Source organism: Lytechinus variegatus, chromosome 11 (genome assembly GCF_018143015.1).
Source record: "Lytechinus variegatus isolate NC3 chromosome 11, Lvar_3.0, whole genome shotgun sequence".
NCBI classification, from domain to species: domain Eukaryota; kingdom Metazoa; phylum Echinodermata; class Echinoidea; order Temnopleuroida; family Toxopneustidae; genus Lytechinus; species Lytechinus variegatus.
Window position 1 is genome coordinate 2,299,758 of NC_054750.1, and position 60,404 is coordinate 2,360,161.

The 60,404-nt window shown below is 35.7% G+C and overlaps 2 protein-coding genes across 4 annotated transcripts; one reads left to right on the plus strand and one right to left on the minus strand.

Annotated features, from left to right (window-relative positions):
* Nucleotides 1–1,332: 1,332 nt before the first annotated feature.
* Nucleotides 1,333–44,514, minus strand: LOC121424591 (epidermal growth factor receptor substrate 15-like 1). Of its 3 annotated transcripts, XM_041620341.1 has the most exons (22): nt 44,447–44,514; nt 38,495–38,539; nt 33,779–33,916; nt 30,952–31,047; nt 28,253–28,321; nt 26,475–26,600; nt 24,519–24,578; nt 23,651–23,887; nt 21,936–22,105; nt 20,250–20,424; nt 18,500–18,664; nt 17,689–17,898; nt 16,915–16,959; nt 15,368–15,517; nt 14,357–14,542; nt 13,445–13,534; nt 11,587–11,677; nt 10,436–11,200; nt 10,011–10,087; nt 9,259–9,675; nt 7,097–7,128; nt 2,450–2,510 (listed from the first exon to the last, which is right to left on the minus strand). In XM_041620341.1, the coding sequence occupies exons 1-21, from the start codon at nt 44,471–44,473 to the stop codon at nt 7,120–7,122; spliced, it is 3,348 nt and encodes a 1,115-aa protein (XP_041476275.1). In that variant the 5' UTR covers nt 44,474–44,514; the 3' UTR covers nt 2,450–2,510; nt 7,097–7,119. The 3 variants fall into 3 exon arrangements, with proteins under 3 accessions (XP_041476272.1, XP_041476274.1, XP_041476275.1); XM_041620338.1 differs by lacking the exon at nt 7,097–7,128 and having other exon boundaries at nt 1,333–2,510; XM_041620340.1 differs by lacking the exons at nt 7,097–7,128; nt 16,915–16,959 and having other exon boundaries at nt 1,333–2,510; nt 44,447–44,513.
* A 30-nt stretch (nt 44,515–44,544) lies between these two features.
* Nucleotides 44,545–57,240, plus strand: LOC121424592 (glutathione S-transferase Mu 1-like). Its single transcript, XM_041620342.1, has 5 exons — nt 44,545–44,684; nt 49,926–50,146; nt 52,838–52,972; nt 53,463–53,599; nt 55,598–57,240. The coding sequence occupies exons 1-5, from the start codon at nt 44,602–44,604 to the stop codon at nt 55,856–55,858; spliced, it is 837 nt and encodes a 278-aa protein (XP_041476276.1). The 5' UTR covers nt 44,545–44,601; the 3' UTR covers nt 55,859–57,240.
* The last annotated feature ends 3,164 nt before the right edge of the window (nt 57,241–60,404 follow it).

The following is a 60,404-nucleotide window of genomic DNA, read 5'->3' on the forward strand; positions in this document are numbered from 1 at the left end:
TCAGTAGCTTTTAACTGTTATTGTAAATTTGTTATTAAAACAAGTTTTATGAAACAGGCACCTGGACTTGATAGTAGGCATGAAAAAAATATCACAAAGTCATTCCACCAATGTGCTGTAATTGTATCATGCTCTGTGAATTAGCAAGGGCCCAGTTACAGAAAGAGTTGCGATCAAATGCGACTCCAAAAATCAAATGCAACTCCAAAAATCCAATGCAACTGTATTTTCAACCAATGAAATGCACATTATAGGGACCTGCATTTAATTTTTTTTTTCAAGTTGTGTTCAAATGCAAATCTTTCTGCAACGGCCGGGCTTCCATATATATCTCTGTTTACAAGACCAACTCTGATTCAATAAATACACGATTGCTTACCTGCACTCAAAATAACACGTATCATAAGAAAATGATTAACAAATCGCATTCCCTAGCTGAAAGTGATAATTAAGTCACATATTACACTTATGTACATGTGAAAGCATATTCAAGGCAAAGAAAGTAATAAACATACACATGGATATATTATATTACTACATGAATAAGAAATATATAAGAAATCAAATAGCCAATTAATTAAATCAATCAATCTTAGGATCCTGTTTCAAAGAGACTTGTTATAATAACAAATACACAATTTTCACAATAGGTTTACCAACAGCCAATCAAATTGAATAACTTCATCGGTGGATTTAACCTGTTATTGCAAATTTGTCATTAAACAAGTTTTGTGAAAAAGGGCCCAGGTCATCAGAGTTTGGTTGAACGACCTCCAACTTTTTTGTCATAAATAGTTGTGTGAGTGGATCACTGGAAGAGAGAAGGAAATATACAGCACATACATGTACATAGAAAGATAGTCCAAACTTGCTTTAATATCAACAATATCTACATCACATAATCCAGAGTTTTATCATGAAGATGAGAAGGAGAATGAAGATTAAATCTACACAAGGAGAGTTAACAGTTTATTAAGGCCTATTCAGTGGTAGATCAAGGATCTTGATATCCAGGAGGTTCAAGGAGCAAATTTCAGAAAATAGAGGGTACAAGTGACAATTTTCATGGATATAACTCTAGAAGTATATTATGCAAGTGACTAAAAATATAGAGGGGGCTGTGTTCTTTGTGCCCTTATTTAGATATGCCCGCTGCTGTTCAAATACAGTGCGACCACATGCATTGGGAGAGTGAATGAGCTTTGTATGACACCATACAGACATGTGAAGCAAATGGAGAAGTTTATAAAAAAAAAGATCAGGGGCGTGTTGCAGAAAGAGTTGCGTTTAAACGCAATTCAAAATATCAAGCACAAGTCCCAAATACGGGTGTTTCATTGGCTGAAAATCAAGTTGCACAAGATATTTTTGAGTTGCGTTTGATCACAACTCTTTCTGCAACGGGGCCACTGAACAACCTTCATAGGATGAAAGCACTGTTGCTGCGGATACTAAAAAAAAATCAGCAAGACTAATGAAGAAATTACAGAGTTAAATCATCCTCTACCAAATGACATGGAGGCTAAATTCATCTATGAATGTGATGTGAATTGTATGTCCTTTTCACTTCTAATTTTCACTTGTCAATCATAGAAGAGATGAAAGCATATTGATGTCAGACAACTGATAGGGTTGGTCAAGTCACATGATTGTTTAGTGTCACATGACTTCAGTACAAAGTCACATGACTACAAGACCTACAACCTGGTGAGCACTGAACAAAACTACATGATGATGACAATTATGAATATAAATGCAGGTCACGACGGTGAAAACTATGATGGGATGGATATTTCTGATGGCATTGCACAAGGCTGCAGCTAATCACTTCACTAACAGAATCAGGCAAATTATCCGTTTGGAGAGGTCTCCCTCTGATCAAATGACAAGTTGAAATATCATTATGAGCAAACACCTAAGCCGCAATAACAAGTTTCAGCTGATTTCACGGTACACCTGCAGAACTCAAATAAATTGCATTCCTCAATATTTTATACGGAGATGGAGAACCTTGTGTGACTCAGGTCAATCGAGGAGAACCATGTCTCCTCAAGAAACTTGCTTTTCCTCAGTAACATCCAACAGGAGCACATCTTGTCTCAAGATGACACCATCATTGCCCCGTTTCTCCTCCCCTACCTCTCAAATCATCACGATGAAGTGTACAAATAAAACAGATAATGTTGATAGGTACAGGTTTTCAAGAAATGTACACAAATAAATAGACTTCAACACTAGGATTAGAACGTGCAAACGCTCATTACTCCGCTGAAGCCGTATGGATGAACACAATGGAGTATTCATAAGTCTTTGCTAGGTGTGGATCGTTAAGAACCCAGCGCGTCATGCTATGCCTCCGACGAGCCGACTTCCTCTTGACTTAGTTGTAGCGCCATCTTGAGGTCATTCTCCTCCTGAATGGCAAGTTGTTTTAGTCTCTCCTCTTCTTTCTGCGCTTCCTTGACGGCCCACACCAGTTGGTCCTCCTCGCTTAATACTTTCCCTTCAAACTGAAAACAAAAGGAGAAACAAAATCAGAGTTAGAACTTACTCTGAAACTTGGAATCAAGGTCTTGGCTGATTCAAATAGATTTGAAGGGGTACTCTAGGCTAAAAATTATATATGGTTCTAAAAGGACAAGAAATAAGAAAGTTACGTTTTAAATGTTTGCATTATTTTGATGAAACAGTTCTGTGTGTCCTCATGATAATATGCAATGAGCAAGCTGATGCTGTACTCTCACCACTTATTCTTTTCATTTTATTATATAAATTATGTTTAATAATTTTTCTCCTCCAAGGATTGACTTCACATTCTTTACCCCCTCCTCCCCCGATGGATAAAAACATCGTCTTAAAATAAACATTGAAAAAAAAAATCCACTATTTGGAAGCTCTTACAGGACCCTTTACTCATGTTATAATGCCGTAATTGCCTAATCCATTCTCTTCTTCAAGATTTTTCTGTTCTACTCTATTTGCACATTTGCCAGTTTATATAAAACAACACTGTGGTGCCGAGAATAGACATGGTGCTTGACGCTTTCTACTCGAACTTTTTTAGGTTCATGCAATCTATCTACATTAATTGTAATACTTCTTCATCTAAACTGTACTATCGCTAATCATACTTGCAACCTAAATAATAAGCTCAACACCAAATTGCATGCAATATCAGATTTTGTTTAACAACACAATGCAACTATAATGGCATGCCGAAAAGACATTTCAAAGTCATCCATTCAAAAAAGTTAGAATTAATGCTTTGATGTAAGTAAACTGAAGACCCAAATTAATACTTAGATGTAAGTAAACTGTAGACCAAAATTCAAAATTATTGCTTTGATGGAACTTTATGGAAGTAAACCTAAGACAAAAAGTATGTATAAAGGTACCCAAGGGGACACATGGGGCATAATGATAAGATCCCCCTCAACACTGCACTCTTTTTGGCAATAAGTTGATACTTGGTCCCCCTGTTGTGAAATATCACAAAACTATTGATTCTCACTCTTACACCATTGTCCATAATATTGTCTAATTACTGAATGAAAATCGCTGCAATCCAACAAATTGTGATTCCTTATTTCTTTATTCATTAATTTATTTTACTTTTTAAATTTATTTATTTATTTATCTATTTTTTTTTTTTTGAGGGGGGGTGATCTGAAAATAAGTAGAATATCCCAGGGCGGTATTCTGAAAACCATGTTAGCACAAAAACGGTGTTAGCTAACACAATTGGTATTCTGAAAATCATGTTAGCATGAAAAACACGTGGCCGAAGTGGTAACACCGCGCAGGTCATGAAATACGCAATGCGCAACGAGCAACCCACATACGCGGTGTTAGGGATAAAGATAACTCGAAATTTGGTATTCTGAAAATGGTGTTAGCTAAAATTTTGTTCAAAGATAACACGATCATTTAACACTGCGCTAAGGAGAGGTTAAGTTGGGGATGACGATGGCTGCACTTTTTCTAGCAGACGCAAGCATCAAAAAGAACATAAACAGGCATATATAACTATTATTTGGTAGGATTTACTGTAATTTTCTATCAATTTTTCCAGCTTTATTTTCCATCTACCTTTCTCTCTACTAACAATGACTAAACAACAATTTCTATGGAATTTCCTGTAAAAATACACTTCAATGCATCTTTAATTTGCATCAATTAGAATTATTATCATTATTATCATTGGTTACCTTTTGCCATAATATAAAAAAGACAAAAGGAGAGGATGAAAATTAACAATGTCTAAAAAAAAAGCAAAAACAGAAATGATAAAGAATTGAATTAGCGATTGGGGAACTGTTCTAGATAATATTCACATTTTTTTTACCTTTTTTCAATAGTTATATAGTTCCAATGATTACAAGTTTTTAAATCTCAATGCTTTTATTTTATCCTTAATTTTTCTGTCCCGCCAGTCAATCTATAATATGATGTGGGGGAGGTCAAAAGGGATTTTTTTTTGGGGGGGCTGATTGCTCTAAATTTATAATATAGAAAAAACTACAATTTTGCATGTTTGATATTTCTATGTCTGATTTTTTTTCTGAAAGTGATTTCATGCTTTTAAAATTTGCATTGCATATTTATTTTTTTCAAGTTCTCAAAATTATTGGGGCATTTATAATTCACATTTTAGGGGCGATCGTCCCCTGCCCGCTCCACAATCGATCGAGGCCTCTGTCTCCCGTCATAATTTCTTATCCATGCTGTCTGAAAAAAATTGATTTCTTGTATTATGCTATTATTTTGTTATCCTGTGAAGTAAATTCAATTCTTAATTGTCACAATCACCCCTCCACCACGTCTCTCTCTAGCTTTCATATAGCTGTATGCGCTTACAAAATATGATGTCACAATGCAGGCTTCGTGTCACCGTTCGCGCACTCCCCTTTTCCTTGAAAATCTTGTGCGATTTGTTTCTTTAACAGCGCATCTGATTGGATTAAATAGATGCAGAGTGGGAGGAGCTGAAGATAACACGCAGATAACACAGTTTTCAGAATACCGATTTGGGGTATGTTAGGGGCGTGTTAAATCATAGAGATGACACGATATTTAACACGAAAGTTAACACGATTTTCAGAATACCGCCCCAGGTGGGTATCACAAAAAGTAATAGCAGCATTCTTTAATGTGACAAGAAGTGACTCATGATTTGTGATATTTCAGAAAGGCCAGGTCTATGTCTTCCTTCTGTTTTGCAGGCAAAAATTGATTAACGTTTGAAGGGTAAATGAACAGTATTGAATGTACATGTACTGTATAATACATGTACACGTCATGGACAGAACACACATAAATTGTACATACATGAACAATAATTCTATGAAATTGATCATGATCTAAAAATGATGCATGATGGGTTTTTGTTCTTTTTGCAAAACTGTACGAAGTATAGAGAGATATAAATGGTTAATCTACCCATTTCTAGTTAAACTTAACATGAGCATGAAATTCATGTGATTATGTTTCTTTTCCTTTTTTAAGATTGCTCCAGTAAACAAAAAACATGCATAAAAATTGTTTAAACTAGATTTTCCTTTTCTATGTGAAATGTGTGTCATTCAATATTTATTCACATTCACAAGCATAACTGATGACATCACAATGCACAATGTATTCTGTGTTATTCTTCACTTGTGTAATGTCAGTCATAATACATGCACTCTATCTTCATACATTCCACCACAACCTTTGATGACAAAGTTGTTTCTATAACTACATTATTCAATGCAAAAGAACATTCATACAGTAAAATCTATCATCCAATTAATACTTTGATACAATAATATCTACCTTAAAAATCAACACAGATATTTATCTTTGTGTTTGTGACAAGGTGCAACTTTGAGGGGATGAGTAACTAAAGTGAATCAAAGTTTTAAAATGACTTTCAAACTCTATTTTTCGAATACAAGGAATAATTCATTGAAAATTTATCACAGGGAAAAGTTGATTGCGCAACACAAAATTTATAATTTGACCGAAAACTATATTATGCTACATGTTCCATGCACTTTGATGATTAAACATTCTTGCATACAATTTGTTACATGCTGTATGTAGTTTTAGAACATTCGTGTATGACAGAAAATATAGTTTCACCCATTGGCGGCGGAGCAGAGGATTGATCTTTTGTGTTTGGGGGGGGACGGCTATTGTTGCGTCCCCCCCCAACACAAAAGATAATCCCATGGTCCGCCGCCAATGGTTTTAACATTCAAACAGAAAATCTCCATACATACATGTATATTCAACCTCAGCTTTATTTTATAGACAATAAAATTAATTGCTTTATTTTCAAATTTAAATAAAGTTTGACTTTACAAATTATCAAAAGGAATATTTTGTATAAAAATGTGGGAAAAATGAAATATACAATGTTAGAAGCAAAATGAGAAGTCAAAGAAAAATAAAAATCTGTTTTCTGGCTTCTTAATTTTTCTGGCTTCTTTAATTTACATGTACATGTATAAGGTGATTCAGTGCGAACACTTTCTTTTTTTTGGGGGGAGGGGGGTTGGGTTGAAAATGGGTTTAGGATCTTGATCTCTTTTGGTTATGAATTCACAGATTGCATGTACACTGTAACTCTCATTGGAACAAACATGTACATGTACGTATTTATTGAAGAAAAAAAAAATCCGAAATTAAATACATATCGAAAAGGAAAAGGGAAATGTACATGTACAGCAAAATAATACACACATGTAATGGATAGATTTATTTTTCTTTACTAAGAGGGAACGTTACGATGAGTACACATGTGTAGTGTGTTTATAGGGTATAAACGGGTACATGATTATGAAACGTACACATGTGGATTATGGAGTTTTGATAATCAAATATATGTACATGAGCAGGGCCCTGTACCACAAAGCTTAGCAATGAATAGAAAATATGCAAGAAAACTTCTGATTGGTTCCTGGGCAGCATTTCAAACCAAATCCGCATGTAACACGGATCTTAATTGGTCATTCCATCTTTGTGTTACGGAGCCCAGGTGATCATGGGGTATTTTATGTAGCACATAGCAGAGGGTGATGGGTTAATATTAAGTTACAGATGAAACTCTTGCCTTGGTCGCGATTAGTAATGCTCTCACTGCTCCTGTCGTACAAAACATTGCAGAAAAGGCGCAGCAAAATTAGAGTTAGAATGAAGTAAAAAAAAAAAATGTGGTAAAGGTGCTATGACTTATTAAGGATACTTTTTATTTTTAACACGAAAGCATTAAAATTTGACATAAGTGGCTGAATTAAGCCTGTATATATTATTTTTAAACTGAAATATCTATTTTTATTATTTGAATTCATTGTTAGATGAAATAAATGAGCGATTTCAAGTTCAGTGTTGACCTTTTGGTGTTGGTGTTGGGACAATTTTTCCACGATTATAACACCAACATTAAATGAGGATGGTCCCGAAAAGTCACTCACTACATGTAGTTGTTGAGATGTCAATAATGTGATCTGGATCAGTTTTACAAACTCTGAATAAGTTTTGGAGCTAGGGGAAGCAATCAAAATTTCAACGCTAACACCAACACCAAGGCTAACACAGAACTTAAAATCACCCAGTGAGCAGATCATTAGTGTAAATTATGTGAAGAACATGAATTAATATCTAGTATTTTTATCCTTGGGCAAAAATTTACAACCAGACTGTCAGAATTAAGAAGAACCACAGTCAGTCTGCAAGTCCCTGTGTTAACGAGCAAGATTTCTCCAAGTCCTCTTGTGGCTGAATTCCTATCCTTGCAAAAACTCGTGAATTGAGAAACTTTCTTTCTCAAAGAATTTAACGGTTTTTTCCTTTAGTAAAATTGATTATTTTGGACCATATGAAAGAGTAAACGTTACTCTTTAATATTGGTTATTTCTTTTGATAAATAAGTAACTTTTGATAAATAAGTGACTTTAAGGCCAGAAAAGATGCCTCGAACAGAATTTTCTTCCTCTGTTTTCTCTTGCATATTAAGCAAAATTTGATGTTTAGGGCACAAAAATTATTTATATCATCAGAAAACTCAAACTCCATACTTTCTAACAATATCACTTTTGATATGACACTTTTCAGATGGGTCAGCAGCCAGCTTTTTCCATCAAGATGCAAGACAGGATTTCTGAAATTTCTGAGTAGCATAAAATCTAGAGTTCTGATTGGCTGAATAATGTTTTCAAAACAACAGGCGCCGGTAATTTGAAGTGATTACTACATAGTGAGTGTGACCTTGCAGAAGGCCAAGTGTGGGGAACATTGGAATTTGCGTGGGTCTGTGGTCTCTATGACCAATCAGAGCGCAGTATTCTTGTTTTTCAGCTGCTAAATGTACTTGGCCAATGAAAAGCTGGCAGCTGACCCATCTAAAATATCTCTTCTTAAAAAAAATTATACCATATTAAAGCTTAGATCTTCATCTTTATCATTATCTAAAAATCATTTGGGCTTAAACAGAAATTCAGTGTAAAAACAACAACTTTTGTTGCATGAAAATAATTAGTTTCATGTTTCAGATCAAAAGTTTCCCCTCTATTACAAAACCTATTTCAAAATCCAAACACATGACCTAAAGGAGTGATTTTTCTTCTTTATAAAGATACCAAAAACATGAAATATTTAGAGCAGCAATGGCCGAATAAAAAGAGGTGTTTTGGTCCGCACCAAGCTCTTTAACAATGCAAAAACACTCTAGTCATAAATATCACTTGGATAACAGATGCTACTTTTTGAGGGCTTGCCGACTGACTGACTCCCAAAGGTTTTTTTTTCCTTCATCTATGATACTTTGTGACTTGAATGAGCTATCTATCAGCACATCACAAAATGCATGTCCAAAATGGTTTATACAATCAAATGAAACTCTTGTCGTGTAAAAAAGGAAGGATAATCCAAGACAATAATAATGAATTCAACAATTCTTATCATAAATGTATATCTCCTCTCTTAGTTGGTGGAAGTGATTTACCGATGTTCCGAAATGGTAACATACATGCTAGACTAGTTGACAAAACATCTTAACTTCTCTCAATTAGATGCATCACTATAAGGATTAACATGCTACTGTACACACATTAACATGCTACCGGTGTAAGTTACTGTTCAGCTGTCCTAATTCAAACCAATAGCTAGATATTCAGGTAAAAGGACAATGTCTAAAGAAGGGCATCTACTCTTGTATATGTTCTAGAATCATTATGAAGGAAAATAATTTGAATATTCAGAGGGGTGGACACTCACCTTAGCACCGCCGAAATCAGCAAAGTTTGCCAGTGGATCTGAGCCGCTATCAGTCTTGCCACTAGCACTGCCACCGAACGGATCTCCTCCCCCTGAAAATGGGTCACTTCCTCCTCCAAAGGGATCCGTGCCCCCTCCCGATGGGGCGAAGGGGTCGTTGGAGCTGTTGACCTTACCCCCTGACCCGGTGGATGCAAAAGGGTCGTTGGTGCTGGAGGAGTCGACTTTGGCAAAAGGGTCGGTGGAGTCAGAGGAGAAAGCCTGGAAGGGGTCGCTGGCATTGGATGTAGTACTAGGAGAGTTGGAGGCAGGTTTAGCGGTGGAGGAACTAGCCCCTCTGCTTTTCTTTGGAGGTAACGCTGGGGTGTCCTCCTGACGGCTGAAAGGATCGCTGCCAAACGTGTCAGTACTGGAGCTCTGGAAACAAGTCAAGATCACACACAGACAAAGTGACTACTTCATCATCATAATCAATGGCATTCTTAGTTTTGGAATTCTGAAGGATCCAATGCATAGAAGAAAAAATAGCGGTTTCACGGTACACCATGTATTTTTTTGTGGGCATTGTTGAAACTTAATAGTATGAGACTACAATGGTTATCTCTCACTTTATTTCAAATATTGGTGCATGAAACAGCCAGACATTTGTACATCAAATCACAAATCTCATCTGGGCCCTGTTGCCCTCATCCTACAGATGATTTGACATGGTTTTCTGGTTTAGGGGTTAAGGGGAAGATTAATCATCTTACTTTGCTGAATGAATCTGCCTTGAAAGCACTCCCTCCAAATGGATCTATTGAACCAAATGGATCACTCGATGATTTACCTGAGAAACAATGATACAAAACAAATTTATCTTTATTAGAAGCACTTTGTGCAATATTAATACCATCGAATAATATGCAAATAAATGTTGCTAGGAATGTCACAGATAGTATTAGGGGCAAAGAATAGAAACTCAGTGGAGAGGTTTTTATCTACAGGTTTACATGCATTGTACAGAAGAAAAAAAAATGCCCGTCTCTTTCAGAGTATGATCCAAGAGTGCACATTGCTATGCAAGGTTCTAATGAAATACATGAAGGTGTCATACTAATGTCATGCAAAGAATGATTAAGAAACAAGCTTCCTCTTTCATAGAGTAAAAGATACTTCGGGATTGTAGAGGACTTACTTTCTGCATTTCCATTTGTTAATCCTCCTAATGATTCAGAAGCAAATGGATCATTTCCTTTAAACGGATCATCAGAATTTGTTGACCCTGCAAATGGGTCACTAGCATTTGTACTACCCGCGAAAGGGTCATCACCCTTGGCTGACTTGGATCCGAAGGGATCATTGCTGTTTGCCGACTTGGATCCAAAAGGGTCATCACTGTTTGCCGACTTGGACGAAAATGGGTCATCACTTTTTGGAGACTTTGACGCAAAGGGGTCATCGTTTGTTGCAGACTTTGAGGCAAAAGGGTCATTACTCTTTGCTGCATTGGATGCAAAAGGGTCATCAGTTTTTGCAGGCTTGGATGCAAATGGGTCGCTGCTTGATGCTGATTGTTTAGAAGCAAACGGGTCATTACCAGTTGTACTTTTAGCTGTGAAAGGATCACTGTCTTTTGACGACCCTTTTGAAGCGAAAGGATCACTCTTATTGTCTGACGACCCTGATCCAAAGGGGTCACTAGATTTTGATGCAAACGGATCACTGCCCACAAACGGGTCTTTCGATGTTGTTGTTGATCCTCCAAACGGGTCAGACGACCCTGGTGATGATGATGAGAAAGGGTCATTGGAATTGTTAGCAGATCCACCAAATGGGTCTTCAGAGTTTGTGGTAGCTCCTGTGCCAAACGGATCATTCTTGAAAGGATCTCCGCCGAATGGATTGGCTTGAAAGGCGTCGCTCTTGAATGGATCTCCTCCTTCTGACTTGAAAGGATCAGCTGTTTCAAAAATAAAAACAGATTGGCTGAGACGTTGGGCAAAACAAAAACTAAGATAGTTCTTACATGCAAATGTAAATGCCTTCAACTTAAGTGACATGGGAGCCAAGAAATGAGTAAATTCAATTCTATTTATCTTTTTTTTCCTTTCAATTTACCTTTAAATTTCATTCAAATTCCATATCTGTTTCACCATCGAAAACAATAACAGCATAAACAAATTAAAAAGATTTCATCTTTTTAAAATACGATGGTAAGGTGACCCCCGAGAAATCAAAGTTATAAAAAGGGGCCACCAAATAACAAAAATATACAAAAATTTATGAACAATAGAAACACATCTCATCTGATATCTATCTTTGTCTCATTAAAGTATGTCTACTTACAGTCTTTGAAAGGATCTTCTGATTGGAAAGGATCTGAGGATGTTATTTCCCCCATTCCAGCGAATGGGTCCTTAGATTTGAATGGATCATCCTGGTTGAAAAAGAATAAAATAGGATAGTAAGATGACAACAAAAACCAGAAGCTTTCGAAAGCAAGTATCACATGCAGAAAACTTCCATTCTACATTGATATTTGAGGTAGACAAGGCTTTTTTCATTGAATTATTTGCAAATTGAATTGAAAAATTTACTGTCCCTTAAGGAGAAAAAATGAAATAGAATAGTCAATGAAAACGAAAACTAGAAACTTTCAAAACCCAATAATTGCATGCAAACATATTTGAAATGCACGGTTAATTACTTTCGTGAATTGAACAGTTTTGAAATGAATTCAGGACTTTATCATCCCTGTATGGAAAATCTGACCATCACTGATGAATAACAAATTAAAACGTTTACAAGAGAAATGAAGTTTACAATTGAGATCACATATGTAAATGAGTAACATGGCAATAGATATATTTCTTAGTTTTAACATCAAATGCGCACTTTGAACATTTTTGCTAAAATGAAATTGGTGCCGTATTAGCCACATTTATCATTATCAAGAATATTAAACATTAAACAATACATTATCTGCGCCTAACAGGCAGCATCACGCAAGTTTGAGCTCTCAATTATGAGAATATTCCTTTAGTTGAAGGACAATTTTCATCTTTAATAGTATCAACCATCTTGTTGCACTACATAGCGAGGTTTACAGGTGTTTCTAATGCATGTATTTCATATTGAAACAACTAAAAGGAAACGATGTTTGGATTTTATACCAATATTTCACTCCTTTTCATCCAAATTTCTGTATGTGGTGGAAGACATTTATACTATTTTAAAAACTATGTCATCCTTTATAGTTTAAGTAAATGTTTTCAGGTTTGAGCAGGACGGATTCTTGGGACGAGCGATCACTCACCCCCCCATATATTTTTGTAAAAATCTGTATGCTTAATGAGTGCATGGTGCGAGGGGTGACTGCTGGGTTGTTGGGTTCAGTTGTTTGATTTAACGTGCTTATAGTTGATGGATGAATGAGGAGCTTGGTATGAATGTGAGTGTGTTTTGTCTTGAAAGTGTTTGTTTGTCGGCCCTATTACTGCATAGCTCAGGTGAAGTTAGCTGACCCTACAATGTTCTGTCTGAGCGATGGATTTGAATAACCAATTCCATTGCTCAGATGGAATGGTGTTGTGGTGGGATTGGCAATCCCTGGCTGGAGCTGTGCATTGAACTCGACTTGTCCCCAGACAGCCACCTGTCTTTTGTTTTTGTTACCTGCTTCAAACTAAGTTTTTATTGTTTGAATTAAGATGATTGTCAATAAGCATCCTTCTACCACCCTCACCTTTCAGTGCTTTTAATATCATTTTTTACTTCATCTTTTCCTTTTAGTATACATAATATATTAAGTTGCATTATATTTTCGTCATTTTTTCAAGTTTGATGTTTTTCAAATCTGTACACTCTATTTATATATACCTGTAAATTGTACGCAATGCAGCCTTTTGGCTGCAAAGTGCAATAATTTTAATAAAACCTTTTCAATTTCAATTATTACTACCCTGTTCCTATTGTTGCGCAATCAGTTACGATTGACCTTTCATAGCTGATCTAAAACATTTTTCAGCCATCCAAAATTTTGTGTACAATTACAACGATTGCCATGGCTGACCTCAAGATCTGATAAGATCTGACAATATCACTACAAGTACTCCACGATTTAGACCATGGTTTTATATTGTGGCGCAAAACGTGACTGGGAACTGGGTATAAGTTATTTTATGAATAAATGTGAAACAGGTACCTTATCATCAGCAGTGTCTCCTGTCTTACTATTGATTTCTGATCCTATGCTGAATCCACTCAAGCTACTTACAGGACTACTGCTACCAGCCTGTTATTAGGAGAGAGATAGATAAAGAATCCTGTCACTTGAAACGGATAACATTGGATGTAAATACAATTATATATAGATGTATGACTTAATGGTCGCACCTGAATACCTAGCTGAATGCGGTATAAAAGACATAAATGCGGTGCAAAAGACATAAAAGACATGTCAAGAGGATGTGCACTACTGCATATATCATGTGTGCAATTATTAAAGTGCGACTCATACTTAACTCTTTGTGAACACCCCCCCCCCCCCCCATTTTGTTCTGGCTGTGAATTTGAATAATGGAGGAATCTATCTCAAAATAATGACCAAAAAAAATGAAAATCCATACTGTGATAGAATTAGAAATCTGAAATAGAAATTCTCTGAAAATTCACTTTGCCCAATTGATTGATTGAGGGCCCGGCAGCTAATGAGCAGCGCCAGATCGACATTGCTCTATCACTTAAATTGTTGAATGCCAAATAGGGTAGCAAGAACTCCCATCTTTAAAGTCTTTTGGTCGGATGCGGCTGGGGCTTGAACTCCCGACCTCCAGGTTGTGAGGCGGATGCTCTACCAACTGAGCAAATATACCAGTGAAAGCAGAATGCACCTAAAACAGGAATCACTCAAACGATAACAAAGAGATAAATCTTCCAAAGGTCACATGCACTGCACACAGAAAGGCATGTGTGGGACTATACCCAAATTGTCAGTCCAACAGTTTTTCTGTTATTTGTCATATTTTGATTGTTTCGAAGCCATGATTTTATGGAGATGCCGCAAAGTATCCTCTCAAGTCAAGGTTAAGGTCATTAGCAAGATGAGGGGACTTACTGTTGCTCGACTACTGAAGATATCGTCATGTGATAGACCAAACTTGTTGTCATTGAAGGTACCAAAGTCCTCAATCTGAGGTATGGTACCCGTTGAGTTGGCTGTGTCTATGGCTTGACTGATCTGGGACATGGTTCCATTTAACTTGGTCTTGGTCTCTCGTAGGGACGCAAGCTTTGTGTGAAGCTGAAAATAAGTCATGCAAAAGATGGGTAAATAGAAAGGTTACTTTATTGTTGGTCAGAGAATGTTGTATTTTCTCATCCCACCCACCCAAAATGGATTAATAATAGCCGTTCATGGGCCTTAGTCTTCAATCTCAGGGAAGTTACCGTTTCAGTTTGCTGTGTCTAAGGCTTAACTGATTTGGGACATGGTTCCATCTAGTCTTGGTCTCACTCAGAGATGGAAGTTTGTGTAAAGCTGAATATTATGAAAATATAATATAACAGATTGATCACTGTGCAATACAAAATTGAATCTTTCAGAGTGGCATATACATGCATACAGACAAAAGGGAAGAACCCTTCTATGTGAACCCTGACCCACATGCCACTCTGTTTTATCTTTCTCTTTGTCCTATTACGCATTAAGTAAAGAATGATTTCCATTTGTATAAAACATAGCAATACTCGATTTGATACTTTATAATGAAATACAACTTAAGGTGAAATAGAAACTGATTTAACTTATAAACATACTATATTTTGTTTCAAAAGTGATATAGATACCCGAAGAGTGTTACAAGAACAGGAAGATTAAAAAAATACAATGAAAAAAGAAGCGACATGAAAAGGAAAGGTATAAGTAAGAAGAAATGTTGAGGAATAGGAGCAGAGAAGGGTAGAGGTAAAGAGAGAGTGATGTCACAACAAAATGGGAGAGAAAACAGAAGGGGCAAACAACGAGCATACAGACCAAAAAAAATATGGTAGAATAAAGGGGTAATAGAGACTGAAGAGAAAATCAGAATAGACTTCAAAATAAATTTCAAAATTTGCATTTCTTTACCTCTGTGATTTGTTGGTTTGTTTGGTTGAGATTCTCCTCCACTGTGGTCAGCTGGGACTTCCCCGTCTCGACCTGCTGCTCAAGCTGCTGCTCCTCCTTCCTCAAAGTGATCAGCTCTGTCTGTGCTCTCTTCAGTTCTTCTTCTTGGGCCTGGGAGCAGCGAATTACCATTACATGACATGCCAGAAACACACCATACACACAGAGGGTATGTACACACACCCAACAGAGTACATACGCATCATCAGAGAACATACACACACCATCAGAGAACATACACACACCATCAGAGAACATACACACACCATCAGAGAACATACACACATCATCAGAGAACATACACACCATCAGAGGACATACACACAACCAACACAAGTTTACATTCATGTACACATGTGATCATCATGCACAATATCAATCACCAGGAGAGAAGAAATAAAAGAGAAGAAAAAAAATTAGCATACAATGTGATCATAACAGCATCTCTCGATAGAACTACTCATGATGCTCATCTATTGCAATTGTATCATAAGAAGTTGTTTGTGCTCATGATTCCAAGAACACTTTGCCAACAGTTTCACTTTCATCCAACCATCAATGTTGTAAAGGTTGTACATGCATCGCACCTTTACACACAATTGATATCACAAGATTGATGTATTAAACTCATGCACTCTGTATCCAGATATTTTAAATTCTTACAGATGAACAGATATAGATCAAACAATTCCTTGTAAAAATACAAGCCTTCATATCTTTGTTTGGACATTTTCATTTGGCATTAGAAAACATATATCTAAATAGTTTATAATTCATACATTTTGGCTTGCAACCAGAAAATGACTCATTCCAAACTTGTAACCGCTTGCCTGACTGCAACTCTATCACCAGAATAGAAGCAACTTGGAATCAGACAGGAAAATCAAATTATTCTCTTTACAATTGCAAATGATGAGCATCTAGGATGTGTCTCAGGGAGCTGTTTCTAAGTTGAATACACATGACTGGTAACCTTTTCTTGGGTCCATTAGAAACCCAATTTTGTTCTTGTTTTAACATGTTTGTAGTGGGAGTGAATTCCATATAAACCCTAATCAAATATGAACAGAAAACGAACTTTGCATTTAGATGCTTCCAAACAAGAATTTCAATCTATAAGGTTTGGACTTCAACGGTAGCTTACATATCAAAATTGGTGAAAATGTGATTCGCACCAAAGAACAGGGGGCTGTTTTCATAAAGCTGTTTGTAAGTTAAGAGTGACTTTAAGAAGGACTGGTAAACCTTGCTTATGCGCTAAATAATCACCAATGAACATTTAGATCTAATCCCTCGTTAAGTCTTAACATACGAAAAGCTTTATGAAATGGCCCCAGGTCACCAGTTGGTGTAAAGTTAGACATAGCTTCTGAACAGTTTTATAAAAAATCCTTGTTACATAAGCATCTCTTAAACATGCCAAGCATGCAAACTAGTCATTCAAACATGCTGTCTTTAAAAAAAAGTTCTCTTCTGATCATGGCCGATTGCATCATCATGCCTGTTACCTTGGCAACAGCTTTCTTTGCTTCTTCCCCCTTGAGCTTTTTCTTCTAAAAGTAGAAATTAGTAAGATGGAGAAGGGCTATGATTGGGGGTAGGACGGGGCTTTAATATACATGTACACTGGCAATGCGGTACAGGGGTTTAGATAATGTCAAAGGTCATCAACAGGCAGCACAGACTTTGCAAGAGGAATTACATGAAATCTCAAATGAAGCGAGGCATGGTTTGGAGAAGAACTCTTCAAAACTGCAGACGGATGTATGGCATAGGTTGTTTAGATTAAACACTACTCTTAAAAGGAATAAATGACAGGATTTAGTGAATTAGCACAATGTGTGAGTACAGTGCAGGACTGGGGTGAGAGTTTATTAGAATGAAAAAGGTCTATGGCATTATGAACATTATACTTTCTTATGTATGGAAAATTATTGTTTTAGCATCAACTTTAATACTGTTTTGAAATAGAAATTGACAAATCTGAATCAATCACTATTACAACATGAATTTTTCTTTCCATCAACACTATTGCACTATTGCCATCCAATGGTGACTTAGACCAATTTGCCAAGCATGTCTCAAATATACGAGATGCCAAAGTGGACAAAAAAAGTCTATTAGAATCTATAAAATCTTTGGGATAGGCTGATTTTCTGATATTTGCTTTTTGGCTATTTACAAAGAACCTTCCTTGGTGAGTTATATGTTGCTTGGGGAGTGGTTGGTCACATACGAAATCCAGAATCCTGTGATAATGATATAACTTCTAAACCACCTACCTTGACTGTGCTCTGTTGTGAACTAATCTGTCCTCTCAGCGAGTCGACACTCTTCTGTACTTCCTGACACTGGGACTGGACCTCGGTCAGCAGACCCTCTAATTTGGTCTTCTGTTGGTCCAGATCATCTAGTCTCCTCTGGGCTTCTGATTTCTGGGTTTCTAGCTGCTTGACCTGGGCCGATGATTTGTCCAGCTCTGTCTGTAGGCCCTGGAATCCCCCAAACATATACAATTGAAAAAAATACATTTAAACTAGTGAAAATGAAAGGGATTTAGCAGTTCAAAAATAAGAATTAGGAAATTGGTCGATGTTTGTGAAAAGGAAACTGAGGGCACATTTCTGTTAAACTCTGTGATCATTAATTATGTCATTCTGATGTTTTGATTCTATCTTTGAATAGAAGATGAAAATTTGCAGTCCTTGAAGAGAGTGAAACAAATCAAATTTGCAGTGTAAAAAATTAAAAAACAAAGAAGATTGCTACAGACATACGGTCAGTTTTGAAATAATGTATAATCACTCCCATCATCATCAAGTTCTGTATCTCTACTTCCTGAGGAGTATATCAACAAGAACTCCCAGACATTGGCTTTCGCATCCTACCAGTTACGGATTCAATACCTAGGTTGAGACTGGCAAAGTATGGATTGATGCCTTGCCAAAGGACATTAGGTAGGAGTGGTATTTGAACACATAATCCTCTGATTACAAGGCGAATGTCTGTACTACAATACCAAGACACTTCTGACGAGGAAATGAAATGCTCTCCTAAACTTTTATCAAAACGAGATACATTTCATTGACAAACCTGAACTTCCATATTCTTCATCTTAATCAGCTCTTCTTTCTTCTGTATATCCGTCTGTAGCTGTCCTTTCTCTTTATTGAGTGTATCAATCTCCTTACTGATAGCATCAAGCTCCTTGATTGCAGAGAAATCACCGGGTGCTCCTCCAGATATCAATCCCATATCCTGAAAGAAACAATATCAATTTTATGCTTTTTCTTAAAACATTCATGAGTATTTAAAATAAATCATTGGTATACTTGGTGCTCACATGATAAAATTTTACACACTGTTTTCTGGGGAGACACTATTCGGAGCTCGATGAATTGCTTGCGCAGTTCTCCCCCGCAAAAATATTGAACCACCATATATACAGCTAAGGCTGAAACCCAGGCACATAGGTGGTGGTCTCTGCTGGGGAAACTCTTGTGGTGTAGCGATGCAGACACTGATCAGATTCCACTGAGTGCGTTGGCTGATCAAATTTGGTTCAAATTGGAGATACGGCCAGATAGGCCAAACTTGCTGAGATTTATCGTTAAAAATCAAAGGAAACTTATGTGGGAATTATTCATCTTCAGTTGGACTGGCAATGTTAACATATTTTCCTTGGGGCAAACTCAGAAAAAATATTAATTGCCAGTCCAACCTCAGATTATTCCCCACTATACATTCAAAAAGCCTGTATAATTGTACACTATACTTGCTTACGAAGCATTTAACACCGCTTTATCAGGTCTAAAGCGCTCTACGATAAAATCAATATGATTACCGTACACGTAGCTTTAAAATAGCCGAACAGCTGTTACCCGCTCAGTGTTTAAAGGAATGAATTCCTGCCAGGAACCCATTCACCTCATCTGGGTTGATTGCAGCACAATGTGCATCAATTTCTTGCTGCAGGAAATTACGCCATGGCTTGGATTCAAAACCAAAGTTTGGAGGCTAATCCACAGGCCACATCACCTGACAATTAGATCACTCCAATAACCAATAACAAATGATAGAATTTGAGACACATTTGTTTTGGGCCGCTCCTGGAATACACAACATTAGGGCATTCTTTCACAGAACTTTGTGATCAAAAACAAATCCTAGAATTTTATATTGTTCTTTGAAAACCCAGTGGCACTGTCATAAATGTAGATAGTACCTTGCTGCTGATTATAAAGTTTTATGAAACAGGGTATATACCAACAGGTAATTTTCACAATGTATAGAAAGAGGGAGCAATGAGACTTCATGCTACTTGTGTCCTATCGGATGAAAGAAAATTTCCTTTGAAATTTGGATGCCCTGAAGCAAAAGTTTGAATAATAATTGGAACCAAGCCCTTACTGAAACTCTGTTATCTCTGAAGATGGTTCACGGTCTTTTACCAAAGACTGTTATAGTCAAAGGCCGGTATTCTGAAGTCATGTTTGACTTAGACCACAGTCTAATTCTGTGCTAAAATTATGGGAAGCCAAGAGTCAAAAAAAATTTTTAAGTTGTTTGTTTCTTACGTTTACTGTGCACTTTCCTGATCCATCGATGGTGAAGACAATCATCTATTTATACTGCCTAGACAATTGAGAATGATTTGAGAGCCAAATGAGTTGAAATATAATATCTCAACTTTTTTTAGTGATTTATGTAACAATTGGCTATCCATACTTAAACCACAAATTTAAACCTGAGTTTAAGTTAAGCACGACTTCAGAATAAGGGCATAAGTATAGAATCCATCAAGTTACACAAAAACAACTGTCATTCACTTTTTACTACTTACACCTAGAGCAGCAGAATCTGTTCCTCCTGGTTTTGGTCTGAATGTTGGTGGTATCATCTCAGGAGTGAGTTGAGGTGGTGGCATGATGCCTGATTTAGCCTGTTTGACTAGGAACATCGACAGAGCAAACTGGTCGGAGTTTAACTGACCAGTAAGCTTGATATCACATAGATTCCTGCAAAAACAAGCATTATGTTCTATTAATACTACATCATGATGATAGGTTGAGTAAGATTAAGCTTGTTTGACTATATTGACAGAGCAAACTTATCAAAATTCAACTGAAAGGTCAGCTAAACTATAAAAAAAAAATCTTTTTTAGATGACAAAAAAAAACCCCATTAATATCTATCTAATACGCAGAGATTTGTGTCGCATCCACACTTAAACCACAACGTAACACCATAGTTTGAAATAGAATGGCCTCAGGATACGGACTGGTATTATATAAGGACAAAAGGAGTAAAAAAATGATGAAATATATGGAAAGCTACAAAATATATTGTGACAAGAAAAATAGAGTAAAACTAAAATAGTTAAATGTGAAAGAGAAAAATAAGTAGCACTATTGTTGAATACTAAATTAAATGAAATATTCTTGAATATTGTACACATCTCGATATTGCTTTGTTGGTCACTAATTGGGCTGATTGACTGCCTACAGGGGGCTGTTGTCCTTATTGCCAGAGCTCCTGTGAACACTGAGCTGATTGGGCTTGTCCCTTAAATTGTTGGTGAATGGAGCAAGAGGGTACCAAGCCTCATCCGGGTACCGTAACACAAAGGTTAGCAATTGATCGTAGGTCTGATTTTCATGATTGATTTTACATTGTAGTCAATGCAATCAATCGTAGAAAAATGTTCTACGATCATTGCTAAGTTTTGTGTTACAGCCCCCAGGATGTAGCCATGAATACTGATGAGTGCTGTAAAAATTTCATACATAAGCAAATGTCTGTGACTATTGAATAGTGCAATTTTTAGGATTTGCTGAATGTGGTTTATGGTACACCATGTGGAGTGTTATAGAAACAGTGGATAGAAGGAAATAAATAGATAGGCGAGAAAGTGGAAATTTGAGAGTAGAGTAATCTTTCTTGAATGTAGTGATGAAAAGGACTGTAAACCAGAAGAGATTGATGAGTTGAAACAGCCTTGAGTAGTAGGATGGATAAGGAGATGCTGGCTTGAGTCGGTGGGTAGAGATGATGAGCAGAAGGTTGACTGTCCGTCTTCTGGAGACGGACAGTCAACCTGCCCGAAATGTCAAGTCTCTCTTCTGCTTCTGCTCATCATCTCTACTCGCCGACTCAAGCCAGCATCTCCTCATCCATCCTACTACTCAAGCTGTTTTCAACTCATCAATCTTTTCTAGTTTACAGTCCTTTTAAGGACTACATTCAAGAAAGATTACTCTACTCTCAAATTTCCACTTTCTCGCCTATCCATTCATTTTCTTCTTCTATCCACATCAGCGATTGTACATGCCACCGTGCAAATCTTCAAACAACATCAGATTTTTAGGATTGTAGGTTAATCTGCATATTTGGTTACATTTGTAGCTTGTTTATATATCAGATAACTGATGCCAAGCTGGCGCCATGAACACCTGTGGACGGTGTGTGTAGACTACAAATCTACACTATTGTTCTTCTTATTATCATTAATCATCTTGTAGGTACCTACCAAATATGAGCAAGTGTTTGGTGTGGCAGCCCAGTCTCTAAAAGCGATTGCTTGACCTGATCACCGGTCAGGTATCCTTTGACCTCTGTGTCAAGTTGCTTGAACAAGATGTCGCAGTTGGCCTTCTCCTCTGTCGAAACGACCCAAGCACCAGTGCTTCCAGCCCCAACCTGAGAAGAAATGATGTGAAAAGTTGATTCAAGTTCTGGGCCCCATAACATAATGCTTAGAGATTGATTTTAGAGCTGATTTCTTTTGACTGATTGTATTCAATCACGTGTATGATTAAGCAGACACACCATCAATCAATAAGCTTTATGTTACAGAGCCAAGATCACGTTGTTTAGGAAAAGAAAAAGTTACAAAGCGATTGGGAGAGTTTGTTTGAATATAGACACCTACCCTGCGCTGGAAACAGAGAAATACATGGGACCACACACAAATTTTATATGAAAATTCAGCTTTGAAGTGCCCTCTACATGTATCATAAAACCAATAAGGTTGCTTTTTTTCCTTCAGGAAATCGGAGCCTACATGTAAGTGGATGCTTGTCAATAACATTAAGAAAAGTGTTTCTGATGTTTATTGTCCTCTTTTCCCAAGTCTTCATTGGTGAAGACAACTACCTTCTTCATACTTTCTAGATAATAATGATTTGAGTCAAATGGGAAGATAGTTTGGATCTCTACTGATAGAGATTAATGTTGCATTGGCTATCCATACCCCCAACTTTAGCCGTAAGCTTATATTAAATGTGACTTCACAATACCGGCCATTTTGTTAGACTGGATTTGTGACCTAGAAACTGTGTGATCTAAAAAGGAGCCTCATTTCTACATGAATCTTTTTTTTTTCTACAGTAATTGCTGCTAGGATTGTACCTTTGTTTGGGTTTTCTCAAATATCTCCAATTCCAAAAAGGAAGAAGGAAACAGTAATTTTCAGGAAGTTAAAGTAGCATTATAGCAAGCAGCTCTCGATACAGTGCAGATAAAATTGAGTGAAAGGAGGCTTTCAAAACAGTAGAGGAAAAGTTACAAGCGGCATTGAGAGGTGGCAGAATTCTTTGTTGTACAATATCACTACTGAATTCTATCCAAGCGAAGGAATCAACAAAATCAAGTCCAAGATCAAATTCATCATTTGATTTCAAATAAGAAACAAGGTTTATCTGCTGGAAAAACTTCTAAAGGTTTCCATAGCGATAAAGAAAAAGTGTAGTGGTTTCATGGTACACCATGGTATTCTTTTTGGGGCATCGACTATTTACAAAAAAAGATGCATACACTTTGTGTTTTCTATAATTTTTCTAACAACAAACTTTCATATGGGTCAATGTAGAATGTATCGATTTTAAATAAGTATCCTAAGGAAGGGAGAATGAAGAAAAACTAAAGATAGATAAAAGACAAATACATTTTGAAAAGCGATTCAATTTATGTAAACGAAACAATGATTTTATCTGCTTTGCCTCCCAGCAGAGGTAATCTCAGAAACAAATTAATAATACTACTATTAATACTGAGCAAAGAGGTAGCCGAAGCCAACGTCTAGGCCACATTTTGCCGGCCTTGGACTCAGCAACGGCCCGAGTCACATGTATAAAGTCTGTGGAAGATTTTCTCCAAGGGCCTCGTGACTGGGTAGCATCAGCCTCGGCTACATCCCTAATGAGTAATGCTAATCACATTTGAATGAAGAACGAGAATACTGACCGAACTTGGCTGCTGTTGAGGGAAAGCCATAGCCGACGGAGACCCGCTGCGCAGGGCTGGACTCGTCGGGGGAGGTGTGACTCTCCTTAGACCACCAGTAGGGGGCAGCATACCAGGAAGAACTGAGACGGAGCCTGGAAGGGAAGGTTTTTTCCTCTTGGATGGCGGGATGAGTTTGGCTGGGAGGGCTGCGGGGACAGGATCCTTCTCGAGTGCTCGGTATACAAGGTACATAGCCTATGAGATGTAGAAGGTCTACATGTATTTATATCTTCTTAATAGCCACGGATATGCATTGTAAGTAGTAAGTTCAAGTAATAAGCCAGTTAGGGTATAATGCCCAGTTTCTTCTTAATCAATAGATCATTGATTTTCTATATAAAAATTATATAGATAGGATATACATTGTGCCAAGTAAAAAAAAATATAACAAGAAATGTGTAAATTGAATTTTAAGGAAAAATATTACTACAGCTTGAAAATTCTCCCGATGAGGCTTTTCATGCATAAACACAAACCACATAAAAATGGTATCAAATAATTTTTTTTTAGGAAATACTCTTTCAAGACTAATACATGTAGTTTCCATTAAAGTGGACATAAATTACATTTCCCATTTACAGGCAACAAGGAAATGCATCTGTATTTGGAATGGTTGCATATATCCATCAAATTAAAGGTCAAGGTCCAGTCTTTAGTGTGATATAGGTACAAGTCATGATCATTCAGGCATGAACAGACATTTACCTATTAGGCAGATTCATGACTAATCAATTTCTTTGAAATCATTGTTCAAATGCTTACTCGTTCATTTCTAACAGTTCTCTTTATTTCCAATACTCAAACTGAATTCTGAGAGTCAACTTACCACTGAAAATTCATCTCTGTCTAATAAGCCATCCTTGTCAATGTCACTTAGATCCCATATCTATATAAAAAAATAAAAATGAGAGTGGTTTGGATGAAATTTATTAAATAAGGCTCCATCCTGTACTATCATCATACAACACCATCTAAGAAATGGGTGTCTCCAAATATTTCTCAGATTTTACTTTGTTCTTCAGCAAGTGTTTCTATATGGACAGACTCTAACTTAGTGTAGTAGGTTTCATGGTACACAATGTATCTTTCTTGGGCAAGTGTTTTTCCTGAAAAGGACCATCCGAAGACCACCCACATCCGAAGACCACCCAAGATTGGGTGGTCCTTTTCAGGACCAACATTTGCCCAAGAAAGATACATGGTGTACCTTAAAACCTACTACACTATTATACTTCACCATGGAAACCTTCAGAAGTTACAGACTCTAACTTGTTCTTGGTGACCACCCCAATACAGTTATTTGCCTCTTCAAGCTGTCCAAATTCATTGATTACTATGTCATGATTCAAATAAATATTTTATGATATGCACCAAAGTTTCACTGGTATTGATTCAGCTCCAAAGAAATCATCCCCAGGGCCCCATCTTACAAAGAGTTATGATTGATCCAATCAATCGTAACTCTATGGAAATCCATCAGTGTCATAATTCTTTCTACAGGAAATTTGCAAAATGTTGTTTGTAAACAAAGGAGAACACACCAAATTGTCAGGAAATCAATGAATTTATGGATATGCATTCATATCTAGAAAATCTTTTGAACAAACATGCATTTTATATGTTGACTTTGCTGGCTTTCCATAGGTGCGATTGATTGGATCAATCTAGATTCTTTGTAAGACGGGGCTCACTTGTTTGTAAAGTCACTGGTAACTTATAAACAGCATTGTAAAATACCAATCAGGTGGGTGTTTCATGAAGCTGTTCATGAGTTATGAGCGACTTTAAAGGGATGGTCCGGGCTGAAAATATTTATATCTCAATACATAGAGTAGAATTCACTGAGAAAAATGCCCAAAATTTCATCAAAATTGGATAACAAATAATAAAGTTATTTGAAGTTTTAAAGTTAAGCAATCATGAATTAATCATGAATATTCATTAGGTGGGCTGATGATTTGAATAATGGTGTGAATAATATGTCTCCCTTATAATGAAATAAGTTGCAACAATGAATATCTAATACATTAAATCAGTTTACAATCCAATTTTTCTAGTTCGTGGAGGAAAAAAATTTGAATAAACCTAATTTCATATACTATAATACAATAGAACAAGTGGAGTTGTGACATCATCAGACCACCTAATGAATATTCATGACGACTGTTTTCACAAAATATTGCTAAACTTTCAAATTCAATAACTTTATTTTTTATCCAATTTTGAGGAAATTTTTGGCATTTGTTCAGTGAATTCTACTCTCTTTATTAAGCTATACATACTTTCAGCCCGGACTATCCCTTTATTAGGACTGGTGATTCTTTTTTATAAACAAAATCAATGAAATCTAAAATCCGGGTCCCGTTTCATGAAGACTCGTTATAACAACAAAATGAACGTTTCGATAACAAATTTACCATCAGCCAATCAGGTTGAAGGATTTCAGGAGCTTTTAACAGTTATTGCAAATTTGTTATTAAAACAAGTTATATGAAACGGATCCTTGGTGTATCACTTACCGCAAGAAAGGATCACCAGTCATTCGTAAAGTCACTCACAACTTAAGAACAGGCGGGTGTTTCATAAAGCTGTTCGTAAGTTAAGAGCGACTTTGTGGTAAATGGTATATTCATTGGCGATGGTTTAGCGCGTAAGGAAGGTTCACCAGTCGTTCTTAAAGTTGCTCTTATCTTACGAACAGCTTCAGGAAACAGCCCTCAGCTTCATGAAACACCATCCCAGGTTTGCATGATTTGTCAATAACAAAAAAAATCAATCTTACCCTGCTGAGTACATCTACAGGTAGTTTAGAGTTCATGAAGACACCTTTGACCTTGTCACCGGATAGTTTGTTGTCGATCGGAGAAAGGCCATCGAAGATACCGTCATACTTGGCCTTGTCTTCAGCCTGGAGGAATTAAAATAAAGTCATTTTTATCAATTACTATCCCCATCTCTTTATCAGAAACCAAAACAAGCAATGTCCCTAACCAGTGCTTCCCCTCTCTTCTTTACAGAGGTATTACCAGAACAATGTGTATACCTACAATACTATTGAAGTTTTGTTACATATACATGCTCATGTGAACAGATCTGAGATTTTATGAACATGCATCTAGCAATCCCAAAATATTGAAGTTTGTGTATGGTAGGCAATTTTTTGTCTTTTATTTAAAAAAAGTCCACACATTGGGATTCATAATGAACATAGCATTTTTCATTTATTTGATGTATGATAAAAGAGCAATGTGGAGAAAATGCCTTGCTCAAGGGCATAAGTGCCATGTCGGGAATCAAACTCTCGATCCTCAGACCTCCAAATAAGCGCCATAGACCAATCGGTCACAGCACCTCTGGTAGGCAATTTCAATGCATATTTTGTTAACTATGAAACTTTTGAATTGAACTGAAATGAATTCAAATCAAAATCAAACTTCCTGGTCTTTTTCTTTAAGGGTCAAGGCGTCAAACCACACTTCAAACCATCACTTTAAAGGATGAACCAAAATAGCGTTCAAGTGAAAAAGATAAACCAAAAAAATCATTAATACCCTACACGTACCCAAATCCTAATTGATTGAACATGTACATGTACCAGTACTTCAACCAATATTTTCACATTTAAAAATAAAAAACTTAAATATCCACAGATCTTTCCAAATCATTTTGTCCCGATATCTATTCCTAATTTGATACTGTAACAGTACATGATACAGTATCATATGCAAGTATTGATTCATTTATTACATATATTCTTCAATACCAAACTGATCATAATTGTCATATGAAACTTGCTTGATGGAGAGCCATTTAATACAAGACAAATGACTTCTGACAGGCTTTATAATAAATGTCTTTAAACAATGGAAAAAAACAGAAGCCAATATACATTTGAAATATACATTGTATTGTGTCAGTTCTGAACTAAATTGATGTAGCAATTTAGTGAGTCTAAAAAAGGAAACCCCGCAAAAAAAAAATAACACTTGTTGTTTCCCTGTAGTGAAACAGAATGATCAGAATACATGTATAACAAATCATCCCTGCCATTCTAATATTGTCTTGCATCTTATCCATCGAAGAATACTTTGTTAAGATACATGTAGAATTATAAGGGTGTGTTCAATGTCGATTTTCAAATCTAAACAGCAACATGAACCATGATTAAAAATGTGATTACAAAATGCAGATATAATGAGGAACAAAGGAAGTGTTTAATGTCCCCATTCCAAAGCAAATGTCTTTCAGATCTCGATGGCTCGATTCGAAAGTACATTTTAATAACGATCAGCTTAGATTTCACAACCTTCAGCATTGTGAATGCAACGAAATGCGACAATGAACACAACTGAGTCTTTAATTGTGCACTCGCAGAGGAGGTTGCACCGATGTTAGATTTTGAGAGCAGGGATTTTAAAGACGATCAATGTATCAGATCGGTGCAACGCTGATCGTGTTTGTGTTCTGTGATTTGTAATATTAGCGTTTTGAATCATGATTCATATTGCTCTTAAAATTTGAAAATCAGACATTGAACACATCCCGGGTCACATGACTTACCGATACTGCCCAAGGGACATCGGCCATTGCCGGGCTTCCTGATCGACCGTGTACTGGAGGTGTTCCACCCTGAAAATAATAATAATATAGGGTATTTATATTGCGCACATATCCACATTGTAAGGTGCTGAAGGTGCTCCTATATTACCCGGCTAAGCTAGGCGTTCATAGCGCACACAGCTTTATAAGGAATTACTTCCTACCGGTACCCATTTACCTCACCTGGATTGAGTGCAGCACATTGTGGATCAGTTTCTTGCTGAAGGAAATTACGCCATGGCTGGGATTCAAACCCACAACCCTCTATTTCAAAGTCCGAAAACTAATCCACTGGGCCACAACCTCCACATCAATGAAAACACATTAATGTATCAATAAAATTTGAAATGAATGCCCTCGTCATAAGTAGTACTCAAAATGTGACAGGGGAATAGTGATCTAGTTTCAATGAAAGTGGCATTTATCAAATCAAAACTGTAGATTTGGCAAAAGAGATTTAAGTAGAAGAGACAAAAGAAATTAAATCAATGTACATCAGATAAAACAGACCACAAGAGTAACCAGTTACTTTAGAATACAATTCTCAATATACATCTATTAAACTGCAGCTTAAGAATTTATTATATGACACACAGATAGATCCTTGTGATTTGATTGGTTGTGTGATATCGTTCATTCAGCCCATTTTGCAATGACGTCATCAACCGTGCAATTTTGGATCCATTCATCGTGCAATTTTGGATCCATACGATTTTTTCCATTGCACGTGTGCACCGAGACTGCAGCTGCGGCACCAGCAGTGCTCATGTTATAATGAAGTAACCATCAACAGACCGAACTCGCACTGCATTAGCATTTTTTGCATTGATATTAATATATTTCATATGAAAAAGAATCAATTTTTAGGTGTCATATAAACCAAATAATGAATTTTTTCCATTTGTGAAATGGACAGAATACTTCATTTGGTGAAAGATGAAATAATGATCTATTCTACTAGGCTACGCCTCATTGAATGGAACATTATTTCCTCACCTCGTGACGTATTTTGTCCATTGCACTCATAAACATTCATTATTTGTATAATATCACACACATACTTGAATTTGTTGTTATTAGGTTAAAGAACAAACAATATTGAGTTTAGATGAAATGGAAGTGAAATTAATCAAAAGTATATAAATTTTAAATCAATTTTGCAATGCAAAAATATCCAACACAACACCTGTAGAGTATAAGACTGTGACTTTAATCAGCCAAACATTGACTGTTAACATAATTCAATAGAATCAATAAATACACAGCACTACAGGCTGTGTCTATCATGTACATAGACACTTCCTTGTGCAATCAAGCATTAACAAGGGCACTGGGTCCAGATTGAGTCGAATGTTCATGTACATAAATCCAATTACTACACACCATCTGACTGCACGTTTATGTAACCTTTCCAATCTGTCATCAAGTACAGCATAATGTCTTCCTACATCATGATTAAACTATGTAGGGCCCTCTTTCATAGATTAGATTTTGTATAAAACAGGACTTTTCCCAATCAAGTGCAATTATTTCCCCGGGGGGGGGGGGGGGGGGGCACTCAGTATATAATGCATAGTGGGTATGTGCCGCGGAGGGGACCCCCATTTTCACACTCAAATTTCCGTTCCAAGGCATAGCATTTTTGCCTTGTTGAGAAAAAGAACAAAGAAAGCTGCTCCAAGGCATAGCATTTTTTTCTTATCGAGAAAAAGAAGAGAGAAATCCGCTCCGAAGCTTCGCATATTTTTCGTTACGCCGCTCCGATCGCATTGAATGAGCTGCAATTTGGTGAAAAGTGGCCGCAGAGCTCCCCCGGCGGAGGCCGCGCTAGCTGCATCATGCACGCATGACCGTTCCATAGGGATGCATACGCACTCACTCGCTGGCGATCCGTTCCAAGGACCCCCGTTTTCACAAACATTTGTCGTTCCGAAGCCCGTTCCGAGGACCCTCCGTTTTGCAATAAGCCCGCTCCAAGGCCCCCGTTTTTTGTCTCGCCCGCGGCACACCCCCACCACTTTTTTGGTCGAGTGCCCCCCCAGGAATTATTTCTACAGCTTTTAAACAGTTACAGTTACAGTTGAAAAAAAGGAGAATGAAACAAGGAAAATATTGTGTTTATAGTAGGAATAGAGTTTAATATGGTTTCTGGAAAAAAAAAACACATTGCAACTAAATATCTTCCAAAAAAAAGGAAATTGCCAACTTTAAAACCAAATGCAATGAATTTTTCCATGAAGGTAATACTGTCTATAAAAACCCTACTCTTCCCTTTTTTGTGTGTACATGTACTACAAGTACAGTGTACTCAATTTACATCATTATTCTTACATGAGCTTTAAACTATATGTAATGTCATAGAAATATTTAAAAAAATATATATAATGGTTGATTATGTTACAATAGCATCATGGGATTTTCCTTCTACCCCAATTTTTTTCCTTTTTCAGGGGGGGGGCAATTGACACCCCACTCACTTAATATTGGATGGAATACAAAACGGATGCATATTACAGTACAAATCTACATCGAAAGGCGGCTTTGTCTTCCTCTCTTTAAAAAAGAATTCAAATATTTTTGAGGAACAAGGGTTCAATTACATATTTTATCTCCAAGCACAATACAAAATATTTACAAATTTCGTCCACACATGTACATACCAGATTGGGGAGAGGTGCTGGCAAGGCCAATCCAGACAGGGCTACTTCCTTGCCATTCTGGGCAAGCGATATCAGCTTCAGGGCTACCACAAATGCCTAAAAAAGGAGGCCAAGAAAAAAAAGACAATTACATGTAGAAGAAAGAGAAAAAAGATAGAGGGAAGGAAGAGAGTTGGAAGGAGAAATTATGAAGGGTATAACACAAGTATAATGGAGAAACAGGGTTTCAAGGAAAGGCACAGGGGGTATGGAGAAAAAAGGTGAAAGTCGGTACTGAGCACAAGAGACGCAGAGAGAGATTGAAACAGAGAGAAAGAGAGGAGGAGGTGACCATGAGAGAAGCTCATTTCCAAAAGAAAATAAAGTGTTGACCTCTTTAAAACCTATTAAAAAAAAAAAACACAAATTTAAAACTAAAAGAGATTGGACTACATGTACGTACATGTATGCATAATCACAATGAAATCCTCAAATTATCATGTTTGTATAGTGGTCTACATGTTTACTTGAATGCTACAAGTGTTATACACAATGTATACAAAAAGGAAGGAAATTGCACCTTAAAAAATGTAATTTGAATAGCCTACATGTATATAATAAGATTGTGTTACTAGAATTCTTGTTGTAGGTATGATACTAATAATAGAGTGTATAATTTCAACAAACATACATGTATGTACAAGTTACAGTTTATGTATAAAAGTAGTTCACCTAGAAGAATTGCAGGTACTGTGTACTGTACACTACATGACTGTACAAAACATCTACAGTGTATCAAAACACATTTATGGATTATAGAAGTCTATCTCTTGAGAGGCAATTAGCAACACATAATGATGCCCTAATGATGATTAAATACTGCATATTTCATCAGTTCCAATTCCAAACTACATGAACGGCACATAAAATAGGAACCCTTTAATATGAATCATTATCAAGAGAAAACCGATTGTACATGTATATTTACATGTACATGTTAAAGCAGGAACTACATGTATACCTGATTTGTCAAAAGAATAACAATGTTATTGGTATGGATGAATGAATGATGTTTGACAATCAAGGCCCTGTTTCATAAAGACTTGTTATATAAACCAATAATCTCTCGGCCAATCAGATGTTTGACAATCAAGGTCCTGTTTCACAAAGACTTGTTATATAAACCAATAATCTCTCGGCCAATCAGATTGAAGGGTTTCAGTAGCTTATTACTGTTAATGCAATTTTTTATTGTAACAAGTTTTATAAAACTTGGGTTGTTTCAGATTCCCCCTTGTGTATCCTAACCATAACATTTAAAATGAAATGTATATTCTCCTATGGCAATATGTACATGTGCGTTATTGCAAGCATAAAACTGTGAAGTGCTTTTAAACTTCTAATAGGCTACATGTACATGTACATGTAGGTACATATATATATACAAGAACATAATATACATGTAATCTGTAGCAATGAATTCGGGTTTAGGAGTATATGATGCTCTTTGACAACGAATATTGTACCATGTTACTATAGGAATGCCCAACATAGCAACATCATTAAACTACTGATCACATTCACAGGTGCATTTTGTGGAATGCAGTGTTAAGGGGTTTATATACAACATGGTAAGTAACATAAAAAATATGAACACTGAATATAAGCCTTTATATACACGATAGAGTAACAAAGCGAAGTCATAATTTTTTTGCATTTTATCCAATATCTCAGTGGAGAAAGATGAAAAAACATCTACATGTAGAGCCCAATTTTGGTTGAAATCAGTTTAACAGAGCCCAATGTATGACCACTTGAATACCTAATCAACCCCACTAAAGGCAATGTGTTATTGGCCCGGTTCTAAATGTTTTACAGAAACCCGGCCAATATTATGCACGTGGTCACGCATAATGCACATTATGTATTGCAGGCAGGCGAAAAGATAATTTTTCATTTTCTTGGGCTACTTTTCACAATCTGCAGCCTATTAAAATCTGTATCATTGGATAAGCCTTTTACATTGCAGTGAATGATAAATTTCTGGGGCTTTATTTCTATTTTCCAATGCTTTTTTAAGCATTGGGGGGGGGGTGAAATCGCAACGAACCCGGGGGGGCCACTTACATTGACGAGTGGATACCATGCGCGACCAAAAAAAACACGTAAAAAGGATGTCTTTTTCACGATAGGGCACGTTACGTACATGTACGTAACATGATAAGGGTGTCAAAAACACAAAAATAATGAAAAAAGGGTATCTATTTCGCTCGGAAAATGACGTGTTTAGGGTCAAATTTGCGGGGATGATAAAACAAAATAAATCTTTTTATAAAGGATGTCCTTTTTGCCCCAACACTTCCGTGTTTAGAGTCCGATTTGTGCGAGGTGTAGAAGGTGGGGTCGTACTAAAGCAAATAAGGTAAAGCCGACGACCGAAGGACCCGTACTTGTTTAGGGGTTCATTTCAGGGAATATTTGCCAAGAGTATCGTTTTGTTTCCAATACTTGTTAGGGTAGGGTTTCACACGCCAATACTTGTTAAGGGGTGCATTTCCAGAATATGGAAATTACATGTACGTGTTTAGGGTGCTTTTCGAGACCTTATGGTCGCGCATGGTATCCACTCGTGAATGGAAGTGCCCCCCCCCCCCCCCCCCCCCCCCCCCCCCCCCCCCCGGAATGAACCCCATTTAATTTTTCCCCTTGATTCCTACTATTTAAATTTGGATGCTTTTCATCAGACTCCTCCATAGATAGGATTCAGACCGATGAATTGCAAGATCGGTTTTTCTTTGATGTGATACCTTGGTACACTTTTGAAGGCAAGATGACCTTTGACCCCTACCTGTTTGTCTAGATACCCCCTCCCCTGGGGATCAGAAAGCTCCCATATCTTATGGAGGATGGTTTCTCTTAGTCCTGATTTCTTGAGGAAAGCTGCTGCATCTATGGCTCCTATCTTTCCTGTGCCACTCTTATCAACCTGCAAATAATTCAGAATAAACACTGATTAGACATGATGTATAATGAATTATAATCAAGAAGAAAATAAATATACATGAACATGTATATGTAGTTGTAGAGTGGTACCGCTTTGTATGTATTTTCTATACACTGTTTACTTTAATACGAATGAATTTATCCAACAGATATACTGCAGACTGCAAATGTAAAACATTGAATGTCAAGAAGTTAAGTACATGTACCTCATACTAATGTTGTCACTTCTTGCTTATTGTAAAAATGCATCATACATGTATTAACACTACAGTGGAAAGGAAATCAAGGAACAACAATGAGGCACAAGCATTTGGGGACAAACTGAAAAAAAATACAGGTAATTTGGCGAAAGGAAAAACAAAAATAAAGTTTCTCTTCTCCTCCCATATAAACAATTTTATTCATATTTTTGAAATATTTTCACTTCTAAAAAAAAAACTTTGATAGAAAATATATTATTTTTACTAGGAATAGAAGGGGAAAGTGAAAAGGAAATCACAACAATGTACAGTGTACATGTATATACATGAGAAATGTACCAAATCATATATCATCCATTCTTCTTTGGGGGAGGGGGTGGTTGGGGGAAGTTATTTTTTAAAAATTGTTGAACTAGATTAGTTTATATAAAATAGTCCTTCCACAAAGCAAAATGATTAAACTAAATACATGTAATGAACTCTTTTGGTTACATAGTACATACACTGTATATTGTAGGAGTGTAGGTCATATAACTTAGTAAGCCTATCAAAAATATGTATACAAGTACAGTAACAAATTAATATTTCTTTGAAATTAAAATCCTATTCAAAGCTAAATTTCAAGTCATACAATCTGCATGTAACACTAACAATAAAGCATTAAGTACATATAAGAAGTCTATGAAGGAAGGGGGGGGTTCGACCACAAAAGTGGTAGGTACATGTACGTGCCATGGGCTACACAAAAAACTGGGGCTTTGGAGTTGCTTTCCATGTTCTTTTTCTCAATAACATCAAAATACTGTGCCTTGAACAGAAATTTGAGTGTAAAAATGGGGGTTCTCTCTGCTGCACATACCCATAACCACCACCCATTACATGTACAGCGCGTCCCAAATAAAATGTCCCTCTGATATGCGGCTTAATAACTTCCAAAAATAAAATTTATTCTCAATGAAATGTATGGATTTAGGATGTCCATCTCATGTTCTAGCTTCTATAAAAATTTCATTGGTCTTGCTTCAGTGGTTTTGAATACACAGCCTATGTATTAAACAGTGGTGCTTTTCAACCCATTCCAAGTTTATATGCATGCAACACTGCTTTGTGTTCTGCACTTTCTTGCATATCAACCCCCTTTGACCATTCTGACCAAGGAGATATCACCTCTATCTCCTTGTTCTGACCAAGGAATTCCCTGATCTGACCAGGGAAATCTCCATGATCTAACCAGGCTCATCAAATCACAACCTTGAGCATGTTCAGAAGGGCAAAAACAGTATTTGACAGTTCATTTCATGTTTGATAAAAATGAGATGCACAATGATTGAGACAATGGGTCATGTCTGTTTCATGCATAATTCCAACAATACTGCATTTTTGTTTTCATTACTTTTTTTAGTTAATTAGCTACTGAGGTCAAGTTCAATAATTCAGTGTAACTTCTTAAAAGAAAAAAGTCAAAATTTTCTTTGGTATAGTTCCTTTTTGCAAAGGGTGATTAACTTGTTGATTCCCCCTTTTTCAGCTTATTTTACTCATCCATCATTCACATTTTCTTTCAAGTTGGTGCACTGATTCCCCTTCCTTATCAATCATCAAACAAACTGAATTTTTCATGTTTCTTGTCCTTCTGAACATGCTCAAGTTTACGATTTGATGAGCCTAGAAATGATAGGGAATTATCCCTGCTCAGATCATGGATGTAAGAATGGGGGTTAACATGCCATAGACAATGAAGAAATGCATCAATGCTGCAAACTTGGAATGAGCTAAAATGCACCACTGTTACGTAACAGAGTGTGTATTCAAAATCGCTGAAGCGCGACCAATGAAATTTTCATAAAAGTTAGAACATGAAATGAGCTTTCTACTCATGAACATTTATTTGAGAATCCTACCACACTTTAGAATTAATTCAGTCCTATGTCAGAGGGACATTTTTTGGGGGACGCGCTGTATGTACTGAGTGCCCCCCCCCCCCCACGGATATGATACATTGCTGTTTTATACTATTCACTTCGCAAACAAATTAAAATATTATATTTTGCTGCATATAATAAAATGTAAGAAAAGCAATACAGTTTTCAGTCAGCCTCAAACTACATGTGATAAATCGCATCATACTTGAAAACCTAAAAATAAATATTTTATTACTTTACTATCTGAAGAGTATGAAAGTGAAGACAAATATCTAGGGCATCTCCTTATATTTCATCAACTCTAGATGTTAAGTATTAAAATCTGCAGGTAGTTTTCGGTCTCCCCTTCTTATCTTTTATTTTTTGGACTGATATTTATTGACATTTTCAAAACAATTAAATGAGAGTATAACATACATGTAATGCTTATTTTAATTCTCCATAAAATATTTTTTTAAAATCTGCTTCAAGTCCATCCTATGAAAAGGGTTTCTTTATTTCAAGGATATCCAATTTATGAAACATCCCATTTGAATATCTCATAGCCATTGGGGAGTTTTGTATTATCAAATCATCACAGATTCTAGAGTTTACTGTAATTCACATCAAATCATAATTTTCCATTAATTTGATATTTGTTTATGAAAACAAATACATTAATATGATTATCTTTAATATATAACCAATCATTTTTATCATTTTAACAAGGCAAATCACTTATATACATGTATGATATTTTCATTATCTCTACCGTATTTCATTTCGTAAACTGATTATGACAATCATATTGTGTTTTTTTAATGATCTTACAAGTACAAAAAGACAGAGTTTTACTACAAAAGGTTTCTCACACAATGTAAGTTCATTTACGATTCATTCACCCCTGGTAGAGTATTTTATGCTGTAGTGTAATACAAGTCTAAATATCTCCTTCCTGAGATCCACTGTGATCTATGACAGAATGTTTCCGGGTGACATTTCCCCTCAAGGAAAGCACCTTCACTGTGATCTATATAAGTAATCACTTGCTTTACAATACAAAATAGTGAATGGGGTGGGACTACAGGAAATCCTACAGGTAGTGCTTGACCAGGGAAAAATGTGCTACTGTCTGGCACTTGGTCCACAGTATCGAGCATTTTCTAAAATATTATATTGAATTGATAATGCTCAACTACATTATGTTGTGACATGTAAAAGAGAACGTGCTCAGTATACATGTATGTTTTGGTTGTGATAATACAGGATATGACATATAATTTCTAATATGTGTATTCAATAAAGATCAATATTCTTCAGTTATGAAATGAATCTTTTAAACAATGAACAACAACAATATTTAAGAAAGAGTGGGGATGATAATTGATATAAAATCATAATTTTCATCATGCTTCATCTTTGTATTCATGTAAAGGAAAAGGTCTTGCAAGATGAGAAAGGCTGGGTTCCTCTACAAACTTTATTTAAAAGGCAGTCAGCAGGAATCAACTAAATTTTACATGTAAATGCTTTGATCATTTACATTCAATGTATTAATAATGAAAATGGAAGCAAAAGTAAGAATTGTGATATGGACCTACAGCTTTTGATTATTAATCGAAATGTATACCGTATGTATTGGAATTTGATGTTTGCATTTCTTTCTTTGAAATCCATTTGGATGGTTTCTATTTTTCTTAAAAGCAAACATACATGTAAGAAATTCTTCTAGGCATAGCCTTCATACACTGATGCATGCATCTGCCCTGTCCCCATATTCTCAAAATGGATTGTAACAAACCTCAATATTTTTTTTTCATAATTTACATGTACATGTATATGTACAGTATAATAGTAAGTTTAGTAATGACTTCCATTTTGTCTTTAATAATAAACAATAAGAATTTGATTATCTACTTGATTATTCATTAAGATATGATGGTAAACTCTCATTCAAACATTCAAAAAATTTCTACTTTCAACAAAGCTGATCCTTTAAAGTCTTTAATGATGATAAAACATGATCAATAAAAACTTGTTTCCATAGATCCCTGGTTCTTAAGAACACTTTAATTATCCAACAAGAAAATTTCACCATTAATTATGAAAATGAAAGCAAAAGCAATTGACCTACAGATTTTAATCAAGATTCTGATGTGAAACTGTAATACTTCAGTGACAAACTAATCAGAATTCTATAGATATATCTACATGTTGATCTACAGTTGAAGTTTGCATACTTTCTTATCAAACTCTACTTTCTACTTTTTTTTAAATGGTCCATTGGGTTATTAGTTTCTGTACTTTTTACTTATTTACATACATGTACAATAGTTTTTTTTTTAGGAATTAGTGATAAATATGTTCAATACATAGACTGAGGACAATCTACAATAGAAATAGTAAAAGACCATACTACCAACAGAATTCAAAGGGGAGTGTTTAAAAAAAAATTCTTACTTGTCTGAAGAGTGATTCATACGCTGTTAGATTGGGCCCTGCAACCTGTATGGGAGACAAACAAAAATAAGTCTTTTGATCAAATATATTACAAATTGATCTTTTTTTTATTTGAAGAATGAAACAAAAACATAGGGCACATACAGTTCAAATAAAGCTTCATCTATAGATCTATCCCATGATCCAATACAAACTTGCAAAAGTTCTGTATAATTTTTTGAACATTCAATTTAAAAACGTAGTTCTTATATCAATTCAAATCACATCAAAATTCATCATCACTCTTCCTTTTCTCCCTCCCCATTCTCTCTCTCCTCTTTTTGCTCTCTTTCTTTGACTCATATTCTCATTGTTTTGTCTATCATTCTTTTGATAATTTTATAGGTTTCTAACAAAAAATATATTCTGTTTTCAAGATGCAATGAGTATTACTTCATTCTTTAACAAAAATGAAAGACAAATTTCTTTAAATGAATAATATAATTCATTGACAGCTTTGCCAAATTACAGGGCAATAATAACATGTAGAGAACCAGAGTGTCATACCTGACAGACATGATACTAATCCACTATTCAAATGTTTTCAACAAGAAATGTGTCAAAAAGGAATTCTTAAATACACAGGCTCAGTATATGGAAGTAGAACAAAAGTTGGCTTTTACACCTACATATCACCCATTATCACAACACACGTACTATCCCTGCCTTTCTGTTTCATAGTCAGGAAGTGTATAGTGTTTGCGTGAAGTTTCAGGCATGAGTCATAGGGTTATGGAGTATCAATCAGAAGTCTCGCAGAACCTATTAATAAACCAGATCCTTTCATCATCCTTCTATCATAATCACCTACATGTAATCATGGATTCTCATTTTCTCCCCTGAATATTGCATGGCTGTACCCGGCAAGATTACATTTAGATCTTGCCTCTAATTCTCCTCCTGTCCACTCTTGCGCAGTAGGTGGTTTCAAACCGCCTCAATCTCAAGAATCCCCGCTACATTACGAGAACTTTTTTCACGCAAGTAAATACCCGTTAATTATTCCCACATTCAAACTGCCCTGAAACATACTCTTCAGGATAAGTTACAAACATGCGCATTAGATGGTCTGATAAGCAAGCAAGGTGCGAGATTCAAAATCGCAAGCTTGACAGCCACCCATGGCGCCCACGCCCTACTACACGCTAAGTTCCCGTAATTTGCTTTAACATCGCCAAAATACCTGCGACCTTGGAAAAATCCCTGCAGAATTCTCGTTATTTTGACAAGTACCTAAAAATAGCGGGTATTTTCTTTCGGGTAGATAACACGTAATTTGCTTTCACATTTCCAAGATTACCTGGTATTTTCTGATCGGGGTAAATTTCCTGATCAGATAATCAGAAATTATCTGGAACCGAAGAACTGTGAGGTGGTCTAAAACCACCCAGTGACATTTAAAGCACAGGGAGATGTTCTGAAGTTATAAAGCATACAGTGTAAAATATGTTAAAGTTAATGTTAAAGTATGTACATGTATGCACATCACAAGCACTGTATGCCCTACAGAATTAATACTTCTGTTCATTTGTGTGAATACTTGTAATAACGTAAATGTACATGAACAGTCACTTGAGAATAAACAAATGATACTTTGAACAATATCTGAAATACAAGACAAGTGAACAAGTTTAATCAAAAGCGATTCTAATGTTCTAGACCTCATACGATGTAGCTGCATTTATATAAGGAATAAGAAGCAAAGAAACTTTGCATAATATGGTTAATCTGATTTTTAAACCTTTGCCTATAAAAACAAATGACAAATCCCATTTGAATCTTCAAAAACATAAAATGATATTTTATTCCGTCAAATATGCCAATGAAATGTGTAATCCTAATGTAACTACAAAAACATTGTAAATATTTGCCTAATTTTTTTAGAGCATTTTCGTTAAATCGTTTTAAAATTAAATGTATTATTTATGATTTATGAGCAAAAGCCCTATCTCATGACAATCCCTATATTTCGATCAGACTCTCGAGTGTAGAGTACTGATCTACAATACATTTAGTTGAGCGTCCCTATTGACTACATAATGGAACACCCATAGAAGTCTCTAAGACTACATAATAAAAATACAATTCATGTAGCAGCAGGGCTAACTTTGTGACACAGAAATAATAATAATATCAAACATTTCTTTTGACCTATGAATAAATCCAAGGCCATGAAGGGACAATGTCCCTCATATTGGCTTTTTTAAATGAGCTTTGTGGAATGTATAAAAACAAATTATTAATATTTTCTTCAAAATAAGTAAAAAAAACAAACAAACAAAATTTATTTGATATTGTTCATTTGACCTCGACTACATGTAGGAATAGTAGGAATGACATATATCCAATGAACATCTCAGTTCTCACACAGGTTTATCTGTAAGTTTTAAATAATGAACAAGGTACATTTTAATTTTCAATCATCAATTTTATTTACATCGTTATGGAATTGTAAGGATATTTTGCATTCAATTTTATTACGTTTAATAAATTCTTTAAAATTGTTTAAAGGACGAGTCCACCCCAACAAAAACTTGATTTGAATATAAAGAGAAAAATTCAACAAGCATAACGCTGAAAATTTCATCAAAATCGGATGTAAAATAAGAAAGTTATGGCATTTTAAAGTTTCGCTTATTTTCAACAAAATAGTTATATGAACGAGCCAGTTACATCCAAATGAGAGAGTTGATGACATTACTCACTATTTCTTTTGTATTTTATTATATGAAATATGAAATATTTTTATTTTCTCGTCATTGTCATGTGAAATGAAGTTTCATTCCTCCCTGAACACATGGAATTCCATTATTTTAACATTTTGTGCTTCAGGCAAGGAGGTCCTAATCGTCAAATTCCTAAAAATTGAAATATTGTATAATTCAAACAATAAAAAACAAAAGAAATAGTGAGTGAGTGACATCATCGACTCTCTCATTTGGATGTAACTGGCTCGTTCATATAACTATTTTGTTGAAAATAAGCGAAACTTTGAAATGTCATAACTTTCTTATTTTACATCCGATTTTGATGAAATTTTCAGCATTGTGCTTGTCTGATTTTTCTCTATTGATTCAAATCAACATTTTTCTGAGGTGGACTTGACCTTTAACAAATACAGTACATGTATGTCACACGTACATGTACAGTACCTACATGTACATTATGTATTTATATTGTAACTGTTGCTTTTACCCAAGAATGACAATGTAAGCATGCTAATTTCAGCCTTGTGGCTGTGTAACATTAATTGCTTTTTTTTAATGTAGAAAGTTATATCTGCTCATTGATACAAAATGACCTTCAATTTTAATAGCCCAGAAACCCAACAGTATACTCAACAGTAATTGATGATTCATGTTAAACCAATATACCATGTTCAACTTTAATGAGGACAATGATTTCAATCTTGAATTCTCAATTGAGAATTCAAGATCTTAGCTTTTCATTATGTTTGAAGTTACCTGTTTACTGACCTCAAATTACATCTGACCTTGACCTTGGTCTTGTGAACTAATATTACCCTTATCCATTTGGCATTTGCCTACACTTGATCATGAAATGAGGACTGAAAACTAATATAAATATGATCTTGAAATAAAGTAATAAGAGGTGATTAGTCTTCATACTTCCATTACTTTTTTAATCCTTGTCCTTATTTCTTTGAAACATTGTACAACCTCACTTGGATTACAGCCTACATAGTACAGGTAGATTTCTTATAACAGAGCACTTTTGCATACAGATAACAATGAGCTTTGATAATACACAAGCAGCTGTGTGACAACAGCCGACTCAAAACGATTTGCAATTTTCCAAAATCAAGATGGATTGATGACTGTAATATTCAGTGTACCAGTAAATGAAAATTCAAATTTCTGAAAAATAAACAAATTGACTAAATTGGTCTTTAAAAATTGGGAGATTCTTCCTTACATGTACATGTAATCCCCCTCCCTAAGCAAACAACAAAACACAGGCATCAATTAAACATACATGTTGGATACAAAGCATTACAAAACATCCTTTCTCCTCTTCTTCTTTTTATCCTCTTCATCTCCTTCTTCTCTCCTTTAATCTCATAGGATATTTACACATATAAATTGAGAATCACCTCCTCATGTCTTAAAAAAAAAGTTAGAATTCAAATCAACTGAAGTAGAAAAATGCTCTATAATTCATGTACTATACTGGATTTTATTATTATCTATCTATTTTTATTTCATACAAACCTTTTTTTTTTCATCCAAACAATTTCTATTCCATTATGAAGAGTTACAGATACATACTGTTTGAGATGGCAGACAAAATTAAAATAATGTGACCAATTCTGTGGTCAGCAACATCAATATTAAACCAGTGCCACCACTGGGTGGCCAACCCTCTCCTAGTGGGCATCAACATTGGATTTAAAATTAACAAAATATCAAAATTACATGTAATATTACAGCAATATATTATAAAAGATAAATATGTACATATATCTCAAAAGTCATGTCAAAGTCAAAGTCACATGAAAATGTCGAACATGGTAATCAAATACAGGAAGGCAGGATACAAATACTAGTAATACAAATAAAATTTTCTGCTTGTACATCAGAACCCCAGACCCCAGTGACCCTGTTTTCCAAAGGGTGGTATGTAACTTCTTAAACAGCCTTGTATTACTGAATGCATACAAAAATAATTGCATGGGAAAACTTTCCTTCCAAATCAAACGAAAGGGGGGAATTTAAATAGAAAGACAGTGAAAGATGTCAAAAGCATATCTTCAGTCTTTATTTTTTTTAAATAACAAAGAGCTATTCAGTGATATTGTCGATTCACGGTTTCACGGTCGGTATGTTTCAAAGCTCCAGCTGGAACATCACTCAACTTGGAGGAAATAGAAGTCGGCTAGAGAAGACCATCCTAGTCAAGCTGGAGACTTATCAATTTGTTATTAGAAATTAAGTCGAATGGGAGGGTATTCAAATCCCTCGCTGTATTGGGGAAGGATTTCTTGTAGTAATTAGTTCTTTCAACTTTTCGCACAGAAAATACATGTTTGCCTTTTCAAGTGAGCAGAACATTTTAAATGGGAAGAGGGGTGCGATCAGAAACTAATTGTAGAAGAAAATTGAGTTTGGCTAATTTTTACATCTTATAATTTATAGACTCCATGTGCATAGAGTTCCATTTGTGGTGAAAGTTTAATATATTTATGAGAAATTGTACTTTGACTTAAACTTAAAGTAAACAATTGAATGATTTCATTAGTAGAATCACTAGATCTATCTTCTTCTAGTAGACTTTACATTTCTTTTCCTCCTCATCATGCTCATGTTTCTACTTTCTCAAAATGAGTCGAACTCAAAGTTCCCTCTCTTCAATTTTCTCCTGCTCATTAGATCTACTCCTCTTCCTTCCCCACCAATAAATTCATCCTCCTCCTCTTTTTTTCTCTTTTTCCACCCTTCTCCTCGTTCTTCTTTCCCATCTTCTCAAGTTCTCCTCCTCTCTCCTTTCCTTCTTCTTCAACAGTACAGTACACAAAAAGGTGGTCTTTAGGCCTACTATAATTTAAATAGAAGAACGAGGAAAGAGCCAGGTTGACCTGAATTATTTAGGGTGTGCAGTGGACAAAGAGTGGGCAGGGCAGGTTTGCTGCCCACTGTCCGTCCGCCACTGCCCCGTGAGTTCTCACGTGAAATCCGAACAAGCGACAATCGCCTTTATTCATCTCAACTCGCTCAAGAAGGGACATGTGAGGTCGAGATTTAAGTAACAATAATATTTATATCAGTATACATTAATGGTATTTAGCCTCATATTCCTAAAATATAACGATTCATAAATGGGTCGATTCCTCTTAATATTTATAATTTAAACTATATATGGAATAAAAAACAACTTTAATACTCTGTATCCTACCTGGCTGATCGACGGGAACGTAGCCATCTTGATCGCTCGGTCAAATTAATAAATGTGCAGCAGCGCCAGCTGCGGTGAAATTTCTACAGTCAGGCAGAATTGAAGTTGAACAACTTGGGGCTTACTTGGGCTTGGCTTAAATCATCAATTTGACCATGGATGGGCTCCAGTTTGGCGCTATAATTATTGCTGCATTAGGCACTATTTACCTCACGGGTAAAAGTGGTATGATGATGCGGTAAGTAATTTACTAAGCTTAGTAAACTGGTTGCCCGAGTCGAAGGGTTTAAGATCCACAGACTTTGTTGGAGGCGGAGCGCAGATTCAGTGCAGCTGCAGCCAGGACCGGGCCGGAGACGTTCGAGTTCGACACCGTACTCCAGCTGCTGATATACCGGTACCACCACCAGAGTCGGGGGCCTGTTGCATGACGAGATGAGCGATACGTAGGAACGTCCTAGGACCATTCTTCCGAGATAGGAAGATTGGCGACAAATCAGCGCTTTCCGTTTCACGAAGGCAATTTTGTCTTCCAAGTCCGCGACATTGTTTGACATCGATATTATCTGAAAAATATTTAGTCTTCATCGTCACCTGAACCTTTTATTTCGGAATGACGACTTTTCATAAAATCATTTATTTCAATAAAAGGAGATCAAATGATGTTTTATTTATTACTGATTGTAGAATTGATGTATGGAGCTTACTTTATGAGGTAAAAAGAGAAAAAACCTCAAAGATTCACAAACATAACTGAATAAAATCGAATTTTTCATTATTTCCCTTATTTAGAACACGATGTCCTTTTAGAGACACCTTTCATTGATATTTCAACGAAAGAGACCCTTGTCCGGTATAAAATTGATTTGACGAAGTAATTTCAACATTTTATTAGTTCAATATTTTGTATTTTTATAGAATACTTACATTAAATTGTAATTTTGCAAATTATGCGTTAATATGTTATTTGTTGAGGTAAATATAGGGTTTGAATGGAGTAAACAATATCAACAGTGTCTGATTGTACGAGACTAAAAGGGAAAATATGAGAGGCTGCGTGTGAAAAATCTAATTTATTTATTTGATTTGTCAGATATAACGCAAGAAATACGAGTGTTTATAGAGTACCTCAGATGCATGATGAGTAACCGAAGACAAGGAAAATATGAACATTGCTGCAAACATGGCCAAGTAAATAAAGTAGTGCTTTGCAATAATAACTAAAACATAGAAAAAGTTGTGCAATCCACAATGGAGAAAATAGTATTAACAGGAACAATGCTAAAAATTACAACGATCATATTAACGTTGGTCATATCTAAAGTTGATCACTTAATTTTTTTGAAGTTTATATAAGGTTTAAGAATATACAAAATATATATGTACAATATTTCAAAGTTAAGTAAGGGAGGAGTAGAGACTACCGTGATCCTTTTAACATGACAGAGGAGCCGAAAGGGGCCACCCTACGATTTAAAATGTGCTTCTTTGTATGGATTTTCCATAATATTTTATTTGATGAACTTATCTTCATTAATTTTTGTAGCGATTGTGATGGATTCGTTAGCTAAGCCTAATCTGTATCTTAGAATGAGCTATTTTGATACTGCAGATTTTTGTTTTGTGTCACTGTTTCACATCTCAAGTTATCCCAAATCCAAGAATTAATTTTCATTGATTAAAATTAATCTCATCAAAAAATAATGTTTAACATCTTAGTTTTGTATCGTTTTTTTTCTTTGTTTTTTGCTTAACGCTATAAACATGCCTTTTTTCCTTATATTATTTCTTTTAAAGAAGTTTGTTTTCATGTTGTTGAATTATTTATGAGAAAGCATGAGGGGTCAGAGAGATAGTGTCGCCCATTTCGATAGTTCAAGTTTATTTTTTTATGGAAAAGGGGTGGGGATATAGGACAGAGGGAGAATAAAAGAAAACATATTTAAAAATATTTGGGCCTACATTACCCCGGAGAAGTTAAAATGACATCCGTTTTTGGTCGTCTAGTCGACGTGAAATTGATGACAACTAGCCCCCATATAAAAGATAACTTGGCGCCATCCCAGATAAAATCCATCATCAACCCCCTAAAAATATGTTTAAAGGTGATATGTCAGAGTGGCTTGCCGTAAACGCGTTTTCTCTCAATGCCGACGGTGGCGGGCGGTGTGCAAAGAAGATCATGCCTACGTAGGACATGTCTGGAGGTGTCTTTCCAAGGACCATTCTTCGTATCGCTCAAATCGGCTTTGTGAAACAGTTGAGCGATATCTCGTTCTTACGTAGAATGGTTCCACGAAAGACCATTTCATGCAACAGGCCCCGGACTACATCTACAGACCCGGTCCAGTAGGCACTAGGCAGTACTGCCAGACAGCTCGGGCTCGGGCACAGCTCAGGCCAATTGCCATTGGCCACTTGTAATTTAACTTCAAGCAAAGCAATGTCATATCAATGATGAATGCAAAAGTTTTATGTAGATCTAGTATTCTAGAGACTAGATCAAGCTTAAGTTATTTGTATTTTGTTTGTCATGTTTGTTGTGTTGGGATTACCATGTCATGACATGATTTTATTTTTACAGAAAAGATTAAAGAGCCCCATGCCTTATGCCATGCCATGAGTCTGACATGTTTATTATTTTTCAACTGAACTTGAGCCATAAAATTGAAATTAAAAGTTGGAGTTGAACTTGATTGAGAATTTAGGTTCTGAGACTGATGCGTGTATGTCATAGATCTGGATGGGTGAAAGTTAAATCTGCTAGGTTTGAAGAAAATAAAAGAATAACATGACAAGTTATGCTAATTGCTATGCATATGATTATGAATTGTTAAAAGTTTTTGTTTTGTGACGTGACGTCACATACAAGCAGGCGAAGCAGCTCTATTAATAAATTCCACAAAATTGTAAACTAATTAATTTTCTTAATAAATTTCAATTGATTTTGAAATTTTTAGGTGCATTGGTATTTGCCGAAGTTTCATCATAGAAAATGATTTTTTTGATATTTCATTAACCCTTTGCATGCTGATGTTGCAATCTTGCACATTCATACAGTTACATTCAACAATCGTAATAATTAGTTTTAGCTGCTCATATATGACTTCACAAATTAAAAACTTAACATGCTGGGTAGATTTATCTCTCATTCTTCGAATGATTTTCATCATCCTTTACCAGGCATTAACAAACTTGTTGTCAAGATATGACTGTATTTATTGTATGTATCATGTGATAATGAGTTTATAATTGTGTAATTATAACTGTATTAATTATAAGACTGTTCATATTATGTGTTATATGAAATGTTATTATTGCAAATGTATAACATTCTGTTATGTATTTGTTTATTTCTATATGTATCATCTATGTTATTGTATGTTCTATAATGTAGTAGTAAACATTCCAAAGTTATGAATGTAATTCATAAGAAGGAAATAGAAAGCTTCCGGTGGAAGGTTTTCCCAGTAATTATGACGATGGTCAAACGTCATACAGGTACCACTTGTGAGTCAGGGTTTCTTAGCTTTTATCCATTTATCCCTGAATAGGAAGCCTCATGACCATAAAAGGAGAAAGGCTCAACATCAATGAGGTAAAACGTAAACATTTACCGTTAGATGGGTCAGACACTTTCCAAGAAGAATCAGAGTTCTGTTTCTGACCATTTCCGGTGGTAGAGAGTAAATAGCTCTTAACAAATCAAATGCAAGGGACAGAATGAGTGACCCAGCATTAGCCAATGATATTTAGAGGGGCGTATACTTCAGAAAACTTTCCAAGAATATCAGAGTTCCAAACTCTTGACCATTAGATCTATGGGATAAAATTACTATAAATTTAGCTAAAATTTTATTCTAAATCAGAAGCTGCTGTAATTCAACAGAGATACTACTTGTTAGAGATACTGCACAAAAGTATTACAAGTTTTCATCAGAATACTATATTCAGCTCTCTGTGAATACAACAAGGTGTTGTTAAGGACAACCTGATAGTCCGGGTCTTGGGATTCCACATTGGCAAAATTGGAATCGTTATAAATCAGTAAACACCAACGAGAAGTTGGTGTTTAGATTTATGATCTGTAACTGGAGTTAAAGAGACGGGGACGGAATCATTGGTCTAGGTCTATATCCAGGAGACAGGAGCTGACGTCAGACAGATAGTCATCGTCAGGGAACTCAAGTGTGAAACGAAGAATCAAATAAAGAAGAAGAAGAATAAGGGCTATTCCACGGTTACTCACGTTACATTTGGAGACACCTTGACTCATACTTGGAGCTGTAACTCCATTATTATTGATAGGAACTAAACATCTCCGTATCACAACAAAGTACACAGTCTGACTATCCTTTGTATAAAAACAAAACTTGGGAAATTCTATTATGCTCCTGGCAAATCTTTGGAATGTGTCGGTTACTCACGTTACAGATTTGTCCCAACCTGTGGAATTGCCCACAAGCTAAGCATCGTCATTATCATTGAATTGTAGAAATTGTTAATATTTCATATGTTTATACTTCGTTCATAATCTGTAACCCTTGTTAGAATAGTTTGTTGTAATAAAGGTTTTCATAAACCTAATTACTGGTGTGAATTGGTATTCTGGCTCAACAAGTTTACAAGAGTCTGTGGGGTGGAATAACACTGCAGTTAAACGATCCCATCACAAGGTGGATCAAGTTCAAATTGAAAGTAGACCCTATGACACTTGTCAGCAGGGTGATCTTCCCCTTTATTTACTTTTGTTTACCTTTACAGATCTATGTTATGTGCTTCATAAACTTAAACTAAGACAACAGTCAAATCCCTTCTAAAGTAGAGAACTCAATAGTTTTTTTTTTTCATTTCATTTTAACAAGTCAACAGAGGTATTAAGGGCTGAAAATTAAATCTAAATAAAGAGTAAAATTCACCAAGCAAAACGCTGAAAACTTTGTAAATATCTAATCTAACTATTAGATAAAAGGTCAGCAATATTTTATGAAAACTGTTAGATACACACCTTCATAAATATTCATTTGATGGGCTGATGAGCTTTCCTTTTTCTGTATTACAAGAAATAATTACTTGCTAATATAAGTTGTACATGTAGCATTTTGACTGTAATGAAAAATAGATTTGACCATGCATGTGATGAATTCCACAACACAAGTAGTTTCAATATCATACTTTCTCTGTATTATTTATTTTGTAATTATCTATGTTATTGTTTGAATATTTTTGTGTCTTTATTACCTTGTGAATACATCGCAATTCGGCATTAGCCGCGATGATGTTTTGATTTTTATCAATAAACCATTTATCTATCTATCTACATGTATAGCACATAATTTCCACTTCTCAACTTCTTTTTTACTGGAATACCAGATTCTGATTTTTGAAAGATAAATATAAATCCTGCTTTTATTACTCAGCCGTACTAATTGCATGTACATTAATAATTCCAAAGACTTTTATTTCTCTTCAAACGTAGAAAACTTCAAGAAATAGCTACAGGCAAGGCAGGGTGTGTGCCGGCCGAAGACCTGGGTTTTGTCACCATACACTACTTCGCTGGTCGAGGTCGAGCAGAAGCTATTCGACTCCTGCTGAAGCAAGCCAATGTACCTTATAATCAGACAGACTTCACCCGAGAAACTTGGCCTGAAGCCAAGAAAGCAGGAGTAGAACAAGGCCTATACACATATGGACAAGGTAATTTCATATTTTTCCTCCCCCACGGCTTACCTCCATTCAGCATTAAAATGTTTTGATATTTTTTGGAACTCATATGAAGGGTATAAGGTGCAATGTGAACATGTTATTCTCAGAAGATCTTTGTTATTTTATTGTCATTTTTTTTATATGGTTAACCTTGATGTGTCTCTGATTTCAAAATGATTAAAGATGTTGGGGAGAAGAAATGTTTATTATCATCTACTTGTAATGTAGTCTTCCAATGAGCACTGGTCAGGTTAACCTTTGGAAGAAAATAAAATTCTGTTAATTATAGATTCCTTCTATCATAATGGGAAATTTTCTTTTAAAAAGGAGATTGTGACCAACCATCCTAAAGCCAACAATAAGTTGCCCAAATTGAATTTTGAGATTTTCATTGAGCTTGAAAACCTCATCCTAAGCTTTGAAATAATAACTTATCAAATTGAGGAAGAATAACCCATTAAGTACTTTATTAAATGTACAAGAAATCCATTGATGATTCAAAGAATAAGGTGAAATGAAGGTTTGAAGTTTTGGGTTCACTCAAGCATGAGATGTTTACACTGTGTAAACAAATTTTTGGAATTACTCCTATGTGTTTAAGATCGCATGCTCGATCTTTAATTGAAAATCATGAGTCAGAAAAAATTGGAACTTCAAACCTGTCATCTACTGCTTGCCGGGCAACAACTCAGCCACCAGGCTATTCTGGTTCACGGCTAAGTCACGATGAACAAATATTCTCACCTCTTCTAAGACTTATTATGAAAATGCAAGCCGTGGACAATAGATAGTAAATAAAGAGGCTTTAACTAGAGGTTAATATGAAAATGATTTGTGAACAAATTTTTGGCATCACTCCTATTTGTTTGATATTTTTAAAAATTGCCTCAACAAATGAGAATATGAAACCTATGTATTTGTATTTTTTAAAAATTGCCTCAACATGAGAATAGACACCATGTAGAAATGACTAGGACTTAATAATTCATGTGAAATGACTCTACTTAATTACCTTCACAATTATTATTACTCTGGTTATTATACGATGTTTACCACTGTATTATATCGATGTGAAACTACCAAGCAGTCTGGAAGAAGCAGTCTGGAAGAACATATCAAAGAAACAATTGTATCTCTTATTTTATTTAGCATTACAACTTCAAATTTGACAGTATCAAGGAGAATTGTTCTTTGTGATAAGCTAACTTACTTTTTGAAGATCAAATTTCTGTTTGGGTTTTTTACAAAGAATCCTCCCTTGCAATTTATTGTTGATTTTATGGCAATTCACATTCGATAGTAATGAATAAGGTCAACCCCCCCCCCCCCCCCTTATATCAGATGAATAAGGATAATCACAAGCATAACAGTTGAAAATTTCTTTGAATAGGATGCTAAGTTATAGATTAGAGTATTTTGAAGACATGAATATTTCAACTTTCTGGCAAGAGTAATGGTACAACCCTAGCAGTTGGTTTGAGATAAAGGAGTTAGATTATCAAGTTTCAAAAACTAATTTTGTGCACTTCAGTTAAACCAAATTACTCAAAATTTGACGCTTTTTGAAAATTACACAAATAAAATATTCTCTCTTTGTACATGTACTTGAAAAAAATATGTAAAATTTGTCTATGTTGTCTATGTCTGTGTATTATTAGATTGTCAAATTTTGACAGTTTTGATGGTTGGCCATTACAACAAGACCTATATCTTGACAGTGAGAGGATTTTGCTTATTTCGCCTTTGGGGGGAGGTGGTTTTCAGCTCTTTTGATTACAACTTTGTCAACACTCTTCAGCTTTTTCAGCTATTTTGGTTTGTGATCACTTACACCCCCCACTAACAGAAATCAAACATTTAGGGACAGTGATTTTCCGCGATCGCGGAAAACGGACGGAATTCACGGAAAAGGCCTTTTGAAACGGAAAGTGGCATTTCAAACGGAAAATCACGGAAAACGTATTTTCCCTCAAAATACACAGAATAGCAACAGAAATTACTCCGAAATAACAACAAAATGAGAATATTAAATGGCCACAAAACCCCAGAAAACACGATCTCACTTCGCTACAATCATGACAATTCACACATCGTGATTGCTCTCGACATCAGCACACTCGATAGTACCCGCGATCGTACCCAGCCGGCCGGGTTGAGCTTCACATCGCTCAACTGCACGGTCGTGTGTTGTTGCCCTCTACGTTTGAAGATGTAACAGCACGATATCGTGGTCTTAAAATCCAAGATGGCGGACTGGCGAAAGTCGTTGACTGATGATAACGATGTCCAAAAAACCCCAAAATTATCGATGAAATTTAATTTCACCGTAAAATAATGCTAATTATGTGAAAGGTGAGGATGTATGCATGCTAAATCAGTTTGAAAAATTATTGAATACACCAGCATAGATCCGATTAGAACGGATTCTATTGTGTTGTTGGTACAGTAGCAGATACAAATTTTGGCCAGTGCGAGTGTATGCGCGCGCTTTGATTTTGCTATTCAATGTGTAAACGGAATTGTCACTTTTCCCTGTGTACAACGTCTATGGGGAAACGGAATTTCCGTTTTCTGACGTGCTGAAACGGAATTCGTGATTTTCTGAAACGGAAAAGGCCATTTTTTGAAACGGAAAATCACTGTCCCTAAACATTGTCTCTTATATCTCTGTTTCCTATGTAGTACCTGCTATTGTGACATCATCAGGTGTATCTATGGTCCAGCAGCAAGCCATCCTTCATTACATTGGTAGGGCTACAGGAATGGATTGTGACTGTGAAGATCTCCATCGCTGTGAGGTTCTGGCTCAAGGAGTTGGTAAGTTGGATCCCCACATTGCACTAGGGCTTGGGGCGATTTCGCCCTCACCCCCCCCCCCCCCCTCCTATTCTACAGGCACAGGCCCTCATTGGAACTTTGATCAACAAATGTGCCTCCATGCAAAGACTAGCACATACAAAACTTGCTGTTCAGTACACAAGGCATGAGTAGGCTGCACATTCAGACCCTTGACTTGAGTGAAGGGTTTGCCCAGCAGACTAACCCCCCCCCCTCCCTGATTCTCGGAAGAGCTGTTAAAATACAAAGAAAAGTCCCAGAAAATCCTCATTCACCTCCATGTTAAAGCTTATCCAATATTGCAGATTCAGGCAGTAGGTTGTAAAAGGTCACTTTGTGTCATTCCCTTTCTTACTCAATTTGTTTTCTCCCCCCCCCCCCCCCCATTATGGCAGCATTATTTTCTTGCTCCATTTGCATGTCCCTGAATCAACTACTAAAGTTCTTATTTTATTTCAATATCTTTCAGAGGACGCTCGCAGCAAGTTATCAAAGATGATCTATGACCCGTCTTTTTCGCTTGCCATGAGAAATGAATACTTGAGGGAGATAGCTCCGCTTTGGCTGGGATACTTTGAGAAGATAGCTCCCTCGATACCCTCCCAGGTAAATCATGTTGATTCGACGACAATCTGTAAAGTGTGTGCCTATTAACATATACTGACAACTTCAAAAAAAAACTTGATTAAATAAAAACATAAATACTTCTACTATTAATTATTTGTAAGGCACTTGAAACTGTTGTTTCTGATTGTAAATTTCTGTCTACAAAATACAAATTGATAATTAGAATCTACAATTAAAAGTCTAATCAATTAAGCTCAACAAAAACCAATGGCGAACATTCATTTGATCATGCAGCCCCTGGTTTATAGAAAAAACTCCTGAAAATAATTGTTTCTGTTGAAAAATTCAAAACGGTTCTTAACCCTATCTAGGCCGGGGTATTTGGGGAGTTCCTATGGCCGGGGGGGGCCTCCCAGGCCCCCCCCCCTAAGATCTCGGCCGTCGACCGCGCGATCGCGCCGAAAATTGGCAGGCGGGTTGTCTGGGACATAATCTACAAGATTGTATAGTAATTTATTTCATGTGAATCGCTATTAAGCGATTATGCTAATTTATGCGTAATTAGTATGCAAAATCATACTTTTTCCTCTAACTCCCTAAATAAAGCTCCAAATGTACTAATTTTTGGTATAGAAACTCTTTGTGGTGTCCTTAGCAAGAGTACATGAAAAAAATTGTGATATCAAATCATTTTCTTATGTATTATATTGTTTTTTGCAATTTCTTATGTATTTCTTTGTTTTTTTGACCTTTTGTTTTTCATTGTTTTTTCAATGAAATTTGTTGAGGACTCTTCTGTGATCATAAAAATCATAAAATGAATACATTTAGACTAGCAAAACTAAAAATAATCATACATTTATGAATTTTGGTTGAAAACACAATTTGCATTGACTTTGTACACGAAATCACGTTTTTGAGCAATTTTCGGTCTGACATGCACTTACATAATGTTGCGTAATTTCGGAACCATGTACCCGGGTGATGCAAAATTGGTCTCAAAAGTTGCGCAAGACTTGAAAGTAAAAACTCAGCGAGCGGTGTGGTCAAAAAATTTTGCACGCGCGATTTGTTGAGGGGGGGCCTCCGAGGCCCCCCCCCCGCCTAGATAGGGTTAAAACCTACAACTCAACAAAATGAACTCACTAACATATTTGTTAATGTGTTATGCGCTATATGAAAACTTGCTATTATTATACAATTAATGCACATTTATGAGTGTGTTATGACGATGCAGCACACTCGAGGGCATTTACAATTATGCGAAAGCAAGAGGCGCTTGCGCCGAGTGCTTTTGCATAATATTGTGAATGCCCGAGAGTTGCTCGCATCGTCACTAACATCACGAATCTTAAAATGTGCATTAATTGTTTTATAAAACGGGTCGGCAAAATGAATTTTTCATGGAAATCTTGTTCAAATCCCTCCAACTTGTGTGCGATCAAAATACACAGTGCTGTACGATCGCACAGTACAGACGATCGAGATCACAAGACTGCCAATTATGACATCACAGGCGTATCTACTATGCGCGCCTAAGTAAGCGCATCAAAATCCTAGCCAGCCTCTTTTACTGAACGCGTATCAGTTTTTACGTGCTATTGGAACTAATGCTGCACAAAAATTGCACAGTGCTGCACAAAAAATGCACAGTGCTGCACGAAAAATGCACGACTTGAAGGTTGCGCATAATTAAAGCATAAACACGTGACTTGAATACGCACTCACTATTGGCTACATCCTTGAACCCGTTTTATTATAAAGGAATAAAACAAAGAAATAATCAGGAAATGCGTAGCACCATGTATAAAAACTCCCAACTGGTATACACTTATGTACTTTTAGCATACTGTAAGAAAAGAAGGTGAAGAAAATATACAGACTGGACAGTTAGATTAGAAAAAATGCAAAATTAGCTATTGTATTAAATACATGAATGAGGTCCTAGGATTATGGTAGATAAAATGTGTCAAACAGAAAAGGAAAACAATATCACCACAGAATTATTCAATGATCCTTGTTGTCTCCTATCTCCAGCAAAATGGATATTTTGTATCTCATCGACTGACCTGGGTGGATTTCCTCATCTTTGACCTCCTCGACACCAATGTTGAATTTGGCATGCTGGATATAGGGCGCCCTCCTGTGGCCATCTTGGCAGAGTTCCCGAAACTCAACTCCTACTACAACCACATGAAGGCATTACCAAGTATTGGAAATTATCACAGGAGTTCTGAGAGGCCTCCTTTTAAGATACCATACATGCCTAAACCTGAATCGAATGCCAAACAGATGTGAATTTAAGCGTGTTTGTCTGAAATATGAAGTACTATTCATTTTATTTTAGCCAACAATCCAATGTACGTACTTGTAGCTATGGTGGAATATTTAGTGTGAAAGTTACATGAAATGTAAAATTGGTTGTATAGAGTAGCCCAAGGCTTGTTTTTGAAAACAGGATCTGAAAATTATCTAGTTACTGTCTTTATTGTGAGAAAGACATTCCTCATGAACAAAAAACATACTGAATTACGTAATAAAAAATCTAATTTGGGATTTTAAAATTCATTTTCACAAATTCATTACACAATTAGTGTAATGTTTAAACATTTTAGCTTTCCATGTTTGAACTTCAAAGATGACTTGTCTCCTGACTGTGGAGCATTTAAGTGCATAAAACATATCTTTTGTGTTGGATCATTCGGATATTATGAAATTCATCTGAAATATGAATAGAATTTAACTGACCCTATTCTGTGCCGCCAGAAGGAGTTTGTAAGTACCCTTGCATTATTTTAGTTGCTTGCTTCAAGTCACAGTTGGTACTAAGCCTGAATTGTTTACCTCGACAGCCAATCACTGCTTGTCGTTTAGCGTCCATTGTCTCTTTTAGGCCTATTATATATTGTTTCGTTCTTGTCATTCATGCAATTTTACTCCAATGAGTGCATGTGGAAAAGATTCAGTATGTCCATTTTTAAGGCTATTTTATGATTCTGCAGTACCAAAATTTATTTATTGAATAGAATTTAGTAGAAATAAGTGGATTCAAATATGTAAGCTTTATCCTTCTACACAGAGTCATCTTTCAGGAGAGAAAACTTTTAACTTATTCTGTTTTGTGTAGTTCCCAAGGTTCTGAAGTTGAAGATGGATGTATAAATTATTCACGGTTCATTTTTCAGTCATTTTGAGCTTTCATACTTCTTTTCCTGTACACTGCCAAATGGGTGGAACTCTCACAAAACTTCCTTCTCATTCACCTTCAAACATTATAGTGATATGTAGTAGCAATGTTAATACTTGACAGAAAAGATTATACATTATTTTAGCATAGATTGTTGTTATGGAATTATTCTGTTTAACAGAACCAAGTTCTTACATTAATAACCCTTTATGGGTATGATCATTTGATTATTTAATTGTAAATGTAAACCAAGTCTTTCAAAAACAGGAGGAATTCTTCCTTTGTAAAAAGATAGGACAGCAAATTGTGATACATAAAGATATATATTCTAAATTAAAAATTCAAACAAGTTGAATATTATTTAGCTATTTGATCAAAGAGCAATAAAACCTATGAATACAATCAACTGGTTATTTCAGTGGCTGAGGTCTCAAAGGGTTTATTATCATGTTATGGTTCAACCTGTTCTATCAAGGAGGCTAACCCCCCCCCCCAAAAAAAAAAGGAAACGAATAAATTCTTGAATAGATAATTAACTTAATATCTAAAAGGATAGAAATTAGATAAATGAATAAATAGATATATACTAATTAATTGATTAATTTGTGGATAATTGAATAAAATAATAATTGAGAGAATAAATAATTCACGAATTAGATAAATAAGTTTAAAGTAGGATAAAATGTAAAAAGTTGATTGAATGCCTCTTCCTACTGGGTCCTGTTTCATAAAGACTTGTTATAATAACAAATGCACAATTTCTAAAACAAAGTTACCATCAGCCAATCATATTGAAGGATTTCAGTAGCTTTTAACTGTTATTGCAAATGTGTTATTTGATGAAACCGGTCCCTGGAGGTGGGTGCTGGAAAAATAGCAAATGTTATTTCTTAAATATGACAGGCATAAAGTCCTGGTCACCACCACCGTTTTCTAAACAACCTAGAGGACTGCTGATTTATCAGTTTAAAACAAATCATGTCAATAATGATGTAATCATTGAATTATTATTTTGTACAATCATGCAATATTGATGATTAATTTCTTTGTTATTTATGCTTGAATGAAATAAATATGTGATTATTCATATTTTTACCTCATATCTGCTATGAGTGTAATTGTGATGAGAATCACTTGTGGTCATGTGCATTTTATTATTCAATTTAAAAGAAGGAAAGAAAGATGAAGAGAAAGAAGAACGGAAGAAGAGAAGGAGGAGGAGAAGAAGAAGAAATATAGAAAGAAGGGGGAGGAGGACGGAGAGAAGAAGAAAGAAATAAAAAATTTAAAAAAAGAGAGAGAGGAGGGGGAAAAAAGAAAGAACTCCCATCCCCTCTATGATAACAGTGAGTTAATGGGGTTTTGCATACTTTTATTACAACATAAATTGTGCATGACAACGGTACAGTCTATTTCTCTTCCAGCATTTTTTTTGTCTAAAAATGCAAATAAAAACCAACCAAAATCACCTGGAAACAGCAGAAAAATACTCGGACTAGCGATGTAAATATGAAATATCCCTAAAATTCTAAACGGAATTCATTATTCTATGAAAAGGTTTGTAGCACAATAACTTCACAGAAATGATTTACTTCTGTGTTAAATTAAATCCAAATTATTATACTGAATTTTGTGTGCAAGAAAGTTTTTTAAAAATGTATCAAATGTTTCGTACGGTATTTCTATGCCATCCACTTTAATGGTTTTATAGTTATTACAAATGTGTTTTAAAAACATGTTCATGCATCTGCATTGCGTATTATTTTCAATTTGTCAATATTATTGGTGGGGAATTGATTTGTTTGCCCCAATATTTTCATTAGTGGGCAATTGCCACTCTTCGATCTCTTTCATCTTTGACTTTCTTTTCATAGTTTTATTCCTCGATCTTTTACCCCTCCCTCCCTTCTATTTCTTTCTTTTTTTCAATTCTTTGACTGATGGTGCATGATTCGGCTTTATTATGCACAAATAAATTAGGCCTATGTCCTCCCCCCCCCGCGATTTTTTCCCCGTCAGGAAATATGAATTAGTCTATGAGAATGACGGTATAATAGGTTGGGGTTTTTTCTTCAATATTCATGGCGACACGAATCATCAGGGGTGATTTACGACCCATGGATCAGCTTGATTTCTGTGTTTCTTGGACGCAGTTTCGAGTGTCGCCCCCTCCCTATTTTTTTATTGAAAATCGAGAGAAGACTCTGAAAAAAATATGTCCAAGGTTTGTTCACTAAAGTCTGATTTAGACCTTCCAAAACAGCCGGATGCACACTATATACTGACGGATAAGAAAGATTAATCCCAGCACCCCCCCCCCTCCCCCGGCCCCCTGCTCATCATCTCACTCCGCACTTCCTCTCTAGCTCCTCCGTTATTCTGTCCGTCTCTCTCTGTCTCTCTTCTTCCATTCATTTTAATTTTCTTTGGAACCTAAGTATGGCTATATACTTCTCAAAAAAATTGTACTAATCAAAATAAAGAAATCTAGTCCAAGAAGTAGGCCTATTCTGTGTCTTCGATTTTGATTCAGTTTTGAAGAGTAAGTTTGATAGCCCAGCATTTTGCCATTAGCAGTTTCCATTATGGCCTTTTAATTTTTCCCGTTGTCTGTTATTTTATTCGAATATGGATTTTTTTTTACTGCGTGCAAATAATGGGAAATGTATTTCCATATACTGTGATTCAAACTATAAATCAAATAATGTAAAATGAAATAATCCATGTTATAAACAATATAGTCACAATACATAATAAATATAAAATAACGATGTGAGCGAAAACTTCACTTTTTAATAATAACAAGAGCGTTAAACGCAAGAGACCACCATCGTGAGCTGTTATTGAAATTAATGGCGGCCTTATAAAAAAATAGGTAAATACGAAATTTGAAACAAAAACAACAGCGAACTATGAAATAAAATGTGATTTGCCTGATTTTTTTTTTTTTTTGGGGGGGGGGGCATAAAAAAATAATAAAGTGCGGATGGACCGTTGGGGAGAAACTCCTCCAAGGAGATGTTTTGGGAGGGAGATGTCCAATAAACCTGAGATAGGGAAGTTTTTTAATGTAGGCATGTTATGCCTCTGTATTCAGTTCTAGGTTTTTCCTCCTCAAGATGGCTGGCTCACTTCCTGGAACAGCTAGGCTTTCGTAGTCATATTTTATTGGCTCATTTTTCCAGCATCTATCCAGGGCAGCTTCAAAACTGATCAAGATTATTTTTTCTTGAATTGATCGAGTAGTGCTAATTGGGGGTACGCAAAGCATTTAACAAATGAAAACATGTCGACTTCCCGCCGCTTGAAGAGACTGAGGGATGATTTTTATGATAATGTTTTGTATTGCCCTTTTTGATTGGCAAAAACATAATCTGTTGGATTTTTTTTCATCAAGGCCTATATATATACAAAAACATTCGGCGATTTAGTAGGCATATGAACCATTAAAGGCCCATACAGTGCGTCCCAGAATAAACGAAACCGAGATTTAGCATAAATAGAATAAATAAATGACCTACCAATTTAAAGCTTAGAATCTCCTCTTTCATCTGATATTACTTAGCTTATTTCTTATTCACGCATGAGTGAGCAAAAACAATTTGAAGAAAGGATACCAAAAACTCATTTGGCGAGGGGTATCTGGGTTTCAAAAAG

What these genes read in the sequence shown, in the direction of transcription:
- LOC121424592 (XM_041620342.1), top strand. Translation starts at nt 44,602, where the DNA reads ATGGATGGGCTCCAGTTTGGCGCTATAATTATTGCTGCATTAGGCACT. An exon ending in GGTTCTGGCTCAAGGAGTTG is followed by an intron (nt 52,973 to 53,462) that starts GTAAGTTGGATC and finishes AATATCTTTCAG; the next exon opens with AGGACGCTCGCAGCAAGTTA. An exon ending in CTCCCTCGATACCCTCCCAG is followed by an intron (nt 53,600 to 55,597) that starts GTAAATCATGTT and finishes TCCTATCTCCAG; the next exon opens with CAAAATGGATATTTTGTATC.
- LOC121424591 (XM_041620338.1), bottom strand. Translation starts at nt 44,473, where the DNA reads ATGGCTACGTTCCCGTCGATCAGCCAG. An exon ending in GGGGGTATCTAGACAAACAG is followed by an intron (nt 31,048 to 33,778) that starts GTAGGGGTCAAA and finishes CTCCTTTTTTAG; the next exon opens with GCATTTGTGGTAGCCCTGAA. An exon ending in TCTTCAGTAGTCGAGCAACA is followed by an intron (nt 13,535 to 14,356) that starts GTAAGTCCCCTC and finishes TCCTAATAACAG; the next exon opens with GCTGGTAGCAGTAGTCCTGT.